Source organism: Polypterus senegalus, chromosome 3, assembly GCF_016835505.1.
Source record: "Polypterus senegalus isolate Bchr_013 chromosome 3, ASM1683550v1, whole genome shotgun sequence".
In the NCBI taxonomy this organism is placed as follows: domain Eukaryota; kingdom Metazoa; phylum Chordata; class Cladistia; order Polypteriformes; family Polypteridae; genus Polypterus; species Polypterus senegalus.
In genome coordinates this window covers 100297390-100369478 of record NC_053156.1, presented here as the reverse complement: position 1 = coordinate 100369478, position 72089 = coordinate 100297390, and the positions used below count along the sequence as shown (strand labels likewise).

General features: G+C 38.9%; 2 protein-coding genes across 2 annotated transcripts in view; both read right to left on the bottom strand.

Moving 5' to 3' along the window:
• The window catches only part of c3h1orf198 (chromosome 3 C1orf198 homolog), an 18145-nt gene extending 14404 nt beyond the window's left edge, over positions 1 to 3741 (bottom strand). The window contains exon 1 of the mRNA XM_039747668.1: positions 3413 to 3741. Coding sequence (XP_039603602.1) covers positions 3413 to 3718 — 306 coding nt within the window. The 5' untranslated portion in view covers positions 3719 to 3741. The remainder of the gene's footprint in view (positions 1 to 3412) is intronic.
• Positions 3742 to 15596: 11855 nt separating this feature from the next.
• On the bottom strand, positions 15597 to 48388 carry hsf2 (heat shock transcription factor 2). Its single transcript, XM_039747667.1, has 12 exons — positions 48168 to 48388; positions 39796 to 39904; positions 38992 to 39119; positions 34448 to 34572; positions 34022 to 34097; positions 32891 to 32952; positions 32349 to 32427; positions 31090 to 31223; positions 28021 to 28275; positions 23826 to 23931; positions 18224 to 18284; positions 15597 to 16501 (listed from the first exon to the last, which is right to left on the bottom strand). Exons 1-12 carry the CDS (start codon positions 48258 to 48260, stop codon positions 16203 to 16205), a joined length of 1527 nt encoding a protein of 508 aa, XP_039603601.1. The 5' UTR covers positions 48261 to 48388; the 3' UTR covers positions 15597 to 16202.
• Positions 48389 to 72089: the final 23701 nt, after the last annotated feature.

Below are 72089 nucleotides of genomic sequence, written 5' to 3'. Positions count from 1 at the left end.
GCAATTAAAAAATGAGAATACAGCTGATTAAGACTAAAATAAGCAATAAGGGTTCAAAATCTTAACGAGCGAGACTACTAAAGTGAAGCAGAGGTGTTATTTGAGCAATAAGTGCTTCTTATTAAGCAATTGGGTTGGATCAAAAACCTGCAGCCACTGCAGCCCTCCAGGACTGTGATTGAGGACCCTTGCACTAAGGCTACCTTCCCATAAGAAGAACCCAGTACAATTGTTCTAAGTATTTGAATACATAATCCTTATAAATTCCTGTCCAATAACATCCATGCAAAGGTAAAAATGAATAAGCTTCATTAGAATACCACTTCATACTTCATTAAAAGACAGCATGTGCTGTAAATAAAACAGGGTCATCTTATTAAATATTAATGTTAAACTCACAAAACATGCCAATGCAGGGTGAGGGGCTCATTATAAAGGCCTATATTGTTAATACACTGTATTACTAACAACACATGGGTGCTGGCAGCTTCACTATTGAAGACTGCCTAACATTTGATTTCTTCAAAGACTTGCAGTTTAGACAAACTGGTGTTGTTAAATTGGCCCTAATGTGTATGAATGTATTTGTGTGTGTGTGTGTGTGTGTGTTCACCCTGCAATGGACTGACTCCCTATCTAGAGCTCGTTCCTCCCTTGTACTCGATGTTGGCTGAGATAGGCTCCTCCTTTCTTTACAGTTATGATACAGTACAATATTTATTTTCCACATGAAAACGAGCTCTGAAAGAAGCATTTTTTTACAAATTCAAAAAAAAAAAAATACCGAGCCTGCTCTTGGACTTTGAAATACAAGTGAAAGGTCTCAGGGTCCAAAAGTGAAAACCACATCCTCACAGCAAATGTTTCGATTTAAGAAAACATCCAAGCAAAGGTTTCGATTTAAGAAAACATGCATTCTGTGTTTCAACGACATGCTTATGACAACAAAAGTAAACCGGAAGTAATACACTTTATCACAGATTCTTGGAAACGTTTTCTGTTTGTCTGCTGAAAGTGGCTTAAAGTTGGCACACATACTGAATTATATGGTAGCCTATTCCGGCCACTCAAAAAAATATATGTAATAATAGTGATTAGTTGTAGTACAGAGCGGTTATTTCTACCTTACAGCTCCAGGGTCTGCATGGATTTGGCATTATTCCCATGTATTTAAGGATTGATTGGGTGTGTTTTACTGTGGAGGATTACATGTTTTAATACTGAATAATGGAAATTCAGTCAGTAATATTTGTCATTTGCCAAAAATGTTTAGTCCCTCATTTGTTGTGAATTAAAATATATTTATTACCACGGTTACAGATATATAACATGTTATGTGTAGAAACGTTAAGGTTGTGAGTGACTGTGTGATGTTTTTTCAGTGATTATTGCCTGCTTGTCTACAGACAAGAGACAGCAATTGACACAATGTCCATACTGGTGCTTAGAGACAACTTTTAGTGGTGAAAAGTATATGCTGGAAGAATCCGTGCCCCTGCAGCTGGAATTTTACTGTGGAGGAAGAAAGTAAAGAGGTGAAGCGCACAGATAATGTCCTTTAAAAATAGCTGAATCTCACAAAAATGCTTTGCTTTCTTCCTTCATAAAATGACATGACATTGCTCCATGTGTCCAATCTCAAGATATGACTCAATAGTTGACAACACTCATGGCTTGTAAAGTGGATTGTTTGGCAGGTTTAAGGCTTTTGCTTTCATGCATAGATCCCAGTACCATTTAGCACCTTTTTAAAGCATAAGAGCACACTAGGTATTTTTAAAATGTATAAAAAATACTTCACTTTAGAAAAAAAAATAATATACACCATGAGTGTGAGGAAATAATGTCGACTTGGAAAACACTGAACTTGTCCTTTAAGCTGCCAGTTCTGTGTTGCTTTTTAATACAAATAGGTCTTCCAGTTGTTTAAGGAAACGCAGTGGGTCCAGCCAATGTGGCAGTATATACAACTTGCATTTAAAATGTTATTATTTACTTTAATATTGCACAGTGTAACTATAATAACATTCATATATCCATCCATCCATTATCCAACCCGCTATAGCCTAACTACAGGGTCACGGGGTCTGCTGGAGTCAATCCCAGCCAACACAGGGCGCAAGGCAGGAAACAAACCCCAGGCAGGGCGCCAGCCCACCGCAGGACACGCACACACACACACCAAGCACACACTAGGGACAATTTAGGATCGCCAACGCACCTGACCTGCATGTCTATACATATATTTTTATATTTGTTATTAAAACTGCAGCACTGTACCAGCTATCTTATGCCAATACAATATTACCCACTTTGAATAACCATTTTACTATGATGTGCCGTTTTACTTAGTGATTCTGTACCAGCAACACCAACTGTGGCAGTTCCGCTTACCTCTTCACGCACGTATCTGAATACGAATTCCCACCTACTTCGACCCTCGAACCAATAAAGGTGCACTGCTTAAAACGAGTCCCATCCTACTTAACCCTCACGGCCAATAGGGAAACGTATTTGAAAACATGTTCAAATGCCAATAGAAAAACTGCAAAAAAAAAAACTCCACCTACTTAAGCCTCTCAGCCTATAGGAATGTTTCTTTGAATACACGCCAACGGACCAAAATGCATTGGCATTTAAGAATTGAAAAATATAATTCCACTTAACCATCACCGCCAATGGATTTAGGGATATGCACATTTAAGAGCCAATCGTGATACACGTCTAAATTATAATCACGCCCCCTTGGGCGTCCCAACCAATGGAACTTTACCTCAGGATTAGACCCTCCGCTATCTAGCAGCGACAGCCAATTGCGATCTTACGGTTTAATCATACCATTGTTATTTATAGTGACTAACATGAACAAAGAGCAGCACGGACTTCTTACATTTTAGCTAACATCTATGATGTATACGTGTAGTTTTCAGCAGTTAATGTAACCATACCGACGCAAGCATTACATTAATGAATGCATCTGGGTGGCTACGGGTAATCATATGACAAGATCCTCTGCGCTCCATCGGTGATAAGCTACAACTTTATTGAACCGATGCAGTGCCATTCTGTACAGGACACATTCACGCTGATGTCGTACACAGCGGTCAGATGGTATTCCACCTGAACACTATTTGATCGTACTCCGTTCACGCGTGTAGATCGACCTGTCGGGCTGTAGTAAAACCCCAAGAATCAGCAGATTTAAACGAAGCCACCGGCCGGCAACCTACTAGCCGTTTCATTATTCCATCTACGTAACTTCGGACATATATCACTCCCCTAACAGGGCGATCGCAGTACGGAAATAAGACCCGGTTTGGGCATTATAAAGTCGGGTTAAGGAAATACGGACACGACCGTCGTCACGGGCAGCTTTGGTGCACAGGTACAGCGAGACAGCGGTGCAACTCACCTCTTCTCCAAAGTGCACGATCTTCTGTCCCGTCTGGATCTGTAACTTGGGATAACAAACGGGCACCACCCTGTCTGTTCTGTGCATAGCGTATCGACCCTGGATCATGGGATCCATCATCCAGTTATCGATGACGGTGTCCTGCTGTTTGGGACTCATTACGTCCCATTCGGGGCCGTATTTTTCTTTGATTTTTTGTTTCTCTAGCATGATCTTCCTCGCCATGGGATTGATCGAGCAGAAATACTCGAACTTCTTCTCCTCCATCCTGAGCACCTCACTCCCGGCCACCTCAGCCGTAGCCATCTTGTAAGGGAGGCGTTGAAAGAAAAAAAGAGGAGTGACTCACGAGCGCCCAGACCTGGAGTACACAGGCATTTCTCTGGCATTGTTTGCATTTAATTTTAAGAAAACCGTAAGGTATTTTACACCTCGATCGGTTTGTGGCAGCTCTATAAAGTTCGACAGATTAGTTCTATTCAAGCATATTCGTTTGTTTTTTTCCAGCACCTCAAAGTATCTTCATTCAACGACTCAATTACGACTTGTAATGAAGTGGTTATGTAAACAAAATGTATGTAGTTGTTCAAGAGCTATGTCTGAATATCTCCTGGCCACGGTATGGTGAATGTGCTTTAAAACGCAGAAGACACACCTGTTAGGCTGCCACGGACTGGCATCCCGTACACATTCAGATTCAGGTCTCTCATAACCCCAAAGTGGGAACCGTAAAGTGAATGCGTAACGTTAGGTTAGCTGATCACTCTTTGCTGGTGCGTGCTGGACGTCTCTGTGGTGGACTGAAGTCTCACCACGGGCTGGATGTATTCACTGTGCAGTGATGTTCAGTTAGTGCTCGGCGCCCTTCAACCCTGACTGGAATAAGCGAGTTCTTTAAATTAACTAATGAACAATCGGCTGATTAGTCCACGGTATGTGTGGATGTGATGGACAGGCTGGCTACTGACTAGAGTCTAGTGATGCAGGAATAGGCAATGGCCACCAATGATTGTGAACTGGCCAAGCAGACTCTGTAAATGGGTGAACACTACCAGCTTATCTGGCTTCCCAAAATCTGCTAGGTGCGAGTATAACATGGTTTTATTCTGCATTGCCAATTTCACCCACAAACCCCTCTTTTGGCTTATATTTCGAGTTATTTTATGGTGTATTTATTTTTTATACTGTTGGTGACCTTTGCCCCTGCTTTGGCGTTAGCTTGGAATTTTGCGTGTTTTCTACTCAGTCTCATTAAGTTTGGCGGAGCAGAGGTGCATAAAGCATTAGCTCTTACATCTCTCTATTATGTAAAAAAATCCTGGGACGAGACGAGACTTTTTCTGAGAGATGAGACTTTGTGCCAAGAGATTAATCACGCCTGGGGCTAAAAGACAAAGAATAAATGACAAAGTAGAACGTCATAAAGAGGTTCAAAAACGTTGGTGCAGTACACAGACAGAGCAAGTTAGAGATAATGAAAGTACTAAAATTCAAAAGTCTGAAAAAAATGATAGTAAAGATCGCATTAGCGCAAATAAACGGAAATTAGTACTCGGTGAAATAACAGAACATCTAAAAGAGATTGAATATATTGTTCGGATTTAAACTTTAAGTCGGAGACTTGTAGATCGTCTAATATGTGTTGCCATCAGGGAAAAGGAGTGTTTCTTCCCGATGAAGAGGCGTATCCATGAGAATTAAAAATGTGTTGTTTGGTGAAAGTGAAATCCACATACGCGAGTGGCAGAGACGGGAAGTGGTTGGTGCATACTGCAGGCTGGGGGGTTGGCGATCGAAGCAAGCAGGGGGCAAAGCCCCCTAGACACTGTAATTAAAGAAGAGTTTTGTGTATACTTTTAATAAATGAATAAGAAAATGCGTTACTTAAAATTTTTGTTTAGCCTTTTTGTTAAAATGTGTCCTTTCTTTCTTTTTCATGTCCTCAGTGTGCAGCTATTAAGCTATTAACTAATATACAGGGCTATTCAAAATGAAAGAGCACATTTTAAAAATGTATTTCAAACAAACTGTACAAGACAGAAGCACATTCCGCACATCAGTGGATAGAGGAAAGTTTAAAGTTTGGTCCTATGGTCCTTGAGGTTACATGCACACAACATGAGCACCATGTGTATGTAGCGAGACAAACATCAAAACGGTAGACCATTTCTTGCCACACAATCCCAGGTCTCCAGACCTTACCTCCTGCGATTTTTATCTATGGGGGTAATTTGAACTATCCTCTATCCAGTGATATACAGAATGTGTTTGTCTTTTACAGTTTGTTTGAAATAAATTTTTGAAATCTGCTCTTTCATTTTGAATAGCCCTGTATATATAGGGAGCCCAGGATTCCCGGTCATTTTTCATTCCCATAGCGTGTAAAACTCGATCAAGAAATAACAGAGTTATACTTGAAAATAATTAAGTGGCACTTTTTTTGGCCCACTGTGTAGTGTGTTGCCGATTAATTTCGTCAGCAACAGACCAGCAACAGTCATCAGTCTCCCGGCTCCCACTAAGACTGAGCACAGTGGACTGGGAGGAGTCTGCACTCTGCAGCTCACAAATGCTGGGACGAGGCAGACTTCATTGACGTCTGTCAGACAACAGTTTTGAACAGCAACTTGAAATTGCAATGCATCAGTCTGTTGCATCCGAATTATCTGTGCCAAGAAACTTGCCATCACAGAATGATGACAAGAAACTGGATGCGTCAGTAAAAGCTGAACTGGCGATATTTCAGAGCAACGGCAAGCGCAGGCGTTGTTTAGAACAAGTGTATCAGTATCTGATGACTGTGCTGCCTACTTCAGTGGAGGTAGAATGTGCTTTCTCAGCGGCTGGCGTACTCTGCACGAAGGTGCGCTCTTACCTGGACGACCGCATGCTGGACATATTGTGCTTTCTACGCTGTTATTACCGCAACTAAGAAGATACATGTACTTATATGACAGCATGAACTGATTGTTGTTAAGGCTAGTCTTTTATTGGTGTCAACATGTTGCAATAGTTTTATTAAAAATAAGCGTCAGTCGTTCTAAAACCGTTCACATGTGAGATGCCCATGCACTGTGTCATCCCCGGGAGCCCAGGATTCCCGGGAATGACATGCGGGGTTCCAGAATTCCCGGGAATGGATAAACCCGTCGGGGAATGGATTCCCTAGTGTATATATTAGGTCTGAAGTACTAGGGTGTTGTACCGTGTTAGCCATTATGAATGTAGAGAAAAGCCAAGCAAAATGACACCTTTTATTGGCTAACTAAAAAGATTACAATATGCAAGCTTTCGAGGCAACTCAGGCCCCTTCTTCAGGCAAGATGTAATTACAATTACAATTACGATTACATCTTGCCTGAAGAAGGGGCCTGAATTGCCTCGAAAGCTTGCATATTGTAATCTTTTTAGTTAGCCAATAAAAGGTGTCATTCTATTAGGTCTGAGAAAGTTGATGCATTAATGTTAGCAATTAATGTGGTCTGTTTAATGCGTTAAAAAATATTGTCTAATTAAGAGTCGGCCACGAGGCCATCGCGTCAGGCACTGCTGTAGGTTTCGTTCCAACCTTGACCTAAAATAATTGGGATCATATAAAGGTTTTAGGTCAATTTAAGCAAGGGCCTCCTTCAGATGTACAAAGCCATCTTTGGTTTTCAGAACAGGTGCAATGAAAACAGCCTGTAACCTTCTAGTAGGGTTGCCAATTGTAACCCTAAAGCCGAGCTTCATCTGCAATGTATCACTATGTTGGCTTGAGAAGGTTGAAGACTTTACAGGCCATTAAAGTGTAGAAGAGAAGTTTAAAAAATGTGGACATTTTAATTTGTTATGGCAGCTGTGCTTTGTAGGTATGAGATCAGACACGTATTGACTCAAATAATGGCCCCTGCTACACAGTATTGTTTGGTTATTGATGCTTCACTTTGATCACAGCAGGTTACCAAATACTGAGTTTAAATTTTTAAAACTGAATATGTGAAAACTGAATGATCCAGCTAGGCACTGGCCCAAATTGAATTACAGTAAGTGGGTTTGAGAATGGTATGGTATGTTCTGACCTGAATCAAACTTGTGTGGGTCATTTTTAGAAGATGCCTCTGTGTCCACCTTATCTCATACATGAAAGAGATGTAGAACACTACTGCACATTTGAAAGAGTGATTCATTACTGACTTTAAGCTATCGGAATCCTACTACTGTATTTACTCACCGTTAAGTTCTCCCACGGATAAGTCGGAACTTGATTTCATCGTATAATTTCTGGTATGTTATAATGTCGGTCGTATAAGTCGAATGCAGAAAACTCACGCTATTGGTCCAAGAGATTATAACGCCCACCTGAGAGAGTAACCACAGAGCTCACTGCCTTTTGTGGGTGTGGCAATGAGCTGTATCAGCGCTTGCTCCTAACCTCTCTCTCTCTCTGTCTCTCTCTTTTTATTGTGCCTACGTGACCACACGGTAATACCTGAACTATTCCGAAGAGATGTTTGCACTGATTTGTGTTTTTTGTACCTCACACCCTCATACACCTTTATCATAAGAGCATCCCTTATCTATGATGGAGCGTTCGATCAGAAAACAATATGAAGCTGGTTTTAAATTAAACATCGTTGTGAAAGAAATTGGTAACTGTGCTGCTGCAACAAAATGTGATGCATCTGAGAAACTGATACGAGATTGGAGGAGGCAAGAAGATGTAAAAAAAAAAAAAATTAAGTTTCGCATTTTTGAACAGCCGTATAAGTCGGGGTCTTATTTTATGATCGATTTTTTGGGTTTCAAGACCTGAATTATACGTGAGTATATACGGTAAATATAGTTCACACAGTAGCTTGTACTGCTGCTTCACATTTCCAGAGTTGTGAGTTCAAAGGCAGCCCAGGCTGAGCCTGTGTGGAGTCTTCATATTCATCCCATGTCTAAGTAATTTATTTGTGGTACCTTGAAGTACGGAGATAGGTACCAGCTAACTGTGAACCTGGAAAAATAGAAAACTAATGGATATAAATAGCTTCAAATATGGCAGAGTTATATTGCACAAAAGATACAAGGGTTTGTTTAGTTTCCACAAAACTATTTAGATAGATAGATAGATAGATACTTTATTAATCCCAAGGGGAAATTAACATACTCCAGCAGCAGCATACTGATAAAGAACAATATTAAATACAAGAGTGATAAAAATGCAGGTAAAATAGACAATAACTTTGTATAATGTTAACGTTTACCCCGCGGGTGGAATTGAAGAGTCGCATAGTGTGGGGGAGGAACAATCTCCTCAGTCTGTCAGTGGAGGAGGACAGTTACAGCAGTCTGTCGCTTAAGCTACTCCTCTGTTTGGAGATGACACTGTTCAGTGGATGCAGTGGATTCTCCATTATTGACAGGAGCCTGCTCAGCGCCCATCGCTCTGCCACGGATGTTAAACTGTCCAGCTTCATTCATACAATAGAACCTGCCTTCCTCACCAGTTTGACCAGGCATGAGGCGTCCCTCTTCTTTATGCTGCCTCCCCAGCACACCATCACGTAGAAGAGGACACTCGCCACAACTGTCTGGTAGAACATCTGCAGCTTCTTATTGCAGATGTTAAAAGACACCAGCCTTCTAAGGAAGTATAGTCAGCTCTGTCTTCTTTTGCACAGAGCATCGGTATTGGCAGTCCAGTCCAATTTATCATCCAGTTGCACTCCCAGGTATTTATAGGTCTGTACCCTCTGCACACAGTCACCTCTGATGATCACAGGGTCTGTGAAGGGCCTGGGCCTCCTAAAATCCACCAACAGCTCTTTGGTTTTGCTGGTGTTCAGTTGTAGGTGGTTTGAGTCCTTGATTAGTTTCCTATACTCCTCCTCCTGCCCACTCCTGATGCAGCCCACGATAGCAGTGTCATCAGCGAACCTTTGCACGTGGCAGGACTCTGAGTTGTATTGGAAGTCTGATGTACTGTATATAGGCTGAACAGGACCGGAGAAAGTACAGTCCCCTGCGGAGCTCCTGTGCTGCTGACCACAATGTCAGACCTGCAGTTCCCAAGACGCACATACTGAGGTCTGTCTGTAAGAATCTAAACAAGGTTAGAAGATCACCAGGAATAGCCTATCCCTGAGGTTAGGAAAAGAGCCATTCATCCACTTTTAGACCCATTTCATCAGTGTTGTTCAAGTCCACACCTCATAAGAACTAGCTCACAGTTCAGTTCACACAGATTAAAATGAATAAATTCATGTTCATAGTTCACTATTTCAGGTTTGAACTAGTTCATGTTCAGTTCATTTTGTATTTTTTAAGGAGTGAGAATAAATGACCCATGAGTTTACTTTTTTCAGTTTTGCATGCCTTATATTAGGCTATTACAGGTGTTCTTAAATAAAATACAATTATGAAGACTTTTTTATTTAAATACATTTTATTGAGTTATACCCAGCATCAAACACGTATAACCATATATGCCAATATCCTCCCGGTCAAAAAAGAAATTAAATTGATGCAATTATACGTATAAATTACCGCTCTATTTCCAACCGTGTGACACAAATGGTGACTGTGGAACCAGCATGTAGGTGAACTAACCTATAACGCTGCCGGTCAAAATTTGTGTCACATATTGCATGTCCATTCTGCACAGCACTCAGAGTACCAGTGTACAGGCCGGGCACGACGTCCAGCAACTTCAGCGGGATCCTACAAAGTCTCAGAATGTTCCACAGGGCAACTCAATCAACTGATTCGCACATTTAATGAAAATTGACAAAGTCTACTAAGAAACTCTGCCAATATTCACGTTTGTGCACTACGAGAACCCAGAGTGCCAGGATGCAGTTGATGGTAGACTTCTTAGGCATAAAACTGGACTGCTCCAGTCGCTAGTAGGTGAGCAAGTGGTCATGGATCCTATTGAAGATGACCCTAGTGAGGACCTTATCCAGCACCAAGAGCAGTTTTATCCCCCTGTAGTTGCTGCAACCCAGGGGCCTCATGTATAAGTGGTGCGTACAAACAAAAATGTTACGTACATTCATTTCCATGCTCACATCGCAATGGATAAAAGCTAAACTTGCCGTAAAGCCATGCACATTTTCACACTAGCTAAATCCCTTGCGTACGCAAATTCTAAGCTCGGTTTTGCAGACTGGCAGCACCCAGCATCAAAGCAGTGCTACTGTTCCTGTGTGGTTTCCCTTCATGTTTTAGATTCATATCCCTGACTCGGGTTTATCAAATACCCTGAAATTAACCACATCTAATTTTTTAGTTCAAGGCATCTGATTGTAATCAACCTGTAATCACATAATGGTGCACCAAATGGCCAAACTATTCCAAATACCACAGCCACTTTAGCGTTGTTACTATCAGTGCACCACTGAGTAATTTAACCCACTATATCTGAGAGTTGAATCACAGCTGTACAACAGCTGATTGGAAAGCTCTACCGCAGATTGTGTCAAGAGTGGGGAGAAATATCGGGATACACATGGTGCCACGGCCATGCACACAGTCTATTTGAACTTTTCCCATTCAGCAAACGCCTCCGAGCCTTTCCTGTATGGACCTTGCAGTTCAGAAAAAGTTTCATCCCATGAGCTATGAACACACTCAATCAGTCCATCAAATGCTCCCGGTAGAAGTGTTTGTACTTATAAGTACAATTACCTCACTGTTTAAACTTCCATTACAGTTGTAATATTGCAGAACCTGAGCCACTTATGCTTTCATATTGTGTATTTTTCACTGTTTTTTATCCTATTATTATTATTATTATTATCTTACCCCATTTTATACGAAAATAATTTTATGGAGGATTTTCATATTGAATCTTATTTTATCATACAATAACAATAAAGGAGTTCAATTCAATTGAGAGCATGTATTTACAGATGATGACGCCTGGCTTCTAAGTCAATTTAGACTGCCAGGCATAATCTTTGTGGAGCTCTTGATATTTTAAAGATGAAATGCATTAAAGTATATATATATATATATATTACATTATACAGATACATTTTAAGCTTCATTTAAATACTGTATATTATTATTGATTAAATATGTGAGGACTCAGTGGCGCAGCTACCCCGTTCAGGGATTGTTCCTGCCTCATGCTATATGCTTGCTGGGGCTGGTGTGACCCTGGATGGATAGATGGATGGAATAATTAAACATATACTACGAAGATATTTCAATGTTCCTTAAAAGTTTTGAAGAATCAGCGTTCAACGCTTACAGATGGCTTAACATTTATTAAAGAGCTGATTGATTGGTGATTTGGAGAAAGAAAAGGAAGGACAGGAATCAGGGATTAGTATGTTTGAAAGAGACAGTACTGCTGCAATAAATTATTTTATTGAGGTTTGTGCACGGGGCAGCAAGCATCTTGCCGGAGGCAGGAACAATCTCTGGAACGGGCACCAGCTCGTCACTATCACTGCTCCAATGTGCCTCAATGTTTTATACATGCTTTAACTTCTGCCATCATGAAAATAATATCAAGTATAAATCTTAGTATTTAAATTGTTCAGAGAGCTGTAACAGCATGAATATAATGTATTCTGTGTCCTGTCGGTGTAAGATAAAGCTCGTTTAAGAAGCATGTACTGATTCACACACGTAAGAGTACTGTATATAGGATACTAAGCATTTAACGTGTTACTTTAGTTACAATAGCATTTGAAAAACTATTAAACAATTTTAAAATTAAGTTTAAGACATTCTACTTTAATGACAAAATAAACTACGTGATTAAAGTGGAAGTTTCAACCTTTTTTTCACACGGTGTCCCATTTTTTTTTTCTTTTCTCTGTACCCTAATATACTTCCATATGACACTCAGACGGTGGGCTATGACTCGCCTTTGAATGGCAACTTTGATATCTGACCACTTGTTATTTATTTCAGGCACTGTGTGACTTTCTGAACTTGAACTTTTAAGTTTCTCCGCCACTCTGTCACTCGATCAACTGCCTTTTGTTATTTATATCACTGCTTAAAACAACAAATAGTACGTTTTTTCCTGGCCTCTACTTGGTATTCACTGAAATTCTTCTTTTTCCCCATGCTTTTGCCATTGTCTTTTCACAGAACGCAAAACATAAGGGGCTATTTATATTGATTTGCATGTTCATAGAGGCATAATTTTGGGAGGAGTCAGGATGGAGCGACAGGCACGTTCACAAGCATTACTTTTCATGCCGTCCGGGATTTATGGAGCAGAAGAACATGGAAGTTGGCGTACGCACAGATTTATGCATCTAGATTTTTTTATGCGTACGCACATTTACGCATTTGTCCATACACCAAGTTTTAGTGTGAATTCTACACAAAGCGTTATGCACGAGGCCCCTGGTGATCACCCTTCCACTTCCAGATAGGGACAACAAGTCCCGTTTTCCAGTTAGCTGGGATGACACCCATCTCCAAAATGGAAGCAAAGATTGCTTGCAATGCCAGGAGGACAACCTTACCACCAGGCTGGAGAAGTTCACCCCACATACTACCAGATCCCTGCAGAGCCTGCCCTACCCTCAGCTGGTTCACCACCTGTGCAATCTCAGTGAGACTGGGTAGTTCACAGCTAATTGGAGGATCAGCTTCAAGAAATGTGGACCCAGAGATGTCCAACGTCCTCACCATTGGTCATAAGCCGTAAGCAATAACTGACATAATGAGATTTTGAGTATAACTGGCAGAAAGAAGAATTCTTCGCAGGGCACCTGTGTGGACACTCCATGATAGGGTGAGTAGTTCAGTTATTTTGGACAGCTTCAGGTTTCAGTTTTTGTTTCTCTGGATCAGTGAGAGAAAAACCAGTTGAGGTGGGTTGGGCATGACGTAAGAATGCCCCCTGCCATTGGGCGGCTCCCCCTAAAACTTCTCCTGGCACATCCCACTAGGCAGAGAACCTACAGCAGGCTTAGGACTGCTAGAGGAATTATCTCTCTGCTGGCTTCCCTGTATCTGGGGAAGATGACATGACATAAATAATCAACTTAATTCATGATAATGGCTATTCCAAAATAGTGAGATGTGCAAGTTTATGTCCATTTTAAATTGTGTTGCCCAAAAAAAAAAATCAATCAGGTCATTTTAAAGGGATCTAGTCTTCAAGCCCTAAGGCACAACTGAAAAGTTCTGGCTGCTACATGCACACCTGAGCAAAGGCATGCCAAGAACACTGTAGCATCAACGGGCCTGCCCATGCAGCACAGAAACAAACTATAAGCCCAAATAAACGTGTATATACCCCAAATAGAAAAAATTTCATTGAGTATGTCATGGAGAATTGAAAAAAAAGCTAATTATGATGTCTAAGTTGAGCTTGCTATAAACATTTTAACAGACATGCAAGCATTACATAAGTAGTAAATTCAATAATGTAATAACTGAACCTATCATACCTGCCCTTTATGCAGAACTGGCACTGCCAGAAAATGTGATAACAAGAAATTCTTATTGCTTTTTATTATGTTGTAGTCGTTCTAATATTGTATTTTTTTCACAAGTAAATAAAAACTGTTCATATAACTAGCTTTATAAATAATTTTGAGTGGCCCAAGACTTTGGCCAGAATTGTTCAGTTTTCTCATTTCAAAGTAGATTTCCCTGAATGATCAAGCCATTTCATGCAATCTTTAAATAGGATCTGCTGTACTTTCAAACTTCCAGTGCAGAAGTGAGACATTCAGTAAGCCTAAACATCCTTCATACTGCTTGACAAGGCAAACACTACAAGTCTTCCTCCTTTGGTGCAGTTGATAGTAAGCCATCGCACTAATCAATCACTGCATATTTAAACATGTTCATTAATTTAAATGTTGCAATAATGTGTATTTATTCCTTTTATTTTTCTATATCTGTCCTGGCATTTAAAGTAGCATGCAATATGAGACTGGACTGAACTGCAATTCAAAGTGAAGTGTTCAAACATCTGGCAGAACGAAGGTGCCAACAGATCTGTGCTTCACATGAGCACAGTCAAACTGGCTTTAGGTATGAATCAAACAGCACTATGAACCCAGAATATCACAGATAAAGGGTGGGATGGCCAACTTTAACATACAGACAAGACACAAAATGGGCACAGAAGACATTTACAGACTGCCCTTCATAGTGTTTCAAGTTTAAGGAAATAATCAGTCAAGAAATCAAGCTGTTGCTTCACATAAAATTAGAGTAGAAAGAATGAATACTAGAGCTGACCAGGTAGAACTGAAAAACAGAAATGTCTATCTTACCTTTCATACTTTTCGATTCTAGGGAACCTTTTATCTATAAAGGGTTGTAGCCAGCTGGAATCCATGTTAGCAGTATTGAGCACAAGGTAAGAATCCTCCTGGCTAAGGTGCAGTTAGAGCCAACAGCTTACTTAACTTGCATGTCTTTTAAGAATTGGGGTAGGGGGTGCTAGAAGACTCCAAAAAGGCACTGATCAGTTTGGGAATTAAACTTGGGTCTGAAGCAGCAGTGCTAACTAATGCACGTCAGTCAGTGTATGGGTTAAATTAACTCAAGTTGGGAAAAAGTAGTTTGCATTAGGCAATTTTATATTCTGTCATGGAGTAGTGGTGGTTCAAAGGGATCTGAATGGGCAATCAGAAGGTTGCCAGTTTGAATCCCGTCAGTTCCAGAAGTGATTCCACTCCACTGGGCCATTGAACAAGGCCCTTAACCTGTGATTCGTCCACCCTGGGTATGACTTTAACCTGCATCCAGCCGTGCAAGCAGGCCCTCCAACATACAGGGAAAACTCTGGGGTGGTGGCAGGATTGGCACTCCAAAAACAAATAAATAAACACCTCACACTGTTCCTCTGAACTAGTGTGGTGCTGAATTGTCACCCATTGCATGGCTACACTCCGCTCCTAATTTGGTATTTGGAGGTGGTTCGTTCGGTGGCAATGCACAGTATCAGTGCATGCTCCCTAACCTCTCTCATGCTAGAGATATTTTGGAAAAATCTCAGCATGGCAAGCACTACCATATAGTCAAACTGTCCATGGGCGAGATAGCAGTCATGTCCAGTGAAACAACATGGCCTTTGGGATGTCTCTTAATCCATGTCCAAATTTTCCTGTTAATTAATCTAAACAATACATAATTAGTGTAATGTGCAGATACTGCTAGGAAATGATTCCTCTGATTGATTTTCTTCTTTTAGTTGAATACTACCATGATTAACAAAGAGTGAATGACAACAAAACAAACTGTGATTTATTAGGACCGATTATAGAAAGTAGCAGTGACATGTCAGAGAAAGTGCACATCAAAAGCCAAATGCTGTTTACCAGGATATTTGTTCATACAGATAAACTGCTGCAAAAACATTTTACAAAGAGGCTGCACTAAGCAAGTTAAACTGTAGGCACTTCTGTTTCCTTGGGCCTCATTACTGCTCTCTTTGGGAATAAGTCTGAGGCATAGGATAGAAAGGATTAAAAACACAAGGAATCTCTTTCCCCCCTCCCTTTTTGGTGGGGAGAGATACAAAGATAAAATAATCTGTAAAAAATATATACAGTATATAACAGCAAATTAATGAGGTGGGGTTGGGGAATACAAAAAATAAAAAAACCCAGTCCACGATCCTCAATAATGATGCCAAGATACCAGGTACCCCTGGGTATAGTACACAGCAATAAATATACAGAGAGATGCTCATAGATTATGCATATAAACCAAATAAAAACAAAGAAACCTTTAATTGTGTAGCACATAGAGTACCAGAAGATACTAGCAAACAAACTTTCATCATTTTGATGAATATTTACAAGGATTTCCTTGGGGCTTTTCCTTAAACATCTAACACAGATGAGGATTCACTGTTTGCAGTCTCGGGACTCAGTTTACATAAATAGAACAATGTTGCTTCACTTGCTTCTGCCTCAGTCAAAGGTTCAAGATGAATCACTTTACTCCGTGTGGGGGACTCTTTGGTCAAGTATGCATCAAGAAGATAAGTGGGGTCTTCAGAGTTTTCATCCAATGACTCATTAAGATCAGGTACAGAACTGTCAGTCTCTGAAGGCAAAGCAGAATAGCCATCTAAGAAAGCTGCGAGTGGGCATGTTGTGTACTGGACCAGCTGCTTGTCTGGGGAGAGAATGGCATGGAGAGGGGGAAAAAAAAAAAAAAGTTTTAGATCTCAGGGTTTCTTTCCCTTTGGGACACAGATACAATTTTGCACACTTCTTGATAGCAAGTTCAGAATGGTACAGGATAATTTTGGGACTGCATGTTAAAAAGAAGTGTAAATGGTTAGCACCCACAGCTAAAAAAACTATTAAAATTTAAATACTGAACCTTTTACATTATACGGTTGCAGCAATCTTAAGGCCAAGCCAGATGAGCTGAATGTAATGCAGCATCCAACCCAGAACAGGATATAAATCCATCACAGGGCACACTCGGCCACATACATAAAACCTTATTTGCATTAGGCAACCAGAAAGTCACACATTGTAATAAATGGAAAAAAAACTAAAGTTCTCAGGAAACATTCAAACTGATACAAACTGAACACAGGTTTCTGAAGCTGTCAGGCAGCAGCTCCAAATCACTCTTTCACCCAGAACCGCACTACAGGGTGGGCCAGAAGTTTCCATACATATGGTTTCGAACTTTTTGCGTTTTAAATTTCAGATACCCTAAAAATGCTTTGAATAAAGAGCAACGAATTGAAATCATACTGATGGCCCACTTGATTTATCTTTGGGGGCATTTGAAGGCCATGGTATATCAGGAAACGATACGAAACAAATCATCTTAGGGAATGTATCACCAACGCCATTAGAAGCATAACTCCAGCTGTGCTAATATGTGTTCATCAGCAGTGGCGGACAAGTATTGAAATGTGTTTTCAAAACAATGGCAGTCATGTAGCGTATATTATATAAATAAACATGTTTTTTCATAAAAAAAATATTTTCCTATGTATGGAAACTTATGGCCCACCCTGTAGTACATTTTAGAATAAGCATTTAAATTAAGGAAGCAGATTCTCTTCCTCTTTTTATTCCAATTACTTACTTATTTATTTTTTCTACTATTCACTATGTTGGCCTAGCTCTCTCTCTCATGGGTGGGAGTTGACTGAACTTGAGCCTAGTTTTGTAAAATTTGATGTGCTTGTACACACAATGAAAAAGTGGCTGAAGTGCATTAAGGCCATGTCACATTTGGTGACTTTTCCAGCAATTTTCGGTCATAGCCTTTATTTACATCATCACAAGTTGGAGGCCGTTTGTGACATGCTCCTGTGAAGGACATTCACTTAGTCTGACGCACTCAGTTACTCACTCCAACTAGTTTTCTGCCAAAAATCAAGCACTCTGTAAATTACAGCTGCCATTCACAATACATATAATGAAATGATGAGGAAAAAGCAACACGGTTGTTAAAAGACCAACCGAAACAGAGGAGAAGCTTGTTTGTCTGTTATGTCATGTTTTATGTACCACAATGAGGGGGAAAAAAAATGTCAAGATTGTGGCTGAACTTGCTGTTCCTAGTATCTCTTCGTACAGTACCAGCTCCCATATCAGGACCATGCTACTGGCTGTCAGAAAAAAGGGGCAAGCCTGACTATTCTGGAAACTTGGCATGTGATTACTAAATCAGATATGCCCAATGATTTTCACTCAAGTAGACCAACATGGTCCAACAAGGAGATCAGCAACCACTGTCGGAAATTGCGACATACCCTACTAATAGAAGTCATGCAATGTGACACTGGGATTATTTACACATACTAGAGAAATTCTTACTCAGATTTATCTTACTAGCATGTTGACTGTCATTTTCAGCAATACTCACCAGCATTGTTTTCTGAAGTTTCTTTTGTTACTGACTGGTTATCTTTAGAAATGTCACTGCCCTGTTGGTTGCAAAAAAAAAAAAACACACCACACATTAGTGATATTGTAAAACTGGGGAAGACACCCACTGGAATCATTTGTTGTAACACAAGTTAGTGACAGTCTGTAAAGCCTGAGGGAAAGATAGTAAGCATTTCACTTGACAAGCAACCAGAGCTGACCATTTTTTTTACTACCGGTCTAGTCCACTTCAGTGCTTGGACAGATTAGACATCTATAAAGGATGTTTAACTATAATTACAGAATAAGATTTAGAAGTTCAGTATTTTTAAATAAAAAAAAATTTTTTAATCAAAACCACGGTATATATCAATTTGCAGATTAAATTGCATTATAGTTTTAATAAAAGTCTTAGAAATTTTGAGGAGCCAAGCTACTTTTACCATGTACAATAGAGCAGACTGAAACAGTGCAAACCAATTTTTTTTTAAAAGTGTATGAAAAATTGCTCTTGCTGATGATATAGTAATAAAAGAATGTTTTTGAGCAAGTACATTTATTGACCCGGATATCAAATCAATCTGTAAATAAATGCAGATTATGTAGAACCTGTTGCGGTGAGGCAGAAATGACAGCCCACTTCCTCTGTTAAAACATTGGTACTAAACTTGTTAAACTTCAAACCAATAAACATAGTTGAATTACCGTTGGCCCTATTGTGTATATATTGTCACACACGTGCACACGGGAGGCAGCTAAAGGGCTTAAGCAAAGGGAATTCCAAAAATCAGACCGGGATGTGGCAGAGGGCAAGGACTCTTTCTCCCTTGCCTGTAGACCATTCACGGGAGATCCCACCTGGCCCTCTTGATGTCACTTCTGGGTCCGAGCCTATGGAAGACCACCTTGCCGGCTTTGGCCGCTATGATGTCACATCCGGGCTCAAGCCTATGGTTGAAGTCCCTTATGAGCTGGACCCCTTTGACCTCACTTCCCATCTTCCTCTTCAACAGCCTCCAGCTTTTCCCTATTCCCAGTTCTGTCTTGGAATTGTTTTTGTGCACATCAGTGCCGTTTATACTTTTGCAACTTCGAGCCAGGATAACAAATATATGGGTGGCTGCCCCAAACCTTGTTATGATTCAGAGTGGAGTTTATGATTTACTGTATATTAATAAAACATACACACACTAGGGGGCTTCGCTCGCCAACCCTTTCACCAACACCCGCCAGCGCTATGCGCCATTGTGAAGATTAGGGCTGAACGCACCCCAAGGAGACACGGTCACTCTTCCAAAAACCCTCTTAAAACGGTGATACAATGGGATATATATATTTTTTTTTAACTCCACTTTGCTTGATCAGCTGTTGGCTTGTTGCTGCTGCCATTGTGCCTTGTGATCTGTATCTTGTGTGGCGATTTGAACATTTAAAAGCCTGTACAGCAGCTGTCTCACTGCCTTGTCCCTCTTCTCCCCCAGACATCCTCAAACACTATTTGATCTCTTTTCGATGTTCTGCATGTGTATTGTGCCAACATTTTTTAATTCTTTACAACAATCTATTTTGTCTTTTTCCGGCCCCAGACGTGGTTAAATCTCTTTGCACAAAGTCTAGTCATGCTTAAGAGCCGAGAGCACGGGAAGTGTGCCTGCCAAAAACATTCCAACAACTGAGCTTAGATGACCGTGGTCTTGTTTGAAAATAGTTGTAAGTAGGGTGTGACTCACAACAGTCAGTCTCACAGTCTCTTCCAAAGGTTTTATGTATGACATGACTTGACTGTCTTGCGGGACATGAATGTATTGCGTCCCAAGATTGAGACATATATCTCTCTTTTTTTTTTTTTTTAAATAATAAAGGGAAATGATCTTCTTGGAAGACTCTTTGAAATCCTGCAAGACAAAACGACAGCTGCTGTACAGGCTCTCGAAATTATGGATGATCCAAAGAGATCTCCTTAGTGTGCGATCAAGCCCCCCCCCCCCCCCCCAACGTGAGCAGCGGAGACGTGAAGTGGCAAAAGGACAGCTGTTGTACAGGCTTTTAAAATGATCGACACACAGCACAAAAAGAAGCAAACTCGGCTCACGAGCAGCAGCAGAAAGACAGCAGATGATCTGACCGCATCTCCTTAGCGTGCATTCAGCCCGCCCACCTTCACAACACGAGTAGCATAATACGACCTGCAAGAAACTGATGTAACCAAGCCCAGGGATGGAAATAGAATGACAAAGGACAAAGAGTAGATGACAAAGTAGAACATCGTAAAGAATTCGAAATTGTTGGCGCAGTACACATGCACAGCAGGTTAAAGATAATGGAAGTACGAAAATTCCAAAGTCTCAAAAAAAAAAAAAAAAAAAAAGATAGGAAAGATTGCATTAGCACATACAAATGGAAGTTACTCTGTGAAATAACTGAACAGCGAAAAGAGATTAAATATATTGTTCAGATTTAAACTTGAAGTCAGAGACTTGTAGATCGTCCAATTCGTGTTGCCAGTGAGAATTAAAATATTCCAAAAACGCTGTTACGGTAATAAGTCCCATGAGATGGAGACTTAACATGAGATTCTTTCAAGTCACACCACACCACCATACTTACAACTATTTTCAAACAAGACCACGGTCATCTAACCTCAGTCATGTGAATGCTTTTGTCAGACACACTTCCTGCGTGCTCAGCTCTTATAAATTTTATATGTTCAAGATGACATGTCAACAACAAAGCAAAGAAGAAAGAGCATGGACAAACATTCGAGAAAGTCATTCTATTTTTTTACAGAGAAAGAAACCATATTCACTCACTGGCAGTTATATCACAAGGCAAGTCCAAACATGGAATCATAACTCAATGCAATCTTGAAGAAAAGTTAATTCCAAATATTGTTTTTACAGAAGTTTTAATGTAAAAGTGAAAATAATGTATATGTAACAATTTCCATGAAAATAATCTCTTTAACATTGTATATCCGGGGAACCAATATATTTTTGAGAGAGAGAGAGAGAGAGAGAGAGAGATATGTTGCTGTTGAGCTAATAATTCTATTGCTTACTAAGCACCAATTTCAAATTTGTGTGCACTAGCAACTACCATTAATACTCTGCGCAAAGGAGCACTAAACTAAACTAAACTACCATAAAGCTTAGAAAAGCAGGTGTGGGGTAGGGGGAAAATTAGTGACTGGTCAGTTTACAGACCGCATACAAGTTTTTTTGTAGTGAAAAATCAGTCGATTTAGATTGGCCGATTGATTACAGCATCACTAAATTTAGAACATTGTTTGCCAAATAACTATATACTGTGATTGCCTAATAATGAGAGAGCTGTAATCACAAGGACTTGTTGTGTAGCACACTTAAATCAAAAGGACTCACTGTGAATTTCTCTGTAATAAAGGGCAACAGTGGAAACTGTTGGCTATTTCAAAACCCTTGGCTACAGATCTGATAGACTTGCCTGAACCCACTATATTAAACCCATAATGAAGAAAACAAAAACAAAAAGTAGAACTTCTCATTGAGAAAAAAATTTGTAACATTGCTTGTATAAGAAATCATGATTCCAGGACCAGGGACACAAGTTGTTCTTTCCCCAGTGGTGTGGCTTCAAATCACACACCAAGAAGATTAGGAACAGTTTATACCCCACCATTTTATGGATAGGTGTGATGAATAGCCATAAATCACAGTGAAGTTAAAACCACCACTGCCACTCCACCTGCAGACTGTGTTATGACTCTGAACACTTAAAAGGCTGCAGGGCCAGACCCAGTAGCTGGACCCTTAAGAAATCATTAAAGACTGTCATTGTAATCAGCAAAAACTGGATACTTTCGTAACACATTAAGCAGCTTAACAAAATGTCTACAGGTGACATGAAGAAAGTCTGTGATTAGCCCCAAAGAGATCTTTATTTACTGTAAATACTAAATAGCTGGAAGATGCATGAAGTAGTAATGCATGCAAGACAACACCGTCACATAGAACTAAAACTTCTTCCTGTCTCAGGTGGCATAAATGTCACTCAAAATGAATCACTAATGGTGTGTGTTGCAAATTTTGTTTGAAGTGAAACCGTTTCACTGTGAATTCAACTTTGAAACAATTGTTCACTCATGACTAGTCGACAGCATGCACTCCTGTCCAGTGTTAAACAGACATTATCTTCTTCCCACTCAGAGAATAGCTCAGTTTTGGCTTTTAGCTATTTTAGAAAAGTGCCTAAAAATTGAACCTTATGAAAAAAAAGAAAAAAAAAAAATAGACATTTGTAGTTATTTAAAAACCCATGTTGTGTGACAAGACTAGCATCTGTCATGATAGGCCATATACATATTAAAACGGGTCAGGTAAATTCCAAGTAGTACTACTTCAGTGGATTATTACAAAAGAAGGCAACTGGAATGGAAAAAATAGAGAGGGCATGGGGAAATACATGACTCAAATGCAATTTTGTGGCTGGAGCTTGAAACAGCGCAAGTGTGTTCTTGAGTGTGCTATGTGACAGACTGGCACCCTGCAATACTACTGCATTACTTGGGCTTGAGAATGGACAAGGATTGGGCCTATACAAAAACCCAGATAATATGCCTATGTAGAAAATTATTACTAAACCCGGTAGCATGAAGACAAGGCAAGAAGCTGTGAAGTAAAACAATTTGTAAGCCGAACCTGTGTTAATTTTCAACAAGTTGATTAGAATTCACATTAATTTGTTCCCTACGTAACAGTGCAATAAAGTTAAAATAAAGGCTAGATAAAAAAAAATAATTTCCTTGTATTTTGTGTTCATTTAAGATGGGAAAAATCTAATACAAAGTAGAAATACATAAACATGTATCTATGTATAGCTGTCAAAATATTGGTTCAAAGTTAGTGTATGTTACAGTTTTCCATTTGCACAGTGAACAAGAAAGCACAATATAAGGGTATCCCTTCTGATTGTTTCATATGTGCAGGTAGGTAAAAACAAATATTTAAGTCTGTAATCTTAAGAGACAATGAGGACAAGTAAAGAGTTAAGGGGTTTTAAATTCAGCATTCTGGTTACTACCAAAAATTTACCAGGAACAGTAACAAATTACTGTATCACCATATGACATAAGCAAGCCGTATCAAGCAAAACTAATATTTTCATCTAGTTACACTTAATTAAGGGAAATTCTGTTACTCAGAATTTCTTAAGATAATGGTCATCACATATACTATCATCTATTAATCAGGTGTGGTTTGTTGCATAGAAATTCTGCGAAGTGCTTTTCTATATACTAGTGGTTCCCAAACTCAGTCCTGTGCAACCCATGTGGCTTCAGGCTTTTGTTCCAACCAGATTCACAATAAGTGATAATACCCGATAATAACTGATCTTGTTTATTTAGCTGGTCTTTTCTCTTCTCATATTCTGCATTAAGAACAGAAGTAGGACTTTTACATTTATAAGACATGCAGAAATGCTTCCATTTTTGCAATAGCTTTAAATGCTTAACTCGTTTGTTGTTTTCCTAATAAATTTGCCCTTTTTCTGTATAGTTTGCATCCTTCATTTTACATTAATAATGACAATTAAATATAAATAGAGCAGACACCACTACTCACATCAGTCAAGTTATCAGGATCAATGCCAAATTGTTTTTCACATAATAAAGCTTGGAAGTCTTCTAAACTGCAATCAATACTGTCCAAATAGTCCATAAGTTCAGCCCTAAAGGAAAAAAAAAAACAATTGTTAATTTTATATTATCAGAACCTGCTGTCTGTAGCTCAGAATTGTTCAGTTAAAATTTTATTAGATTCAGATTTTACAATACATAAACCTTTTCACTAACACCAACAGAGAGAGAGAGGGAGAGAGAGAGAGAGAGAGAGAGAGAGAGAGACACAGACAGACAGACAGAGAGAGAGAGAGAACCACTACTGTGGTGGAAGAAAGGCATGGAATATTTTCAGTACACTGTGCTAAACCACACTTTACAAGTAACAGTACATCAGACACTGAAGACATCATAGCTTATCAAATCACTGGAGCTGCAACATATTATATCAAGATGCACATAGTGGCCAGCTCCAAACTCCAAATTGGCAAACCCAATGCAAACTAATTAGAGACATTAGAGTGAAACTGAAGAGTGAAACTGAACAGAACCAACTGCTGATCAGTCTCTTGTTAAAGCATAGGTAGCCAGTTATGCCTGTTCTTTGGACCTTAAAAGGTGAACTGTCTTGAGGAAAAGAAATTAGATCTCCATTCATACATGTGTCACTGTACATCAGAGTGTTAGGTTACATGTGACATTCTGTGGCCTTCTTGCACTAATTAAAGAACTGCTAGGCCTACAGAGAATGCAGTCTTTCACAATACATCTTTGTGTACGAACTGCAGGTGAAGGCCACTCAAAATAGGCAAGGGTCTTTGAAGGATTCACTATTAGTGTTGGATACTGACAAAATGAAAGTGATGCACCAGAAGGCATAACCAGACAAACGGGAAGAAGAAAAAAAAAAAACACAAAAAAAAAAAAAAACCTATCTTGGATAGCATATCCTCCTGAAAAGTTTTAATCCACTGCAATGGTGGAAAGCCAAGGTGGCAAGATTACTCACAGTTAACGTTATAAGAAAAGTTAGACCCATGTACCTACCATGTTTACTCCCATCAGAATGCATGTTCTCTGCCACTATAATACAGCAACAAAGACAGCCTGCCTTAATCCTGAACATGCCTTCTTTCCTCCACTTTAACACTGATGTCTACCACAGCACTCATTTTTCTGGGCTTGTTTTGAGACGGACTGCTATCAAATCCTGTACCTATCATTATTCAGTACCACATTTAAATGCACAAAATCATCACTACTTGAATTACTTGGAAAATATTATTCATTATATAATTCAACTAGCAAAATACCTAGACTTCGCAGCGGAGAAGTAGTGTGTTAAAGAAGTAATGAAAAAGAAAAGGATGGGCGGCACGGTGGTGCAGTGGTAGCGCTGTTGCCTCGCAGTTAGGAGACCCGGGTTCGCTTCCTGGGTTCTCCCTGCGTGGAGTTTCCATGTTCTCCCCGTGTCTGCCTGGTTTTCCTCCGGGCACTCCGGTTTCCTCCCACAGTGCAAAGACATGCAGGTTAATGGTGTAATGGCGATTCTAAATCCGCCCTAGTGTGTGCTTGGTGTGTGGGTGTGTTTGAGTGTGTCCTGCGGTGGGTTGGCACCCTGCCTGGGATTGGTTCCTGCCTTGTGCCCTGTGTTGGCTGGGATTGTCTCCAGCAGACTCCCATGACCCTGTGTTTGGATTCCGCGGGTTGGAAAATGGATGGATGGATGGAAAAAGAAAACATGTTAAAAATAACGTAACATGATTGTCAATGTAATTGTTTTGTCACCGTTATGAGTGTTGCCGTCATCAAGGATTTGATTATCATTATTTCTTTCAATCAGGTTCATATTTGGAGGATGTGTTGTGTTAAAGTTACATTCCGTGTTTGTCAACTGTTGTAAAGATAACAGGTTTCATTCATCGATTCCTTTCTTACTGCATCAATAAACAGCTCGTCTTCCTCTTTATTTGAGACCTGACACACTGCATGCACGGGTTTATTTTTTTTTTTTTTATATAAACACTGTCTTCCTTTAGCTGGACATTGACTTTTTCCACAGTGTGCTTTGTTTCCGCAGCAGCTGCACTTATGAATATGCTTGTATGTATCACACGCTTCGTATACTTTTGCTGCCTTCTCAATTGTGTAATGCGTTTTTTGTTCAGTGCTCTTTGGAGCCGTTTTTTGTCTGCGTACTGCGTTCACAGTCAGTTCACGTGAGCCGCTCGGAGTACATGCATCGAAGGTTCTCAGCTGTGCTTGTACTATCTCATGAGATGTCCACGGCTTTATTTAATGTTAGCTAAAACCCGGCACTTAAAAGTTTCTCTCGCAGTTTCGCCGAGTTTGTGCCAAACACCACCCTGACCATCTCATCTTCGTCTGTATAAGCACAGTCCTTCACCTGCGAATATTTAGCGGCAGTGTTTCTATTGGATTGCTGCTGACGGACGGCCTTATATGGGCAGGCACTCAATTACGTGGGAGGCGTGACAATGAGGGATGCAATTCCGCCTCACACAGTGACTGAGCTGCAGGCTATGGCCGGTATATATGTATACAAGTAGGTTCCAGTTATGACCGTTACGCATAGAATTTCGAAATGAAGTTGGAGAATTAGTGATAAGTGAGTGAGTGAGTGAGTGAGGGCTTTGCCTTTTATTAGTATAAATACAAAATAATCATTGTTGACAGCCCTATTTAGAAATAAACATGGAAACATGGATTATATTTTACACCATTGTTAATTGTATGCCTTATGTGATCACCAGGATATCAAGCTGTTCCAATCACATTTTTGATTTAAAATCTGCACCTCAGTTTATAAGATGAAAGTACATACACCAAAACCATTATGCATTATGGAAGGTACAAGTTTTTACCCCTCCTCCAGAAATGAGTAAAGGGAAATGTACAAAAATAATATACATAGCTATAAGTAAATATTTGTTTGTGTGCATATTTTATAATATATATATATATATATAATAAAAACAGACATGAACTTCAGTAGAACTACATCTTATAAATACTGTATTTTACAAAATTCACACCATATTTGTACAACAGCAGGAGTACAGTATAAGTTTTGGTTTTCTTTTTTTGACCCAGAGTGCCATTTACCAATAGCACAAACAATAGTGATCCACAAACTCAAGTAACCTTCATATGGCATGTACAAAGAACAAAGGTGACAGAGGAAAATTCTATATATTTCTGTGGTTCAGACATGGACATTTAAAATGAACTGTTCCATTTTCAAGAGTCAGGTAGTGGAACTGATGTAAGCTTAACTCAAGGTTTTAGGGTGAAAAAAATAATTCAATTACCATGTGAATAGCACTTGTATTCATAGAAGAGACTTTACCATTGACAACTAATCTTGCAACATTCATCAAGCAGTATTAAGTATAGCTGCATTAACAATGCATTTCAATTCTACTTTCACATATGCAACATAGCTCAGATCTTTATATAAAAAATAAAAAAGAAAAAAGAAAAAGAATAAAATATACCAACACAGTGTGTGTCTACAGAAAGAAAGCAAGATGGTGGACTTCATAAAGCATTCTGGGCGACTGTCACCAGCCAATATGACCTGAGTGCTACGTACTCCAAGACAGAAAATGTGCAAGACTCAAATATTCCCTTGGTTCACCAAGACCCTGAAATAAGTAACTGATCATCCCATTTGACATTCTGAAACTGTCAAACTCTAATTTTCAATCAAAACCCTGAATGCCTCTCTTAAACCTTCAAGTTTCTACATGCAAACCTGGTAGTGATAACTGCACACAAAGTAACAGCTAGGTTTTTTCATTTTCTATGTCTCTTCTCTGACATCTTGAACTGAACAATTTGCATATGTCCTGCACTGAAAACCATGAAGCCCCACCAGCTTGCTGCTGGTGATGAGACCTAATAGTGGCCTATTAGGCTGGATTAGACAAATGTTACAAAATCAACATATATTTTGAGTAAATGCCTTCTTAGGCAATAAACTTGCACAGAATACTATTAGTACCAGCATTTATGTTTACAGCTGCACAACATGAGGGCAAAACAAATGAGTAAGTAGCTACACAAATCTGAAGCAAATCATGTTCTTAAGCAGAATTTCTTTTATAACCTCACTAAGTACACTTTATATACTTTACATAAAAAAACCCTAGATAACTTAGCAGAACAGAAATTACCTGCCAAGAAGATTAATATTGTGTGAAATTGCTCCATTTTCATTGAGAATTGAATCCATCACTGTTGAAGGGTCATCCAAACTCACTGCAGGTGGTTTATTCAGCTGAAGTGCACTACTTGTTACTGGAGCACTTTCAGAAAGAATCATTGGTAACTCAGTAGACTCCGTTATTGTCAAACTTGTTGCATTTTCTTCACTGTCTATAATAACGACATCAGATTCATCTTCTACTTCAATGGTTTCTATGGAGGCTCTGTAATAAATTGAAACAATGTAAAGAAAATGTATATTCTGATCATAAAATACTATAAACATTTTAATTAAAGAAATATACTAATACCATATTGTAAATTCATACCATCTGTTACTAAAACCCATTATGTTTATATCATTCAAAATTAAATGAACCCCCTGCCCCTGACACAGATTATCTTGATTATGGATTTTGAAAAAAAATATATTCCAACTGCCAAGATCTTCCAGAAATGCTCCTAACTGTACTTTTATACATTATACAAATAACATTAAAGATTATTTTCTTGTTTTCATAATTAGACCAAATGCTAGGTTAGGTGATTAAGCCAGGGTTACACACCAAAGTCAGATGTAGTGACTGAATTGACAATCTTAAGCAACATGTTACAATGCAGAAGTGTCTGTTAGTTTGCAGCAACTAAACTAGTTTCCCTTTACTATAACATGCTGTTATAAGGTTATAAAAAATGATTCTCTTCCCATTCCCTTCTTCTGAGCAAATGGTGGAGAGAAGTGAGCTTCACTCTCAAGTTGTGTTAATATTTTGAAAAGCCTGTTGACAGAGAGCAGGGTAACTGTATTATTGCTGCTCTGCCAGGGTATCCTGGACATTATCATCTTACAGCCATATGGACACTGAACATGTAAATCAAGTATCCCATCCTAGCAAATCACTGTAACTGAGGATCTAATTCCCATGACTGATAGTCATGTTTGATTAGCTTTGAACAACAGTTATGTTGTAGTAGAAAAGAGAAGAAGAAAAAAAAAAAAGTCCATCAACCGTGACTAGTCCACAACCCACCAAGCCAGGAAATCTTCTAATGTTGATAATGGAAAAGAACCTAAATACATTAGTCAAACAATTTTAACCAAAGTAACTGTTTTGATGCAATCAAAGTTTCTATACTACAAAATACAAGTTCTTAGGCGACTATGTCAGTTCTTGAAAGTTTCAAGGTTTCATCTCATTGAGGTAAGGCTTTAAATTTTATTATTATGTGAAGCCAAGCCTATGTCTGGAACAGTTTACTCAAGTTCTTTGTTTATTTCACAATAAAAAATATGCAATTTTATTATGATTAGGATTATATACAGGGTGGGCCATTTATATGGATACACCTTAATAAAATGGGAATGGTTGGTGATATTAACTTCCTGTTTGTGGCACATTAGTATATGTGAGGGGGGAAACTTTTCAAGATGGGTGGTGACCATGGTGGCCATTTGGAAGTCGGCCATTTTGGATCCAACTTTTGTTTTTTCAATAGGAAGAGGGTCATGTGACACATCTAACTTATTGGGAATTTCACAAGAAAAACAATGATGTGCTTGGTTTTAACGTAACTTTATTCTTTCATGAGTTATTTACAAGTTTCTGACCACTTATAAAATGTGTTCAATGTGCTGTCCATTGTGTTGGATTGTCAATGCAACCCTCTTCTCCCACTCTTCACACACTGATAGCAACACTGCAGGAGAAATGCTAGCACAGGCTTCCAATATCCGTAGTTTCAGGTGCTGCACATCTCGTATCTTCACAGCATAGACAATTGCCTTCAGATGACCCCAAAGATAAAAGTCTAAGGGGGTCAGATCGGGAGACCTTGGGGCCATTCAACTGGCCCACGACCAATCCACTTTCCAGGAAACTGTTCATCTAGGAATGCTCGGACCTGACACCCATAATGTGGTGGTGCACCATCTTGCTGGAAAAACTCAGGGAACGTGCCAGCTTCAGTGCATAAAGAGGGAAACACATCATCATGTAGCAATTTCGCATATCCAGTGGCCTTAAGGTTTCCATTGATGAAGAATGGCCCCACTATCTTTGTACCCCATATGTACCACACCATACCATCATATTTTTTGTTCCAACAGTCTTGGAGGGATCTATCCAATGTGGGTTAGTGTCAGACCAATAGCGGTGGTTTTGTTTGTTAACTTTACCATTCACATAAAAGTTTGCCTCATCACTAAACAAAATCTTCTGCGTAAACGGAGGGTCCTGTTCCAATTTTTGTTTTGCCCATTCTGCAAATTCAGTGCGCCAATCTGGGTCATCCTCGTTGAGATGCTGCAGTAGCTGGAGTTTGTAAGGGTGCCATTTGTGAGTAGCTAATATCCACCGAAGGGATGTTCAACTAATGCCACTCTCCAGTGACATGCGGCGAGTGCTACGCTGTGGGCTCTTACTGAATGAAGCTAGGACAGTCACTGATGTTTCATCATTAGTGACAGTTTTCATGCGTCCACATTTTGGCAAATCCAACACTGAACCAGTTTCACGAAACTTAGCAAGCAGTTTGCTAACTGTAGCATGGGAGATGGGTGGTCTCGTAGGGTGTCTTGCATTGAATATCTGCTGCAATGACCCGGTTACTGCGTTCACCAGACATCAACACAATTTCTATCCGCTCCTCACGCGTTAACCTCTGCGACATGTCAATGGCCGTAAACAAAGAGAAACTTGTAAATAACTCATGAAAGAATAAAGTTACGTTAAAACCAAGCACACCATTGTTTTTCTTGTGAAATTCCCAATAAGTTTAATGTGTCAAATGACCCTTTTCCTATTGAAAAAACAAAAGTTGGATCCAAAATGGCCGACTTCCAAATGGCCACCATGGTCACCACCCATCTTGAAAAGTTTCCCCCCTCACATATACTAATGTGCCACAAACAGGAATATCACCAACTATTCCCATTTTATTAAGGTGTATCCATATAAATGGCCCACCCAGTAGGAGTTATTTACATCCGTTATATACATATAGTTTATATATTAAAAAAAAAAAAAAAAACACCTTACACATTGTTGAGATCTTTGCTTCTTTTCTGAATCTTTTCTGGAATTTCTTGCTCATTGTCAGTGTCATCAGTAACATCATAAATAACAACATCTTCAAAATTTTTCTTCAAGCCATTTATACCATTGAGATTTCCCTGAAGAAAATAATAATTATTATTATTATTAATAATTATTATTATTAATAATAATATCCCACTTGAATAATTTAAAGTTTTACCCTAGAATGGACTGATGGCAAAATGACAAACTGCATTATATTAAACAATGTAAGTATAAACATGCGCTGTAAATTATTGCAAGAATTTTGTGAATAAAAATATATTTTACTATTAAAACACAAAGTAGGCTTTGGTATTGTTTTCTCATTTAGGGATAACGTGAATATAATTTAACAAAATTATCCAACCATTCTTTATTAGGAATAAAATTATCTAAATTGCTCTTAAGACACTAGTTATGTCAAGTACTGAAGTTATCATATATTGTTTAAATGTAGAAAGGACACAGTATGTAATTGGCTATTCCCAGCTAATACTAGAGGACAGAAAAGTGAAACAAAAATGCCCCAAGTTTTCCTTGAAAGATAATATAAAATTTACACCACAATAACTTTACACACACTTTATGAAAAAAAAAACATTTGTACTATTATATATATATATTTTTTTTACTTTTATAAGCGAGCCCTGAAAATGAAATTGTTACTTTCTCTGCTTACAGCAACAGTGGTGGCTCCGAGGCTAGGGATCAGTGCTAGCAATAGGAATGTTGCCGGATCAAATCCCATAAATGCCAGATGTGACACTACTCCACTTAGCCTCCTGTGCAAGGCCTTTAACCTGCAAATGTTCCTTCCTAGGTATGATGTAAACCTGAATCTAGCCTTGCAAGCAGGTCCTTGAATCTGTAGGGAACACTTGTGTGTTGGTGGCAGGATTGGCACTCCAGCCACTGGATTTATATATTTAAAACACAAAAAAAAAAAAAACCACACACACCACCACCTCACACTGTTCAGTGTGGTGCCGAGATGTCACCCATTGCACGGCTGCAATCTGATCTCAATCCTGGTGGTCCGCCATATGGTGGGTGCGACGACGCGCTGTAATCCGCACATGCTCCCAACCTTACAGCAACAAATACCTCTAACAAAAATCAGTGATGCTTGTTCACTACCTTTTTTGAGCAATTTTAATAAAAGTTATAAAAACTGTAACAAAAACATTTGGCATTAAAATGTATAAATAAAAGACACTTACAGTTGTCTGATCAATTGATTCATCAAATATCTCCTGGATAAACTTTGATTTGCTTCCATTCTTATTCATCATTATGGGCCTAGAGGCAAAATCCAAAACATGAAACTTGTTACATTAGTTTATGCTTATATCTTTAAGTGTACAGGCATATTAATACCTACATCAATGCATTTTTGTAACTTATTACACTCTTACAAGCACTATAGCATTAGTGTTGTAACATGAATTAAACAAGAAACTTTTTAGAATTATTAATAGAGGCCACCTGGACAACTTCCTACTGTGTAAATACCTCACTAAGTTATGTTGTTTGCACATCTGAACAAAGTGATCCCAACAGATGGCCCCTCCAGTTATATCAATAAACCACTAAACACTCCCTCTACCCAAATGCAAGTCTTTAACAGGTACCTCCAAAAGTAAGCACTGAACACTGGAAAATTTCTCAGGACTGCGGCAAAAAAAAATGGTTGCAGGTGGAGTAGCTTCAAGTGAAACTAGATGAAAGAAACATTTTATGTAGGCAGTAAATTCATGCTTACCTTTTTCGTTTTAGGCTGACCATTGGGTTATTTCGAACCAAAGTAACGATAAACTGTAAAATCTTGGGGCAAGTGGGGTAGGAGAAGAGAAATTGAAGAGAAACAAAAAAATCAATTTGATGTTTATAGGTCCTCTAAGAATGTTGGTAATACATATTTGAAGAAGAAAGAGAAAAAAAAAAAAAAACCCTTACGAGAACCTGAAACATGAAAACATTGAAAATGTGCTTATTTGGACAAACAGTTTAAAACAGGATATATAGTCATTAAAACGTGAAGACTAAAAATGAGATACTCTATTTCCACATTGCTCCTAAGTTATTAAATAATCTTCTTATTGACATATAAAAAAACTGCTTCCAGTCTAACAGCCTTGTAAGTATTGAAGATGATGCTGTAAGATGTTGCTCATTAAGGCACAAGTTGTCTACTGCTTAGCCATGTATGTGATCTCTAACCGTTTTCATGCACCTATTCTGTTCCAAGACTTACTGGTTGCTATCTTTAGGGCTAAATTGCAAAGATATTTGTAATACTACACTTAACATTCTTTGAGAAGGCTTTATTCTCAGTTGAGTCTTAATTTTGATTTGCAATTATCAAACACTAAGCTATGGTTATCTATTGCAATCTTTCAAGATTACTTGAAGAAATTTCCAAAATTATTAGCAACATTTTTTAAAGTATTATTAAATAATTACAGTTAGTGATAGAAACGGAAAATGGGTTACAAAACACAACAATTAAACTAAAGTGTCATTAAACATTTTTTGAGGAATATAATGGAACATTATTTTTTTTATATGAAATAGCAAAAGAACTGCCTTATGTCAAAAATACTGTAGGTAATGTTAGTTGGATTAATAAAGTGAGAAAAGGGAATCTAAGGAGTTGTGATTTCTATGGAAAAGAACAACAGAGTGTAAGAAATGAACAAACTTGAACAAAATTGAACAAGCTTGGAACCAACCAATTTTTACACTTTTCTGAACTGGAAAAGCCAAAATGTGAAAGTGGTTAAGTTTTTTTGGGAATTTTAACAAACTTCCTAAAATCAGAAGCAAAATTTTAATCCTCCACAGTATTTTGATAAGATCTGCATACTTTATAACTATAGTCTATACTTCATACCTTCTTAATGACTTGCTGCTGCTGAGAATGTTTCTGTCTCAGTTCTGACACTTCTCTCCACAATGCTTCATTCTCCCTGAATGTAGGGTAGAGAGACACAGAAAATTAATACATGCAATACAGAGGACAACCAAGTTCCACTACAAACTTTCTAAAATAATACTTTAGGTTTATTTTCCATGGAAGGCTAAAGATTTTATTTTATTAGTGGTTTTGTTAAAAATAATTTCTTGATGGAGGGTTTAATTTTCCTGAGAATATCTGAACTTGAATTAAGGGGTTATATTTCTAATTTTTCAGTGTGATTAAAGTAATTAACCAAAAGGTTGTTTTTATATCCCTTTTCACTCTTTTCCAGGGGTGCCAGTAATTGTGGAGGGGACTGAAATTAATTTTTTATGCTCGAGTTTAATTTTTGTAAAGTACCTTTTTAATGTAGTAAGCTTTAAATCTAGATTTTCATGTTGATCATGGACATTCTGAAAAGTGGATATAATTTTGCTCAAGTCTTCTTGCCGAAATTTTCCATCTTCAGGTTTAGTCGCTGAAACCTGAAAATGATAAAATGTTAGGAACAATCAGAGAATATTAAAATGTGATAATGAAGCAACAGAGTGTGTGTTTATGACCTAGAGGTAATGGTAATCCCCACCCCAAATTATGTTTGGACGGATTTGTTATTGTTATCCATGGAGATTCTCATGTTCTAGTATTATCCGTCTATAGACCTCCAAAATTCAACACGTCTTTGTTTGAGAAATTCTCTGACTTAATATCAATTTTAATTACGAACTATGACACATTAATAGTCGGCAACTTTAATTTTCATATAGATAATCAGTGTGACCAAAAAGTAAAAGAATTTATGAACCTCCTGGACTTTTGATTTGAGACAGCTCGTTAATCAGCCTACACGTAATGCAGGTCATACATTAGACTTAGTGATTACTAAAGGACTAAAAGTTGATATAAAGCAGGTCATTAATATGGATCTATCAGACCATTTTCTTCTACTTTTTAATATAGAAATAATGATCGAACACACTCATGAGAAGCATATTGTTAAAAAAAACACTGACTCATCAGCAGCTTTAAAACTTACAAACATTCTAAGCAATCAGTCCGTTTATAGTGCCAACTATAATAGTGAGGATAATGTAAATAGTAAGGTGGAAAGATTTAATACTAAAGTGAGAGCTGCTGTTGACATAGTTGCACCTGAAAAGACAGTTAAAAAAGTCTTCTAGCATTGTTATACCATGGAAGACCCAAAGAGTGTCTGATTTAAAGAGAACATGTAGTAGAGCTGAGCGTAAATGGAGGAAGACTAAACCAACTATCCACTATGAAATATTAAAAGTTAAAACAGAATACAATAACAGACCGTCTTGAGAGGCGCTGCTATTTCTCTAAGATTCTAAATAACAATGCTAGTAATCCCAGAGTCTTATTCTCTACAATTGATCATCTGCTAAACCCAGGTAACTCAAAGGAATGCCTCCTAAGTACTTCCAGTAAAACCTGTGAGGCTATTGCTGTATTTTTCAATCAAAAAATAAATGATATTAGAAATAAAATAGTATATGTCCCCAACACTAAGGATCCTCCTAAACCCCAGCATTCCTGTTATAAACAAATTAAACTCTTTCACTAGGATAGATTTACCATTTAAAATAATTCTCAACTAAACCCTCCATCTGCGTCCTTGACCCAATACCAACAATTTTTTTCAAAGTAGTATCGGGCATGCTAATTGATAATGTTTTTGACATAGTCTGGGAAGACACCCATATCTAATGACAAATTTACTGTCTTAAAACTGCTGTAGTTAAACCGCTACTTAAGAAACATAATCTGACCCTCGCTCTTGAAAATTTTAGACCCATCTCTAACCTGCCTCCTTTAAGTAAAATTCTGGAGAAGGCAGTCATTATGCAGTTAAAATGACCACCTCAAACATGCTGTTCTTGATAAATTTCAGTCGGGTTTTAGAGCAAATCACAGCACAGAAACTGCACTTGGTAAAGTAGTAAATGATTTGTGGGTAAATGCAGACAGAGGCCATTTATCTGTTCTCATCCTCTTAGATCTGAGTGCCGCATTTGACACCATTGATCATAATATTCTTAGAAATCGCCTTAGTCAATGGGTGGGCCTCTCTGGCAGTGTCTTAAATTGGTTTGAATCCTACCTGGCAGGGAGAAAATTCTTTGTTAGTTGTGGTAATTACAACTCAGACACATGATATCCAATATGGTGTTCCACAAGGCTCTGTCCTGGGTCCGCTGCTGCTCTTCTCAATCTACATGCTTCCGTTAGGTCAGATTATCTCAGGGCACAACGTGAGCTACCACAGCTATGCTGATGGCACACAGCTGCACTTATCAATAGCACCTGAAGACGCCGATTCTCTTGATTCACTAACACAATGTCTGACTTGTATCTCAGAATGGATGAATAGTAACTTTCTCAAGTTAAATAAAGAGAAAACTGAAATCTTAGTGATTGGCAATAATGGATACAATGAGGCTATTAGAAATAAACTGGATACATTAGGATTAAAAGTCAAGACGGAGGTAAAAAGCTTAGGGGTAATTGTTGACTGTAATCTGAATTTTAAATCGCATATTAATCAGATCACTAGGACAGCATTTTTCACTTAAGAAACATAGCAAAAGTTAGACCTCTTATATCACTGAAAGATGCTGAGAAATTAGTTCACGCGTTTGTTTTCAGTCGACTAGATTACTGTAACACACTCCTCTCAGGACTACCCACAAAAAGATAAATCGTTTGCAACTAGTGCAGAATGCAGCTGCTTAATCCTAACTAGAAAAAGAAAATCTGAGCACATCTCTCCAGTTTTAATGTCACTACACTGGTTACCTGTGTCATTCAGGATTGACTTTAAAATTCTGCTTATGGTTTATAAAGCCTTAAATAATCTGCGCCATCTTATATATCGGAATGTCTGACACCTTATATTCCAAATCTTAAACTCAGATCCTCAAATGAGTGTCTCCCTAGAATTCCAAGAACAAAACTTAGAAGTCAGCCTTCGGCTGTTATGCAAATAAAATCTGGAATAGCCTGCCAATAGGAATTCGCCAGGCTGATACAGTGGAGCACTTTAAAACACTGCTGAAAACACATTACTTTAACATGCATGGCCTTCTCATAACTTCATCGTAATTAAAATCCTGATACTCTGTATATCCAACTCATTATAATAACTATTCATGGTGGCTCTAAAATCTGTACTAACCCCTACTCTCTCTTCTGTTTCCTTTTCCGGTGTTCTTTTAAGTACCGTGATGTTCCAACAATGATGGATGGATTAAAAGCCAGAAGTCTGTATGACCATCAACATCAAGTGACTCCGTGAGAACCCTAACTACAAAGAGGATTATTTCATTTATGTTAGGTAGAATGCCCAGAGGGGACTGGGCGGTCCCGTGGCCTGGAACCTCTGCAGATTTTATTTTTTGTCCACCCTGGCCATCGGACCTTACTCCTTTTCTATGTTAACTAATGTTGTCTTATTTTAATTTCTTATTTTGTCTTTTAATTTTTCTTTTCTTCAGTATGTAAAGCACTTTGAGCTACTTTTTGTATGAAAATGTGCTATATAAATAAATGTTGTTGTTGTTGATTTGCCAAGCTTATGTGCAACACTTTAATGTAAAAAATGTTACAAACAGGCAGTCCCCGGGTTACGTACGAGATAGGGACTGTAGGTTTGTTCTTAAGTTGAATTTTTATGCAAGTCAGAACAGGTACATTAATTTTAATGCATGCTATTGTTGGCAGACTGTAACCAAGTGCTCTGCCAATGAATGATGGAGTTTCACCTCTCTCTGACCTTTTTATTATTTCTACTTTATTTTCCATGGTGATGGTTTTTCTCTTCTTTACTGTATCACCAGCACTTGCATCATATTTGTGTTTCAGGGACATTGTTGAAGGGTGAAGACAAAAGGTTAAGATGAGCTCTTCTACACAGCACTGTACACGCTATCACATCAGGAAGGCACCCGTTGTCAACAAGTCTGATGTAATGACGAGAGAACTTCCTGCTATGTCCATAACAGTACAAGCAGACTTGCTATTGAGAATGAATGGGGGCAGCGAGGGGCGGTGCACCACCTGCACCCCATCCAGCCTCCATCCAGTCAGGAGCAGAAGCTGCAGCGGCGTGGTAGGCAGGCAGGCAGTGAACCCCCAACCCCCCCACGAGTGGTAGCTGTGGCCCTGGTGACTATGGACCTTGGGTCACAGCTTGCTGCGCAACCCAGCTGCCCACTGAGAATGAATGGGGTGCAGCCCCCACCTCCCCATTCATCAACCGGCACCGACCAAGGGACACTACACTGTGCACACAGCAAAACTGCCCCCCTCCAGCCACCACTTGCAGCGTCCCTAGGTCGAAGTTGACGGAGCAGCAGTTACTAAGGAGCCTGCATTGCATCCCCCAGACAGATGAAGGCGCAGCTGCGGCCCAGTTCATAAGTCGGATGTCCGTAACTCAGGGACTACCTGTATAAAAATAAACCATGTGAATTGTGGCGGTAATGTTTGATGCAACTCTTTGAAACATAAGAGAAAAAGGGAAAACAGAGGAGAGATGTATTGTTACCATACCAGTCCTAACCACCTTTTTACCAGTTCACTTATTCTGGGGAAATTATGCAGTTGGAGAAAATGTATGCACACAGTACATGTTTATTTTTGTCCAGTAAATTCAATGCACAAACACTTAGGCACTCTGTAAATGTAAGAAGTTTTTTTTTTTTTTTTATATGTTTATTATGTATTTAAATATCTAGTTTCCCTCAAGAAATAGCCTCCCTAACTGAAAATACCAGTATTTCTTTATGATATGCAAATTAAAATACTTTGCATAAACTGAAACACACAAACATTTTAAAATAACAAAATATTTCACAATTTTGGAAATAAATGCAACCTACTTTTCTTTTGATATTTTCCAATAAATCATCTTGGCCATGCTTAAAAAATGGATGTTGAAATTCAATTGGTCCATCTCGTTCCTGTTTCACAATGCTTGTATCCATGTGAATTACCTTTCGAAATCCATCTAATTGGTTTGTAAAGTAAACCGTAGTTAGACACATGAAAACAAAACTAGAATGCAAACTTGCAAAATAAATTGTATATAAAATTATGACCAAAAGTCAAAGAGGGGGATTCTGATCAAGAAGAAGAGGCAGTTGAAACAGCAGGAGACCCCAGTAACTGGCATGAATGGAAGGGTTTTGCAAAGGGGTACAGTCTAGTAGTCCATTCTGATAAATTCCCTGGATGAATGCAGGGAAAAAAAAAAAATCTTCCAATTAGGTTAAATTTACTACCAACGGTAGGTGACTGTGACATATAGCTGGGAGCTTAGGGCTCAGTAGAAGATGGAGGTAGTCGAGAAGCTGCATCACACAAGCCACAAACATCTCAGTGTTGATGTTAATTGTAAAATGCTGCATTCTGACAATTCAAGAAAGAGACTTCCACTTTTGCTCAGGAGATGCACTGTATTCAAATCATGTTCAAAGTGGGGATCCCACTAATATAGAGGGATGCATATACCCCCACATAAGCTTAGAAAAAAAAAAAATGAACAGATCAAAACATCTGCTTGTTAATTTTACATGCAATTTAAATACTGTAGGTACTAAACATTTCTAAACAAGGACTACTACATCTTATTCAATTAGGTGTGTAAGGCTTTTTTCACATATTGGCTTTACCAAGATACTTACACATATTTAACTGTCGTACAAAACTGGCCATGTTGTTATGTTTGAAGAACTTCGGTAAAATTTCTTTTGCAAATCTCTGCTCATCCAATACAAGGAAACTCTGACCATTCTTTAAGGAGAAAAAAAAAATGAAATGACATCTCAGTTATTACTAAAATCCTTAAAAAAAAAAAAAACAACACTAAGTTAAATTATTTTTCTTCAGGTTTTATGGTTTCCAAAATGCTGTTCTATTCAAATCTTTGTTTTAGAAACCTCACAGTCATAAATAAACAGCAGCTAAGAAAAACTTTTTTTTAAAAAAAAGCATTAAATCAATAAACAGGACACTGTCCATATAGTGTGCACAAAGCCAACTTGTGCTGTTATTTTGGTGTACACAAGCAAAAGATGCAAACAATTCATGAAAAAACACGTTTTGTTCATGCACATTTTAAAAATGCAACACTTTAAAAGAGCATGCAAAAAATACAGAAACTTTACGGTGTTGTAGTGCTAGCAACCAGATACCTTTTATGAAAATACATAAAAAAATACAATTTTGCCATACTTGAAATAAGTTGCTATGGATGAAGAGTACAAGGTATACCTTGGAATGGGCATCATTATGACTCACAATCTCACTATCAGGAAACATTTCCTGAAAAGGGGTATTCACATCTTTGACATGGCTTGTATGATTAATGCTGGTCCATCACATTTAGCAACAAGAGGATTTCAGACTTTTGATATTCACTTTCAGTCACATATGAAGACAAAGAAGGCAATATACTAAAGGTATAACTAGTCCAACTAACTCTCACAAGTACTACAGCTGGCTAACCAACTGGCATCCGACAGCTCACTAGTGTGGTGGTCAAATGCGACAATAGCTAAGCAAAACATCCAAGAAAATTGTTAGCAGATTAATTGGCTTCTTTGCTCTTTTGCAGTTCACAATGTTTACTTTCTTACATATGGCTTTTCAAAGCAGACTCGCCCATATTCCACAAACAAATATCTTTATATAGTAATAGCACCTAGCCATATGCTTATTTGATTTGTCTTGAAGCCAGTCTTTTTAGTCAGCATTTTCTAACCATTTCTAGTTAACTGCACACATTACTATTATTCTGACTGCTTGATAAATCACAGTGACAAGTTTAATATACACCAGATAATTTACCCTGCTAACTATTCACCACTTAACACTAACTCAAGACTAATAACTCAATGTGCAGGCAAAAAGCTACTTCATATCTATAGGTATACCAGTAAACCATAAAATAAGGAATTTTCAGTACTGGATTTTGCTTGTTAATTTTTCCAAGACTTTCCAGGTTTTCCAGCAGCCACATGTACCCTATATTTCCTTCCTTGCTCCAAATGCTACCACCTGAACTAGATTAAGAGGGTTTGAGAATGTTAGTCTGTATCTTTAAAGACATTTTTACTGTTAAAAATATTAAAATTTCTAGTTAGCAGCAGTTAATTCAAATAACCATATTAAATGCACCTCCCTTTTGTTTTACTTTTCACTTTGTTGACATGTATACTGATGAACCCATATCAGGAATTTGGCATTATATATACTCCATTAAAAACACAATTAAACATTTTTCTTGGCCATCTTCTACAAAAACAGTGTAAGTAACAGACACAAGTTATTTTGGAGTAAACCATTTCTTTAAACCTTACAGATACTAAATATACCAATAAATAAATAAATAAAGTACAATGCACAAAATGTCAATTGCCACTACTATTGTACTGGGGAAGTCTCTAATACACCCTTAGTGTCATGCCATTTTTCCATCCAAGACATACTCTCTCAAGTGTTGAAGCATCCAGATGTTTAAAAATTGGACAGGCCACACCCATCATTCCCACAAATCCTTAATTAAAGAATGCACCAATTTATAGAGCTGTAAAAAAACTATTTACTACTTAGCAGCCATTTCTCGAATGTGAACTTAAAAAAATCATGTAAATATCTTGAGGACTATTTGGGAACAAGTGATTCATTCTGTATCCTCAGGACAATATGCAAGCTACAGCGCCACAAAAAAAACAAAAATAGTGTGTGAACCCTTTGGGAATAACTATGTATAAACTAGTCTTAAAATACTGTCCTACCTTCTTCCATGTTACAATCATGAACACAGAGTCTGGTTTAACTAATACACAAATTATTGTATTCTTCTTGTATATGTTGAATAATATAAGCATTTACAGTGTAAACTGTAAAAAGTAGGTGAACTTTGTGTATTATCTTCCCACTGCACAACAGGATCTGTAACCTTTATGCAAATTATGTTACATGAAAAGTGATAGGGTGCGATAAGACAGTGTGTTCAGAAGTTCACTGGAGACACCCCCCCCTTATTGCTTTTTGCAGTGCATTGTGCAGCACACCATGGAGGTGGCTATTAAGTGTGATGCAGAGTGAAGTCTTCATCAAATAACTCTCCAAAATCAAAACCATTAACAGATTTGTAAGACTGCGCCCAGTACTTGTGGTTAACCATGCAGAACAATTCACTACCCAAGCTCCACCTACAACAGCTCCTAGTTAAACAAAATGTATACATACTGGAGGAGCAAACAAAAACAGTTCCTGCAATGGAAATACAGTGTTACCTTGAAATACGAGTGCCCCAACGTACGATTTTTTTGAGATATGAGCGGTCACTAGGTTGATTTTTTGCCTTGAGTTACGAGCCAAAATTCGAAATACGAGCCATCAAAAAGCTTGTCGCCGCATATTCCGGGGAACCGACGATGAGGAGTTAACGGAACTACAGACGCAGCAACATACGGCGGTTCTGCAGGAGATCGGTATCGTGGAGGAAGTTCTCTTAAAGTGAGATAAAGGAAGTGTTTGCAATGTGGGAAAAGTTTAGAACTTTAAAGAAAAGAAACACCCTGAAAAAGTTACAACTGATCATGCAGCGGCACTATTTAATGACACTTGCCTAACACTTGACTTTATTGAAAAGAAACCCTGAAAAAGTTGCAACTGATGGTGCAGCGGCGCTATTTAATGACACTTGCCTAACTCATTTCAGAAACATTCTAAACGGGAGGACTACACAAATCTCCTTGGATAGGTTTCTATTATTTAATAACACCTGCCTGTGAATGAAAGTGACAAAAGCATGACAAAAAAGAAAAAAAAATAGTGAAGAAGAAAATTAAGTTAAGCAAAAGTGAAGAAAAAAAACATTACAATACGCTAATCGGCTTTGCCAACATCCGTTTATTTCTTTAGATTCTCTTTTATGTACTGTATTAGGTTTTATTTTGTTTGTATACAATATTTGTTTATTATAAATACATTTTTCTTATGTTGAAAACATTTAACAAAAAAATAGGGTGGTTTTTTGGGGGCTGGCATGAATTAATCTCATTTCAATTAATTTCAATGAGGAAAACTGATTTGAGATACAAGCATTTTGACTTACGAGCTCAGTCACGGAATGAATTAAACTCGTATCTCAAGGTATCGCTGTACTACGAAAGTTCCGGAGTTTCTAAAAAGTCCCAGGTTCCTAAAAAAGTTCCTGTGATGGGAAAGTACCTAGCAATGATCTTGATCAATTTTATGTACTGTCTTTATTTCTTTCTTCCATCTCGACTTACAGGAGGGCAAATCCCTGTAATTTCCTCAGATAACTTACACATTTTGACACCAATTGTGCAAAAAAAAAAAAAATAGCCTACAAGGCCGTTGATGTTTAAATAGGAATTTTGGGGACTTTCTTATGCATTTATTAGTCAGAGCATAGTCTGTATTAGGCGCCTTAGACTGTTCAAAACTAACATGATTTGGACAATCAGCAGAAAACAGGTAAAACACCTCCAGCTAAGAACCTTTTGAGAAGTTAATGCACAGCCAACAATGATACTGCCAACAGCACTGTTGTTGGTTTGAGAACATATTTTTTTTTTTAATTTGTGGATAGCATTTGGATTTTTTTCTCCCAAATGTACTTATCATGCAATCAGGCGCCATTCCTTGTATTTATTTTCTGGGTGAGGTTTTCTTAAGATTTTATGAAACACTCATGAGGGTCAAATTACAAGGCAATACTCTTACATCTTTGGTAGGGAATGACCCAAAACTCATGTGGATGTTGAGAGGGAAAGAAAAAAAAAAAAAAAAAAAAGGCTAGATAGTCTGAATTAACTATACACAACTGAGTGTAGAGGTAAACATCTCAACCAAAGGCATTCAGATTGTCTCTCTCTCTCTGGAGGAACCAAATAGAAGAGACCCCATCTCTCTCTCTGGAGGAACCAAATAGGAGAGACCCCATTTTAAGTTTGTAGTTATGGACAAAAGGGTTATCATAATGTGGCTTCATTTAAAAAAAAAAAACAAAAAAAAACAAAATGAAGACTTTGGAGTGGCCTAGTCAAAGTCCTGACCTGAATCCAATTGAGATGCTATGGCATGACCTTAAAAAAGCGGTTCATGCTAGAAAACCCTCAAATAAAGCTGAATTACAACAATTCTGCAAAGATGAGTGGGCCAAATTTCATCCAGAGCTGTAAAAGACTCATTGCAAGTTATCAAACGCTTGATTGCAGTTATTGCTGCTAAGGGTGGCCCAACCAGTTATTAGGTTCAGGGGGCAATTACTTTTTCACACAGGGCCATGTAGGTTTGGATTTCTTTTCTCCCTAAATAATAAAACCATCATTTAAAAACTGCATTTTGTGTTTACTTGTGTTATATTTGACTAATGGTTAAATGTGTTTGATGATCAGAAACATTTTGTGTGACAAACATGCAAAAGAATAAGAAATCAGGAAGGGGGCAAATAGTTTTTCACACCACTGTATCTCTCTCATTGGGGCTGCTGAACTATGACAGCTTGTCATATGTTCAAGGAGGAACTAAAACACAACTTGTGAAACACCCCATTTCCTACATTTCTCATCGACAGTGCCACTGATTCTGCGGTTATAGAAAAAGAACAATTGTATGTTGCCTTTGTAAATGTACAAAGTGGCTGCACCGAGAACTGGATACTAGCCCTTAAAGATATTTCTCATGGCACAGTTAATTGTTTGCAGGCATCTCTGGCTAACATATTTCAGGAAATGGGATTTGCCAAGATGAGAGACTGGTGGGTTTCATATCAGATGGAGTATTTTGTCAATTTTGGACAAAGGTCTTAGACTGGTTGTTCAATTGCAGAAAGGTAGCTGACCAAGGCATTCATTGTCTTAATTATAGGCTGGAACTCTGCCTGAAAGCATTTTCAGGGTAACTTTGTTTTGAGAAATTTAGCAGTATTTTCTGCACTCTTTACTATTTGTATTTGAAGACACCAAAGAAATGGAGAGGGCAGAAGGAACCAAGCTATACCAGAGTGATGTGGCAAAGCCTGTCCGCACTCATGGCAGCAGGTAGATTAGTCACAAACTGAAAGTATGCAATGTGTTCTTATCTTTACTGTAATTAGATGGCCATATGAAAAATATGGCCAAGGAGAAAACCACACGTGACACAGACCAAGCAAAAAATTAAGGGGCATCCTGCAGTGCTTATGTTAATTAATTTGTTTCAACCAATTACAAGGATTACAGAAAGTCTGCATGATTACATCAACTTACTGTAGGCAGATCATGTAGAAAATTAAACACCATTGTTGTCCTCCCTCAGAAGCAAGACATTCAATATTGCAGAAGGTCACAAAGATCCCCAGGATAATGTTGAAGGATCTAAAGGCCTCTCTTGCCTTGGCTAATGTCACTGTTCATGAATCCATCATTAGAAGAATGCTGAACAACAACAGTATGCATGAGAGCACTGCAAGGACAAAGCCGCTACTTTTCAAGAAAAAGATTACCCCTCATCTAATGTTTGTTGAACACCATGTGAAGAAGCCACAAATATACTGGAAGAATGTTATGTGGACAGAGGAGTCCAAAATAGAACTTTATGGCTAAAATGAGAAATTTGATGTTTGTCAATAAGCAAACAATGCATTCTAGCATAAGAGGCTTAGCCCAATTGGGAAACTTGGTGGTGGCAGTATCATGTCCTGGGCTGGCTTTGCCATCTCTGGCACAGAACAGCCATTAATCAACTTATACAAGAAAATGGCAAAATATCTGTCCAAGAACTAGCTCAAGAGATCTTAATCCTATAAAAATGTTACATACATACATACATACATACAGTGAATGACTGCTGTGAAGACTCAAAACTAAAACTAAAACTCATAACACACATGAAACAAGTATACAGTTACCTTGCATTATTGTGAATTAAATGTTGTAAACAGATTAAAGGTTTTTTTGGTGGATAGATAAATCACAATTTTGTAAATACAAAAAAGTGATGATCGATTTTGGCCAATTGATCCAGAATTTGATGAGAAAGCAGCAGTACTGGTCATTCCATGCTTTAAAATAAGCTGCCGTTTAAAGTGAATTTTGTTGTCATAAACATACTGTACATTCAAAATTCACATCACAAATTGTACCACCAAAAGCTTTGTCACTTCAAAGCAAACCATTTTCTGAAATGATAATTATTAGGTGCATCCAGATGAAACAATGCTGGATTCAGTCACCTTTATATTAAAAAAAAAAAAAAAGCTTAATTCCAAACTAAGGGCACAACAACAGCAATGTCACATTGTAGTATTTGTTCATTCCAAAATACCCCGAATGCCACCAGAACAAAAAAGGAAGGACACTGGCACACTGCAGGCAGGCAGGCTTGCTTCAGTAGACTGGCAGAGCAGATTGCTATCCAAGATCCAAAGGGCCCATAAAGCTTACTGATCCATCCGAGAAACTGTCTTTACTGCAACTTTAAATCACAGATGGCCACACACAGATGGCCACAATGTCCATGTTAGTGAGATGTCCATGAAAGTGATGGACAGGTTACCATGCAATTGGCCTTGGTGCAAGGTGACACATCAGTGGCATTAAAGTCATAACCGCTATGTGTTCAGGTATTAGAGCAGGATAATTTCAAATCACATACAGCTGATGTGGTCACAGGTGCCAGAACGTATACCAGTGTGGATGTGCTATCTTAGCCTGCTTTCTTTCCTGACCTTAACCACAAAGAGCAACTTTGGGATGCTCTGAACCACAACATCTGGAGATGTGACCTTTTGCTTTATGCCAATGTTCATCAATGTCCTCATCTCATTCTTCTGCAGGAATGATATATCACCCCGAACTGCATATTGCTAAATTAATTGGCAGTGTGTGTCATAGGTGTCAAGCAGTAATGCCTGCAAGAGACTGAAAGACAGTTGCTTTTTTGGTGTCATTTCTGCTCGGAGTACAGTATTGCAGTCCCCAAAATATTACTTTGTATCACATATAAATTTGTGCACTAACAGTCAGAATTGCAAGTTGCTCATGGAGTTTTTAAGCAAATACAGCAGTAATTAATAAATCAAGTCTCATCCAAATAACAGTACACCTGGACGTTAAAAACTTAAGTCGATCTCAAAAAAATCTGAATTATCCTTTAAAAATGAGAGTAATTGGGAAGAGGGAATGGAAAAAAAAAAAAACCCCAAGGGGGGTTGTGGGCTACCTGTACATTATCAATACATCTCGCACTTTTCAGATTTCAAAGCCTAACAAACCTTTTTGTGTTGGGAGAATAACAAATCACAACTCATTTTACATCACATGGTTGCTTAAGCCTTGTAACCATCACCACTTGTAAACGTGGTGTGTTATCAAATTTTACTTGGCCACGGGAGATCGACATCATTTTCTAAGGGTTAGGCCACAAATCTCACACAAAATAGGCCTCCTCGATACTTCACTATTCCATATAGATGGAACCCAGCATCATTTTTAGCATTTTTAGGCCTCCCGTATTCGCGGCGAACGTTGAACGCCAACACGGTTACCAATAACGAGTTTTCAGTTTCCGATGGCAGCAATAAAGGAGGAGTTAAAGGGCTTTTTACTACCCGCCCCTTCGTGTACTTGAAAATTAACACTGATTAACAAAAGTAGACAGGTCTGCAGCCGACTTCCCAGATTAATGTCCATTTTAGAATGAAAACAAGTCCTGTAGAAAACGTCAGCTCACTTGGGGGGAAAATCCTCTCATACATATATACATACATAGCCGTAAAGCAAATCGACTTTGTTTTAAATTAAGCGGCCATTGAATGTGTTGGGACGCAATACTAACCGTAAAACCCTTTGCAGCAAACTTTACAAGTCAAAGATTCAACATGCTATAAAACGCATATTTAGTTTTTAATACATATCACTTTAAACAAATGATCCCTACTAAGCTAACATATGCATCGGCCTTTCAATGTCAGCCAATACAGGACAGGGAGTTGATCGTCTCCAACGCATGCGTCGCGAGAGGAATACATATTTACCTGATTCCAACAGATAAACTCGTTAGTATCCGCATCTTCCACAAGGGTCCATAGCTTGGTTAAGAATGCTGGGACGTTTGAATTTTGCTTCATTCTGAGGGGAAAAAATCACAAAAACGCAATCTTCAAACAATAACCCTCACAGCCACAACCGGCAAGTGCCCACAGCTCAACAATGCGCTCCAGTACCCTCCCCGTTGTTTGTCGTCACTCGCGCCATCGCGAGCACTGATTGGCGGCGCGTTCTGTTTATGTAACAAAAGCTCACGTGTTGAAGCAGCAAAGCGCAGTCGGAGCGAAGCGACTGAAGCCTAAACGTGCCGTTGTATAGGCCTGTCGTTTCTGATTGGAGCAGAGCAACAATTGCGTCACCGGCCACTGCCCACGCATAAAAAATACTCTGTGTACAATATGATAAAGTAGCAAAAATGTGAAAAGTATGAAAGTTTTGGAAATGCCTTTAACCGATAAGTGTTGCTAAATACCACTAATTATGTCACAGGAGGATCAAATTAAGTGCTTTAGGTGAAAACCGTTGCCATGGCAACCGAAAGTAAACGTTATTCTCTTTGAATAGTGAAATGGGTACGTTCATTAATTCACACAAATAAGGCATTTGAAAGCGGTTGGTGTGGTTTCACATTAAGTGGATAATCATGGGCAACTCTGAGTGCAGATAATGCAGTCTGGGAATGCGTCGGCATTTTTTTGTATTACAGGACGTTCGTATAGAATTTCAAAAAAAGTGTAAACGTTTTTCATTAATTTTACTGACATATTTTACTCATGTAGTGTTTCATGTGTTTAAGTCGACTGTGCAAGTTTTTCATGTTTTAACAGTGATCAATTCTTTAGAATGTGCACTTTTGTCCGATCACGACCCTCTCCAGTTGTTACCACCTCGCCACCTTTTAATAGGCAGAGAGTGAAACAGACACTCTCCAGCCGAGAAATTTAACATTATTTCATCTGATGGTTACATCTAGGCTACCGTAATGTTAAAATTGCAAGTTAATCCATTCTCAGAATGTCAGCTGGAACTTTATCAAACAACCAGCTGTAAACCTTTAAAGAACTGCCTGCCACGTTGCTTTTCTTTTAGGACTGTAGGGGTGAGCTCAGCAGCCCTGTGGATTTGTGATGGAGGTGGAGTATCTGAAGTGTTTTTAATCAAGGACCAGAAATATTGAAATTCTGACCACAAAAATGCTTTAATTTTTTTAAGCAGCTTAACGTTTATTCACCTTCCTTTGCATCTTTATCCACAGTCACTTAAGCACCTAGGTTCATTCTCTCTTTCCTAAACAAAAACAATAAAAACCTCATTGTAATATACATCCATCCATCCATTATCCAACCTGCTATATCCTAACACAGGGTCACAGGGATCTTCTGGAGCCAATCCCAGCCAGTACAGGACGCAAGGCAGGAACAAGTCCCGGGCAGGGCGCCAGCCCACCGCAGGACACACACACACACACACACACACCCACACACCAACACATCAAGCATACACATGTAAAAACTCAAAATTGTAAATCTCATCATGTCTAAAATAAAAAATAATATTAATAGATGTATTTGTGTTATAAATAATAAATTTGGAATTATTTACACTTTAGAAAATGTATAGTTTTATAAATTACAAACATCAGCAATATAGTAATCTTAATTAAACAAGTATAGCAGCTGTTTTTTTACAGAATACGAATCCACTAAGCCTCTGCTTCAAAGAGTCCAAACAGCAAAAAGAGTGGTTCAATGAATAATGTACAATAATGGCCAATCAGGTACATTTAATATTAACAGTTTGTGGTTTCCTTGTGGAACTGAATAAAAATTATGTGCACAAAGGCATGCAGACCAGTAAACAGTCATAATTATGTTGAATTATTTAAAGTGTGGATAATTTTTTTAAAGCTTGATGTCTGTGTACAGCCAATAGGTAAGCTGAAGCTTCACTTGTGTGCTGGGAATTCTGTTTGTGTTAAACAACAAAATAAAGTACCTAGTGTAGTGATGTCCCTTTTAAAGACCACTCTTAATTTACCTGTGGGTTAGTAAAGAGTGGCCTACCTAGCTTTAACGAGGCCCATTACTTTTTGTTGCTTTCTCTTTGTTTCCAACAGCAAAAAGCAGGGACGAATTCCAAATGAGAGAACAGAGCACTTGGACCAGCCAGGGGAATGGGGCTGGAGTTTGAGTCACTGTTGCCACCTCTTTGTGCATGTCCCTGAGCGAGTTTTAAAATCTTATGCATATTAACGTTTCGAGAAACTGTTCAAAACATCTTCAGAACTTGTCAGACATTTATTAATGTTATCATTATAAATGTGGCATGCCAAACCTCAGCTAAACCCTAGCATGTGTAAATATATTTAACTGTTTACTTTACAGTAAATCTTCAAACTGTTGCTTTCTAAAAATGGGTAGGGAAGCCGATGTTGGATTTGATTTAAATAAAATGTGGCATTAGGTCTGATTGACTTGTAATTCATACATTGTAATTTGTAAATCCAATTAAAGGAACTTTCCACCCATTATTGATATTATTTATATTGCTTACCCCTTGTTGTTTATAAAGATGGCCAAGAAACACTTTTAGTGGAAATCACAAAGTTTGCAACAGGCTTCATTTACCTGAGTCGCATAATCCACTTGCTCACAGTGTGCAAAAGCACACATTTTTTTGCTAAAACACTAACCATGGCTGGGTTGCCTTGGTTAGGGTGTCCTATGTTGAAAGGTTCAAAACACCTGATGATCCAAAGCAACATCACTGATGATGTGCTTAGGAGCTTTGAGAGCTGTACCTGCATATCACTTAGAAGGTAATCCTGTGACTGCCACGTGGCAATGAGGGGATTGTGGATTAGCAGCCCAAGACATTTTCTCTTTGAAGAGGAATCCCACAAGTAGCTACAGATCAACCCATGGAGAAATACCCCTGGGGTGCCCAAGAGGGGGAGAAGATGAGCACCCAAATAGGATGGATCAAAGGCAAATGACTAATGTCAATCTATTATGAGGATGTAGATGTGGAAAGGTCTTTAACAACAGCAGAGGTTTAAAAATCCACAAGACCCAGAAGAAGAGCTTGGAAGATGAGATAGTGGCACAATGCACAGGTACCATAGGAGCAGAAACTATGTCTGGAAGAACCCAAACGCACATAGTTTCCATGTGATCTATCAAGCCACTCCTAGTAGATCTTCAGTGAAGGACTGAGTCAAGTGGCAACAACCCTGTAAGACAGTAACCTGGCATCAGTTTAACAAAGATGTGGATAGAATCATAGAAGCAACAGTGAAGAGAGATCTGGACTGAAGACTGCAGAAAATGACAACATTCATTGTCAGCTGTGCAGTGGATAGATTTGGCAAAGCTGATAATAGAGCAGCCAGGACACTCCATATGTAATGAATGAGACAGCAGCAAAACTCCACAAGATCAAGCAGCAGCTAAGATCTCTTGAGAAGCAGTCCAGGGATGCCAACGAGGAACAACACCAACCCTTAGATGAGCTGCAGAACAGCTTGAGGAGAAAGCTGATCACCCTGCACAGATTTAAATGATATAGGAGAAGGCAGAAGAAAAGAGACAGGAAACTGGCATCCTTTATAGCCAACCACTTTAGCTTTACCAAACAACAGCTGGGACAAAAATAAAGTGGGAAAATGGTTTGCACCAAGTAGGAAATACCTGAATGTTAAGAATTACAGGTAGTGACCCAAAGAAGTAGCAGAAGCAGGGGCAGTTGAATATCCTAATAGACTCAGCTGGACCAAATCTCATATAAAGTCTATAAGCATTGCCGCATGCTGCTTAAGTGGCTGTGGAAGATTCAGAGAGGGATCTGGAGGAGAGGAATGGTGGACCAACACTGGAGGGAATCTGAATACCAATGGAAGAAAAGTCTAAGAATATTGCCAGTTTAGGTTTATCTCCTTGTTGAGTATGGAAGGAAGGATTTTCTTCAGTACTGTAGTAAGGTAACTGGCCAGCTTCCTCTGTAACAATGGATACATGGACACCTCAATACAAAAGGTTTTTGGGGAGTGTTTTGGTGTCTCATGTACAGTGGTGATCATTACAGGTTGTTCCATCTCTCTGATCCTCTTCATCTTTGCCATGAACATGATTGCCAAGTCTGTTTAATGGGAGTATCGGGGCCTTTGTTCAAAGACAGGGCTACATCAACTTTTAATCAGGGCCTTTATGGGTGACCTTACAGTCACTACCGAGTGAATACCAGGATGCAGATGGACTCTGCAAGAGTTAGAGAAACATACAATAGGAAAGGATGCACTTCCAGCCAATCAAGATCACTGGTGCTGAAGAGGGACTAGGTCATGGATAGGTTTTGCATCAGTACTGAGGCCATGAAAATCCACACAATCTCAGAATAGCCAGTGAAGAGCCTTGGCAAGCTGTTCAATATTGGCCTGAAATATACAATATCAATTTAGGAGCCTGCCAAAAGTTGGAGTGCTGGCTAAAAGTAGTTGACCAGTCAGGGCTTCCCTGAATGTTTAATGTATAGATGTACCAGCCAGGAATCCTGCCAATGATACTATGGTTGCTGCTTGTCTATGATGTACCCATCTCTATTGTAGTGTCCTTGGAGAAGTGCTGCAGCAGCTATATCAAGAGGTGGGTTGGATTGTCCAGAAGCCTCAGCAGTGTCACCTAATATGGGAGTAACACCAAGCTCAACAGTAGTTTAAGGTGGCTCAGGCAAGAGATACATGCAGTCTATAGGTCCTAATGTGAGGCAGACTAGGATTTTGGTCAAGCCTAGGTAATCAGTAATATAGGGGAGAACCAACCTTGAATTGATTGCAACCTCTCAGTATGATTCATCACAAGGAGAAAGAGGTACAGAATGGTGCAGGAAGAAATGAGGTCTGCAATGAAGGAAGAGAGCTCCTACAGAGCTGTTGGTATGAAACAGCAAGGACAAGGTGAGAGCATATTGTGGACCAAAAAGTAACATGGTTTGACTTATGAAAGGTAGAGCCAGTGTGCTTGAAGTTCCTGGTGCATCCTGTGTATGACATCTTGTTCATTCCTTCTAATCTCTTTAGCTGTGGTAAAGTGGACTTTCCACCTTATCTACTATGCCCCAGCAGAGGGAGATTGAAGAACATCTTAAACTGCTACCTAAAGTCTGAAGCCAAGCCAGTATTCCTGGCTCCATAACCAGGTGCTGAAATCCACTTAAGAAGCTACTGTACAGTATATGCATGGGAATTAAAAGGAGACAAAGATCATGTCTAACTGCATAAATAAACATGTACAGTTTTGTAAGGGCTGGAGGGCAACTGTGAGGAAGAAATAAAAAGCCAGAGGCAATTCAGGCAACAGTTTAGGATTGGCACCTCTTTGTGGATTTAGAGAAGCGAGTGGAATTTCCATGACACATTGCCTCAATTTCCATGTGGCCAGACATCCAACATGACTCAGAAGCAACAAAGAGCATCATTTATTTGGAGATGATGGGGAACTGACTGGAGAAAACACACAAGAGAAAGAGGGCCAAGTATGAAGATCTTGTACTGGATTGCCATAAACAGGATTGGAAAGCAAGGTTTATGCCCATCAAGGCATGATGCAGAAGGCAATCACTCTTTAGAGCCTACTGTACATTTGACTTGAAGAGAAGTGCCATCAAGAACATCACAGAGGCAGCAGAAAAGGTCTCAAAATATCTCTGCATCAGGTGAGGATGTCTATAGGGAGACACAAGTGCCACTTGAGCACAAGCCATGACCTTATCAACCATGTCTGAATGATCTGGGTAAGGGTGTCTTATGTCAGAAGATCCAAAACACTTTATAACCCCAGGTCACATCACTGATGATGTGCTCAGAAGCATCAATTGATGTATCCGCATACTGTATACTGTATATTAGATAAATACTTGAAAAACCAGAGCATGAACATGAACAAGAAATGCGTTGAAATGGGATTAAGCTTTTGAACTGAAGATCCAACTTGGGCTCTTGTTGTTTCAGTTTATTACAAGTTATTACTATTATTTTTTTGGTTAATTCAATGTTTTTCTTGTTTTGTAAATATTTTGTGTATTATGTTTTGGTTTTGTTTATTCCATAATTATTTATTTACAGTGCTTATAAAAATGATTTACCCGTTTGAAAATGTTCACATTTTTATTGTTATACAACATTGAATCACATTGGATTTAAATGTTTTTTTGACATCTATCAACAGAAAATGATTCTTTAATGTCAAAGTGAAAATAGATCTATGTAAAATTTCTAAATGAATTGCAAATATAAACCAAAATTATTGATTACATAAGTATTCACCCCCTTTAATATGATACACCCAAATCATCACTGATGCAGCCAGTTAGTTTTAGAAGTCACAACATTACGTAAATGGAGATCACCTGTCTGTAGCCAAAGGCTTTTAACTAATCGTAGTACAAATAAAACTTATCTGCTACAGCCAAATTGTGATGAGTCAGTATCCTGACCTAATGTAAGGAACTCCAAGGAACTCTGTGATAAAGGTGATTGAAAAGCACAAGTCAGAGGATGGATACAAGAAAAAATATGAAGTCATTGAATATCATTTGCAGTCCAGTTAAAGCAATCATTAAGAAATGGAAAAAATATGGCACAGCTATAAATATGTCTACAGCAGGTTGTCCACTAGTGATTGTATAAAAAAAGACTACTGAGGGAAACCACCAACAGACCTATGTTAACTCTGACAGAGTTACAAGCAACAGTGCTTGAGATTAGAGAGACTGTATAGACAACAATTGTTTCCCAGGTGTTTTACCAGTCAAGGTTTTAAGGGAGAGTGTCAAAGAAAAAGCCAGTATTAAAATAAATGTGAATGACATCTCAGGTAGGGTTTGTCAGAAAGCAATCGGGTGACTCTGAATACTGCTGGAAGAAAGTCATATGGTTTAATGAGAACAAACCAGAACTTTTTGGCCATTGGACTAAACTCCATATCTGACATAAGCCAAACACTATATATTATCAAGAACACTCCCCCCCACCCCACACCCATGAAGAATGGTGGTGGCAGCACTGTACTGTGGGATGTGGGGATGCTACTCTTCTGCAGCAGCCCCACAGAAGGCTTGCAAGGGTAGAGGGTAAAACGAACACAGTAAAATAAAAGGAAATCTTAGAGGTAAAGCTGATGCAGTCTGCAAGAAACCAGTGCCTTGGGAAGATTTTTTTTTCCAGCAAGACATCAACCCCAAGCATAAAGGTAAAGCTACTCACGAATACCATAAAAAGAACAACATCATGGTCATGGAGTGGCTGAGTCGGAGTCCAGACCTAAATCCAATTGATAATTTGTAACTGAACTGTTCACTCAAAAATCACCATGCAACCTGACATAGTTTAAGTCGTTTTGCAATTAAGAATGGGGAAATTTTGCAGTATCCAGAAGTACAAAGCTGATAGAGATCTGTCCACACAGACTTAAGGCTGTCATGGCTGCCAAAGGTGCATCTACTAAATGCTGGCTTGAAGGAGGTAAATACTTTTGTTATCAGTTATTTTATGTTTTGTATTTGTGATTAATTTAGATCACTTTGCAGAGTCTGTTTTCACGTTCACAATAAAGAGTCTTCTTCTGTTTATAAGTGTCAAAAAGCCAAATTAAATTCACTATTATTCAACGTTTTAAAACAATCAAACGTAAAACTTCCTGTTCTGTCTCCTTTATGTAGAACTCAAGGTGGTTGGATCACCTGAATAGGCATCTGGGGGACAGCCCCCAGCAATACTGGTAGAGGAGCTTCATTGTCAACTGCAGTTTTGGCATTGCTTTGTTTTTGATTTCTACATTTTGTTTGATTCCTGTTGATTTTTGAATTTACTGTATGGATTTTAACCCCTGGACTTGTTTGAAGGTACTGTTTTTGATGAGTGATTATTGCATTTGTTTGCTTTAAGGGAAAACCTGTTTTTGATTCTTGTTGTTCTGCCTTTCTTTTTCTGTGATATTTTTGGCAATTCTTTCAAAATAATTAAATTTTTTAATATAAAGGAAGTGTGTTTTGTTTTTATTGGGACCATAGATTTTATAGTTTTTCTCTTCTCCACATTGGGGCATTTTTAGACTTTTGCTTATTAAAAGTCTTGGCCCCCTTTTTTGGTGCCTCTGCAGGTCAGAAGCATGCTTTTTAAATTGGGAGCAAGGCTGGCTTTGATGGTTATGTCTGCTGTTTACATCCAGACCTGTGGCACGATCATAATACCCCTCATTTATTGGTCAAAGGTCTTTTGTTCAATTCAAAAATTTATTCTACTCTGATTTTAATCAGAATATTTCAGCAAAAAAATGCATGCGTTTTGCATATTGTGAACATACAACTGGATTACTGGCATGTAGACTTTGTAACTTAAAATTATTTCTTGGACATTTTAATATTGTTTATTCTTGTTCAGTATTGTTGTATTCTTGTATGAAAATGTGCTATACAGTATAAATAAATGTTGTTGTTGTTGTTATTGGTCCCCCCGTTGGCCCTTTTGTAGCCAGTTGTATGATAAACTTCTTTTTCCTCAAAATATCAGGTGTAGAGGATGCCCGGTGCCCTTGCCTGACCGGGACGCCTCCACACCAGAAGGACCGGGGGAGCAGGAATGGCCAGGACATTATCTTCCCCAGAACACTAGATGGCAGCTCCCCTGGGTTGCAGCAGTGCTTCAGACTCCTGCAGGGCTTCATGGGAGTGGGAGTGTGGCGCTGCTATGTTGGAATCCGTGGGTGCGGCCAGGGAGTGCTGCAGCCAAGATAGGAGATGCTGAGCCTTGGAGAGCAGCTCTTTCATTACACCCATAAGTGCTGCCAGAAGTAGGTCAATGAGCACCTGGAGCACTTCTGGGTGACCTATATAAGGGACCAGCAAGTAGTATTCCAGGAGCCAGAGTCAGGAGGAGAAGGATGAAGCTTGCTGAGCAGGAGGAGTGGAGGAGAAAAAAAAAGTGAGAGACAAAGAGAAAATGAGAAAGCAAACATAAAGAGTAAATAAGTTGTGTGTTTGGGCTGTTGGGGACACTGTAAAATAAAATTCACATGTGCTTTTTGGACTTGTGCCTCTATCGTCTGTTTGTGTTGGGTTAGCACATTACAGCTCCATCTATCTTTCACACAGGTTAAAAGTTTTTTACAGCCATCACTACAAGCAACACAGGTTAAGCAACAAGAAAAAAATGTTCATTTTTGGTTGAAATATTTGTTTATATCTCTCTGTTATAAAAAAAAAAATCCTGGGAGGGAGACTAGGGTTAAAGTTGGACAGTTTAACATCTGTGGCAGAGCGACAGGCATTAAGCAAACTCCTGTCAATCATGAATAATCCACTGCATCCACTGAACAGTGTCATCTCCAGACAGAGGAGTAGCTTCAGTGACAGACTTTTGTCACTGTCCTGCTCCACTGACAGACTGAGGAGATCGTTCCTCCCCAACACTATGCGACTCTTCAATTCCACCCGGGGGAGTAAATGCGAACATTAATTTTATTTTAATTCTTTTCATTTTTATTACTATTTAATTTAATATTGTTTCTTTGTATCAGTATACTGCTGCTGGATTATGTGAATTTCCCCTTGGGATTAATAAAGTATCTATCTATCTATCTATCTATCTATCATCTATCTAGGGAGACGAGACGTGATCTTCTTGGAAGACAATTTGACGTCCGCGCGAGAGACACTTTAACGTCACGCAAAGACAATTTAACATCCCGCAAGAGACACTTTAAAGACATGCGAGACAAAGCAGTGAGACCACATTTAAAACAAGATCAAGGACATCTAACCTAGCAGTTGTTAGAATGCCTTTGACAGACAAACATCATGTGCTTCCAGCTCTTAAAACAACGACAAGCGACAAGCAGAATATGCAGCTTTCGGGAAGCAGCAGCAGCAGGAAGCCAGCAGATGATCCGACTGCTTTTACTTAGTGTGCGTTCAACCCATTCCCCCTTTTACAACGCAAGTGGCAGAGACACGAAGTGGCAAAAGGACAGCTGTAGTACAGGCTTTTGAATGTTTGACGTGCAGCGTGACATAAAGAACATGCAGCTCACCAGCAGCAGCAGCAGAAAGTCTGCAGATTATCCGATGGCATCTCCATAGCATGCGTTCAGCCCCCCCTTCACAACACAAACAGCATTACACGTCCTGCGAGAAAGATTTAACCACGCCCAGTGCCGGAAATAAAGGACAAGTATTGTTTTTACAAAAGTTTTAAAGTAAAAGTGAAAATAATGCATATGTAACAATTCCCATGAAAATAACAATTTCTTTAAATTGTATATTCAGTAAACCAAACCCGGGAGTTGGCGAGCGAAGAGAGCAGGGGGCAGAGCCCCCTAGTTATTTAAAAACAAATTAGCACTTTGGAGACCTTCAGATTTCAAGTTTTTAATATTTTATAAATGTTAGTATAGGAATAGTAGAAGATGAGCTAGGGTAGTTTGATCAATCTGATCTTGTCAGATAGTTTTCTGATGTCTTTATACAGTATTGCCTAGACACTTAAATGAGCTTCATCCACCAGTAATAGCACATTAAAGTAAACATATTTTAGATTGAGTTATGACTTTAAATTAGATTAGTGTGCTACAGGGACATGGGTCATACTGTGCTGGACTTGTATGTCAGCCAGGGATATTCTGTGTTATGCTCCCGTAAGAGAAAACATTCTTGAAACTGCCTGCTTGTTTAACTCTGCCACCACATTCAAGTTCGATTAGGAGATGATATGTAACATTAAGTGTGTTACCTGACTTCATCCAGGAAATCTTTAGGGCAATGGGCCTTAGTTATAGCGCCATTGGTTAATCGGATCTATCAGAAGTACTATGTAACTAAGTGCTTTTCTGTATACAATATTCAAGTATACTGTATATTTGTTTTTACCAGGATCTAATATTTGTTAATAATATCAGTTGACTTGAGCTGCTTAGTGTTGAACTTGCTACATATAGTTCTTAGTGGTATAGTTGTGAAAGAGACTGCAGCTGAACTCCGTATTAAAGTGGCATTTGGTAATGTTACAAAAGTGATTTAAAGTTTATTTATTCAAACCTAAAAACTGCTAAAAATTTCTGCTGTCTCTTAGCATTAAAGCCTAAAATTAGTACTGCCTTAGTATATAGTGAATTTGAATAAATTTGTACCAATGAAAAACAATTACTTTTACTCACTCAAAAGCACTGTCCTGTTCTCTTCTTATCACATTCTGAAAAACAGCAACTCTATCAGATATAAAAATATAGAGCTTCATTCTGTTCACTTGTAGCTCAGATGCATTGGTTAATTTGCATTGTTTTTTTATTTTTGCTTTGGGCCCTCCAATACCATAACCTGTCATCTATGGGGGAGGATTGAAAGATTTTGATTTCTCAAAAATTTCTATGTCCGGTTTTCAACAGATTTCGACGTTTTACTGTCCCCAGATAATGAGAACATCAATATCTTGATGATGGGTGTGTGTCTGTTTGTGTATCGCAGTTTCTTGAGGACAGTCTAGAGCTAAAATGCTGGACAGAAAAATACGAAAAACTTAAGCCTGTTATGAGATGACAATGTGCTGAGCCAAATCGTGCAAAAGAAAGAGGCACTGTAAAGGAACCCTCAATTTCTGTAATTCTACAATTAATGATGGATTCTTCTCATTAATTACTATTGCAATGATCTACTTTATGATAGATCAGCATCAGAGCGGTAAATAATTACTGAAATGTTATAGAATAGTTTGAGTAAACCTACTGATGCTCACATTCAAATTTTTTTTATTTCCTCATGTTTTTTTTATTTGAAAAAATGCTTAATGCTGATCATTGATTGGTATTGTGAATTAATGACAATATGTAGGTGGAGAACAGTGTTGACTTTTTCAAAAACACAGGACTATGCACTGATAAAAAAATGTAGTGTAATCAGTTTATCTCAGATATATTGTCACATGTGACGCATGCCCGGTCCGCCGAACTGATCGACAATGCTATGCAATATTTTTACCCATTTCGAACTGTGCTTCACCAAGGGGCCACCCTCTCCCCATTATTTTATTAGCACTCTTTTTATGAAGAGAGAAATCCTTCCCCCTTCAAATACAGTGTGTAGGTTGTCAGTAAAAAGGTAAAATTGGGTTTCAAGGCCACAAAGGATGAGAAGCACCTCTCTAAGATAAATGCTGTAATCCAGCAAGACAATGAAATTGTTATAGCAAAATAATTGAGGGGAAAAAAACACAACACATTGATGACATGGTACTTTTATTGATGCTCTTATTTAAACTGTGTGAGCACTGATGAAATCATCTAGAGCTGTACACTAGCTGTACACTGCGAATTGTAGTCCCTACTTTGACATTTGCATAATGTTGCAAATAAGATGAATGGGTGTGGGAATAATATTTATTAAATACCTTTCTCAATGAATCAGTTGCATGAAATTGACTATGCTCAAAACCCACTGCGCCTGGCAAGCACTTACTAAATGTGCCTTTGTTGAACTTTGCTGGACTTTGCTCATTTCACTTTGCTTCATTTGCATAAACTGGTATGTCCCAATGTCCCATTCCTCCATGAGATTGCTGTCAGCACTGTGGCGACATAGGGGATACTGAACATTAGAATGTCCCATTCGCTAGAGCATTGTTTATGACAAAAATGAACAAATAAAAAAAACATATTTGCTAATTCTGTTTTTCTACAGTGTCTCCAAATTTCAATGATATCCGTTAAGGCATTTTTGAGATTTTGAAGGATTTAATTTTTCAATTGTGGATTTTTTTATCCTGAAATATTGATATATAAAAATGTCTTTTCTCAGTGAATACCTACTGCCCTAGATGTACCATCTTGCAAAATTTCAGCTTTTTAGCTAAATGGGAAATAGTGTTTTTGTTGATGAGTGAGTGTGTTGGTCAGATACTCAGTCAAACAACTTCACTTCGCTCGACCAACCCCTGACCAAGTGCTATGTGCCGTTGTGAAAAGGGGGGCTGAATGCACCCCAAGAAGACGCGGTCGCTCCTCCGAAACTCTTCTTTAATGGTGATACAATGGGAATCAAAAAATAGTTGTTTTTATTACCTGCTCTTTGCTCGTTCAACTTCTACTTACGGGCGGCACGGTGGCGCAGTGGTAGCGCTGCTGCCTCGCAGTTAGGAGACCTGGGTTCGCTTCCCGGGTCCTCCCTGCGTGGAGTTTGCATGTTCTCCCCGTGTTTGCGTGGGTTTCCTCCGGGCGCTCCGGTTTCCTCCCACAATCCAAAGACATGCAGGTTAGGTGGATTGGCGATTCTAAATTGGCCCTAGTGTGTGCTTGGTGTGTGGGTGTGTTTGTGTGTGTCCTGCGGTGGGTTGGCACCCTGCCCAGGATTGGTTCCTGCCTTGTGCCCTGTGTTGGCTGGGATTGGCTCCAGCAGACCCCCGTGACCCTGTATTTGGATTCAGCGGGTTAGAAAATGGATGGATGGACTTCTACTTACTGCTGCTCCCGTGCCGTGTGATCTGCATTTCGTGCGGCGCTTCAAATGTTTTAAAGTCACTACCTTGTTTCTCTTCTTCCCCAGACATCCTCAAATACTATTCAATCTCTTTTCTCTGTTCTGTTATTTCACTGAGTAATATTTTCCATTTGTTTGCACTAATGCGATCTTTACTCTACGGCTACACGCCATTGTGAATAGGGGAGCTGAGCGCACCACAAGAAGACACGTTTGCTCCTCCGAAACCCCTCATAAACGCTAATACAATGGGAAACAGTTGTTTTTTTACCTTGTCTTTGCTTGATCAGCTGCTGGCTGGCTGCTTCTGCCATGTTGCGTGATCTGCATTTTGTCTCTCTTCTTCCTCAGACATCCTCAAACACTATTCGATCTCTTTTCACTGTTCCGTTATTTCACCAAGTAATATTTTTCATTTGTTTGCAACAATGTGATGTTTACTCTCATTATTTTGAGACTTTCGAATTTTTCTACTTCCATTATCTCTAACCTGCACTGCATGTGTCTTACAGGACTTGCTTCCAAAGGTTGTAAGTATAACGTGACTTGCCCATCTCACGGGATGTGAAAGTGTCTCTCTTCAAAAGATCACATCTCATCGCAGGAAAAAAGTCTTGTCCCAAGTTTTTTTTTAAACTAGAGAGATATACAGTATGTATATATAAATTTAACTTTATATTTTGTGCTCTAACAAAGGTTTTCATTTAAGAAGTCTTATTTCTTTTAGCCATGTATCCACCTATGACTCTTAATTATTAAGTGTTTTGGGACTTTATACTTAACAGCGGAGGTTTGTTTCTGGACTATAACATTTACCTGTGTGCTGACTGGTGTGTTTGAAATGATTTGTAGTCATTATATGCAAATTAACCAAGCTGATTAAAGGTTCTCTGTTAGATTTCTTCAGCCTTCCATACTGCATTAACAAGACCACATGGGCCTCCATCAGTTAGTATGAATAAAGGATGATCATGTTGGACTTCATATACAATGTTGTATAATGATGAGTCAAGACTGTTTATATTTATTAAGTGTTTTCTGCAACAGGCTCTTACAATCCAGACCGGAAAAGTCTTCTTCTTTTTCATTCGACTGCACCCGTTAGGGGTTGCCACAGCGGATTATCTTGTTCCATATCTTCCTGTCCTCTGCATCATGCTCTGTTACACCCATCACCTGCATGTCCAATCCAGACAATCCAGACATGAAAACTAATGGATATAAATAGTTTCAAGTTTCAAATATAGCAGAGTTATATTGCACAAAAGATACAAGTGTTTGTTTAGTTTCCACAAAACTATTTAGATAGATAGATAGATAGATAGATAGATAGATAGATAGATAGATAGATACTCCAGCAGCTGCATACTGATAAAAGCAATATTAATTAAAGAGTAATAAAAATGCAGTGAAAGTTAAAAAAATGCAAGGTGGAGAGTGCAAGGCAGGTATAACAGTCTATAATCTTGTGTAACGTTAACGTTTCCTCCTCCGGGTGGAATTCAAGAGTCACATAGTGTGGGGGAGGAACAATCTCCTCAGCCTGTCAGTGGAGCAGGACAGTGACAGCAGTCTGTTGCTGAAGCTGCTCCTCTCTCTGAAGATGATACTGTTCAGTGGATGCAGTGGATTCTCCATGATTGACAGGAGCCTGCTCAAAGCCCATCGCTCCGCCACAGATGTCAAACTGTCCAGCTCCATGCCTACAATAGAGCCTGCTTTCCTCACCAGCTTGTCCAGGCGTGAGGCGTCCCTCTTCTTTATGCTGCCTTCCCAGCACACCATGGCGTAGAAGAGGGCGCTCTCCCCAAACCGTCTAACAGAACATCTACAGCATCTTATTGCAAATGTTGAAGTACGCCAGCCTTCTAAGGAAGGAAATTCTAAGAAATTTATGAACAGCATCAATGTTAAAACAGCATTTAATTCAACAAAAACTCACCATTCTCTCTGTTTCATAGACCTTCTAGGTGTTCCATTGTATTTGGTAATCAACCATGTGAAATACATTTATAGACCCTTAGTCAATTATAAATTAAATGGGTTAATTTGAATTAACTAAATTTGTTTAGGGCTGTTTCTACCTTGTTGACTTGTTTTATTTCTTAACTGGCTGAAGTACCCAGTGTTCTCCAGGTATATTTATAGAATGAGTTAAGGTAAGAAAATAAATGTTTATGTATTTTTCAAATGCTGACTGAAGTGCAGGTGTCCCATGCAACATCTACACTACCTCTCTGTTAACTCCAGTATCAATTTCTCTGCTATCATTAGTTCAATTCCACAATTGCAATAACTTCTTGATTGGTTGGAAATATGATCGCTACAGTCCTTCTTTGTATTTCATGATTTGCTCTGGTTTCACAAATAGACCTTTAATCCTACGCTAATAAAGTGGATAGCTTGTTGAATAAGTGAATCACTGATTCTGTGTGTAAACTGGGTAAAACTACTAGTTTTTGTATTGTTCCCCTCTCATTCATAATTTTTTTTTAAAACTCTGTATGTTAACATGGATTGACTGCAATATTCTTGAACCTCTACTCAGTTGATTTGGAGTAATGTGTGTTTTTTTTGGAGTTTGCCCTCTCATTTTGACTCCCCAATGAAATTCTTGAAACTCCATGAACAATAATGTAAATATAAAATTTGAATAATGCACGATTTTTGTTTTGGTCCCTCATCACACTATACCCATTCTTGCCATCATTTCCATTTACATAATAAAATGGAGCCTTCACTATAAGGCCAAACCTAAATAATATGCAAAATTCATTACTATTGGCTGAAACGTATCAGGATGATAATGGGGTTTTGGTTTTGCGCCCTCCCTCCACATCGCCTTTACAACTCTGTTTCTCAGTGGAACTTTTTTAGAAAGGCATTCAAGTTTAGATTTTAAATTGTATTTTAAATTACAGTAATATGAATGCAGAATTTCATGAGCTGCAACTCACCCATTTTAGACTGGTGCCTTTTTTCCCTTTACCATTACAAACAACCTTCCCAATGAAATTTTTGAAATTCAAGGTAAACTGGATTTGAAATTCATTCAGCTTTGCTGTACATTAAAACTATCATTAAAAATAGCTCAGCCATTTTGGGATAATGCAGTTCTTTAGTTGCACCCACCATTACCACCCCCCTCCTCAATTAAATATTTGAAACACTATATAGCCTATATTTTAAGCTGAAACAAAGAGCAACCTACATGCAAAATTTCATGAAAATCAGTTCATGCAAATAAATAGACAAGATGTAATATGAGTTTTGAAATGAGGTCCTTAGTGTTCAAAATGGACACCTAACATTAAACAGAGCAAAAAAATTCAAACAACAAACAGAGCGTGTTACAATTATGTTTATATATAACAGTAATAACATTATTGCTATGAAAATTGACATAGAAAATAAAGGACTGGTTAGAGATTACTGTATTCTATTTATGACGTGCAAATGGACTCAGGAAGATGTTGTTTGTGAGACCAACAAAGTCCACAGAACATAATTTTGAGTTAGGACTGAACTGTTTGCTAGTGAGGAGACCTGGGCTAAAAAGAGATAAAGAGTGCCTCCTTGTGGCCAAGAAGAAGAATGCAAGGACAGTGTTTCAAGATGAGGAATCTGGGTGGGAAAAAACATTAGACACAACTTTATTAGCATTGTGAATAGTCCTGAAGGTGCTTTTGTAAAGAGCTACAGTAAAAAATAAAGGCTGCTGAGTGATTTGCTCCAAAGGCAATAAATACATTCTGTTAAAATATAATATTATTAAGTAACCATAACAGATGCATTCAAGATGTATTTTAGTACCCTATACAGAGTGCACAATTAAAAGGTATTTACTCCTATTTTATATAGATACAGATTGAGTGTTAGAATAGGGAAACACTACAGTATAGTAGATACCTGCTGTAAATGTCAGAAACAGAATGAAATACTGTAAATGCAAGCATGGCCAATCTAAAATGAATGAGAGAAAAATGTGTTTCATTTGATAAGGCATTAGTCTGGACAAAACTTCCACTTTGGCTTCAGTGTGTGATGTGCCTGGGCTTACAATATAGAAATAAGTTTAAAAAGACTAAATAGATCAATGTAAATTCAATATATTTATTGCCAACATGTACTACTTTTAGATTATAAAAAAGAGGTAGCTAACTAGATTTACTAATTGAAAAATGTTCCATCTTAAAAACTCCATCTCCTTCTTTTCCATTATGTGGAATTTAGAAATTAAATAAAAATGTTAAATGTATTGTCGAGGGGTGCCTGACGGGCAACAGGCCAGTAGAGCAGATGCTTCAACAGAGCACCTAAAGTTATTGCAGAGAGCAAGACATGCCGACAGCAGAGAGCTCCTGTTTCTGGCATGTGTGCTGCACAGAAGGGCAAAAAGCAGAGTAAGACTCGCAGTTGCGGGAGTCCTGCAGTCTGGGCAAAAGAGTGACGGAGCCTCTCCTTAGAGAAAGAGATTGAGAAAGTAAACCTGCGACAAATAGAGAGAGAGAAGGGTCAGTAAATGAAGGCAAGAGAATACAAGAATCTCATGGCTGCTAGTGGACATACAGTCCTCGGCAGAAATTTATGTAATCATGTGGTCCCTTAATAGAGCATGCAGTGTGGAACCTGTTTGGTAGACTTGGCCATTTAATAGCAAAGTAGAGCTTCAAGGTGCAGGGACACCAGGAGCTGGTGGAGCAAGGGCCAGCCAGTTCCATCTGGCATTATTTTGACACAAACTGGACTTCTTCCATACCAAAAAATCCAATAAAAAATTCCAACTGTAAGCAGGTATCAGTTGTGGTACAATTTGGATGGGCAAAATACAATCAGTAGAAAAACCAGTGTGATTTTTAAAACTGAAATACTGTATTCAGTATCTTCCACTACACTTTCTTATTAGCATTTGTGGCCTCTGGGGAGGCGTCACTGTGCCCCAATCCCCAGATACAATTACACCACAGCAGTTCCAGGTTCAAATGAACTTATCTTTTATTCAACAAAGTACCTTTCAACAGGTCTCTTCTTCTAAATACAGCACACTACAATGTGTAATTCCTCTGTCAGTTTTTTTTTTAATTCTCCGCACCTCCAAGCAAGTGTTGTCCGACTCCCTGCTTGAGGTGAGGCAATTCCTTGTAAAGCTGGACAAAGGGGTACTTCAAGAGCTACAGCATCACATGGTGAAAGCACTTCCAGGTCAGGTGAGAAACACCTCAAAGTATGGACACCTACTTTTAGCAGCTCCCTCTGGCAGCACCCACGGCACCCAGCAGGGCTGTCCAACAGGGCTACAATTCCCAGGTTGCCCCACAAGTGTGCGCATAAAAACTACTCTTGTAAAAGGATGCAACCCTTTAATTCCTTATAGGAAATTTTCTCCTGTATTTCCACGTCTCTTCACACCAAGTAAAATAGCACCAACCATCACAGTTGAGATGTTCGTCCATTTAGAACCACCATCCACTATCCGGGTGTTCCAGCCTGACAAGGGTCCCTTCCATCCCATTTAGGAAACCTGTTCATCCTTGCCATCCATTACACGTTGTTAAATTGTGTTTATACCAATCAGTGTGGAGCTAAAGTAAGATTGTGAGGTTAATTTCAGTTTGGGTGGGCATGTAGTACCTAAATTCTAAAACTAGATGAAAGTTACAGAAAGCAACAAGCAATCATTTGCACTGCCAAATTAAAAATGAGGAAAGAAAAGGCTCACGTGCATTCAAGTTATCAGTTTTGTTTATACAGATTGTAATATTACTTGTTGTAAACATCATCTCATTTCTAGGCTAACATTCAGATGTAAATGCTGCTGCCTCATTAGTGATGAGTGAACCTTGCAAAGTTTGCTTTGCCATGAGTTTTACAAAATCATGGAAATATTTGTGGACTTTGCTAAACTCTGCAAAATGAATTGAAGTCAATAGGGAAGGAGGAACTGAACTAGTTCTGAGTGGATTATAATGGTGCAATGGTCTTTTAAGTGACCCTGAGGATGAGGGAAAAGTCTGGCAGCTATACTGGACCCATTATGGTGGCCAAATATGTGATCTGAACTGTGAGGCAACACTGCTAGCCACTATGCCACCATGCCTTATCAACAAAAGACGCAAACAAAACGAATACCACTAACAAACTTAAACAAATGGCCACTAACTATCAATAAGTAAATAAATTACAGATCATTGCACTCACAGAGTTCCCATCTTGGGGTACACACTAGCTGTGCCATTAAGTGAATGTGGGGCTGGCTCATTCTAATATTTGATGTAGCTCTGGGTGCAGCTAGAACATTTTTTTTATCTGTTGTTCATCTGTAAATAGTAATAAATGTTTTGTGTTTATTATTTCATAGCGTGTCCTGTGTTTTCTGATGAGGGGAGGGAGAGGGTGAGGGTTTAATTTAAGGTTTGTTTGGGATCATAGCTGGGCACATGGCTAATTTGCATGTATAATTAGCTAAGCTCTTTAAGAAGGGAGACCAGAGGGTGTGTTCCAACTACAGAGGGATCACACTCCTCAGCCTCCCTGGAAAAGTCTTTTCGAGGGTCCTGAAGAGGAGGGTCCATCGGATAGTCGAACCTTGGATTCAGGAGGAACAGTGTGGTTTTCATTCTGGTCGCGAAACAGTGGACCAGCTCTACACCCTGGAGGGTCCTAGAGGGTGCATGGGAGTTTGCCCAACCAGTCTACATGTGTTTTGTGGACTTGGAAAAGGCGTTCGACCATGTCCCTCTGAGAATCCTGTGGGGGGTGCTCCAGGAGTATGGAGTACCGGACCCCCTGATAAGGGCTGTTCGGTCCCTGTACAACCGGTGTCTGAGTTTGGTCCGCATTGCCGGCAGTAAGTTGAACCCGTTTCCAGTGAGAGTTGGACTCTGCCAGAGCTGCCCTTTGTCACTGATTCTGTTCATAACTTTTATGGACAGAATTTCTAGGCGCAGCCAGGGCATTGAGGGGGTCTGGTTTGGTGAACTCAGGATTGGGTCACTGCTTTTTGCAGATGATGTTGTCCTGTTTGCTTCATCAGGCTGTGATCTTCATCTATCTCTGAATCGGTTCACAGCTGAGTGTGAAGTGGCTGAGATGGGAATCAGCACCTCCAAATCCGAGACCATGGTCCTCAGCCGGAAAAGGGTGGAGTGCCCTCTCAGGTGTTAGGAGAGAGATCCTGCCCCAAGTGGAGGAGTTCAAGTATCTTAGGGTCTTGTTCACGAATGAGGGAAGAATGAAACGTGAGATCGACAGGCGGATCGGTGTGGCATCCGCAGTAATGCGGGCTCTGCATCGCTCTGTCGTGGTGGAAAAAGAGCTGAGCCGTAAGGCAAGGCTCTCAATTTACCAGTCGATCTATGTTCCTACCCTCACCTATGGTCATGAGCTGTGGGTAGTGAATGAAAGAACAAGATCACGAATACAAGCGGCTGAAATGAGTTTCCTCCGAAGGGTGTCTGGGCTTTCCCTTAAAGACAGGGTGGAAAGCTTAGTTATCCAGGAGAGGCTCAGAGTAGAGCCACTGCTCCTCCGCATCGAGAGGAGTCAGATGAGGTGCCTCGGGCATCTGATCAGGATGCCTCCCTGGTGAGGTGTTCTGGGCATGTCCAACTCGGAGGAGGCCCCGGGGAAGACCCAGGACACGCTGGATGAACTATGTCTCCCGGCTGGTCTGGAAATGCTTTGGGATTCCACTGGAAGAGCTAGTAGAAGTGGCCGGGGAGAGGGAAGTCTGGGCATCTCTGCTCAAGCTGCTGCTCCCGTGACCCGATGTCGGATAAGCGGAAGAGGATGGATGGATGAATTAGCTAAGTAGTGCTGCATATATCCAATGGCAGTATTCCTATTATTCTCATTATGATCAGCTAATGTACCCCTCAAATGAAAACAGTGCAAATTTGTTTATTTATTTTTTAAACATACTGTATGTGGGATGGAAACAACAGCAACTGGAAGAGTTTGAGTTTCCCCTTGGTGAAATACAGTAAGTGCAGTTATAGATGAGGGAAATATCACACAGCACTGTTGTGACGATAGGGCTTTTTTTTCCTCTTATGCTTACAACACAGCAACAACTATGTTGGCAACAGCCTTACAGTGAGCATGCATGAAATTTCTGTGGATTGCTGCTACAGCTCTGTAATGTCATGCTGGTTTTGCAGAGAATTATGATGTGCCTGGTGTGGCACATGGCTGGGGCCCTTGCCCGGCTGGGACACCTCCATGCTTGAAGGACTGGGGAAGGGAGCCTTTCCAGAGCATTACCTCCCCTGGAACTCTAGGTGGCAATCCCCCTGGGTTGCAGTTGTGCCTTGTGCAGTTGGTTCCATGGGAGATGGAATTTGATGCAGCCCTGTTGGGTTCCTTGGGCGCCACCAGGGGATACTGCATCTGCTGCTGAAACCATGGATTCAGCCCTTCCGTCACACCCGGAAGTGCTGCTGGAAGTAAGTCAACCTGGAGCACTTCCAGGTGCCTTTATAAAAGAAGCCAGCAGCCACTACTCAGGATGCCATAGTCAGGAGGTGGAAGACAAAGACGGCCAGGAGGAGTAGAGGCAGACAGGAAGAGAAGAGAAGAGAGGAAAGAAAGAAGGGACTGAGCATTGTGTGCAATTTGGTGCTGTGGGGAGCAAAGGAAGCGCCTCTATGTGCAAATAAACTGTGTGCTGTATGACAAACTTGTGTCCAGCTTGTCTGTGTCAGGGTTAAGGGGGCTGTATGTGCCCTGGCTTCACACTGGAAAAAAAAGGTCCACCTATTCCGGCTGTATGGTGAATTTGCAGGAAAATATCTGGTGAAGAAGGTCACCAACAAACACAACATATTCACTGCAAAAAACATTTGGCCATTACTAGTAAGCGTGGATTCTGGCTTTAGACTGAACAGAAAATGTGAATATAAACAGAGAGATCAGATGTAATACATACATCTGAATTTTGTTTTCATAGATGCAAGTACATCTAGCAATCATGGGGAAAGGGCCTATCTGTGGGGCATCAAGCATATGACACTACTCGATTGCAAGGTGCAGACATAGACACAGCCATACTCATTCACTTCAAAAGAGTTTTAATGTCCAATTAACCCAACATGTACACATTTGGGATATTTGAAGAAAACCAGTGAAAATGTATAAATGTGTGTAGTAATGCTCAACCCACTTATCCAAGTACTTGGTTAATATAACTTTGTTGTTGTAGTGTCAGTGTCAGCACAGTGTAACTCGTAATGGTATTGGAAAATGGAAAGGTAACTTTGGCAAAATATTTTGTCCACAAAAATGCTTTTACTTGTAAACCCCACAAGGCATATACGATTCAAACAACAATGTTGATTCTGAATGTGAGTCATACTTTATGATTTCCAAACAATTTGTCTGTTGCCATTACTGACACTGTAACTGTTGAACATGGAAAAAAAAATATATCTGAGTGCCCACACTAATCGACCCACATATAGGGACCAAATTTTCCAGCACAGGAGTTTTTAGTTTGTCTCTTTATTTGAACATTAGAGGGAAAATTACTGTCATATTAGCTGGTTGTTATACATACAACTGTATATATTTTATGGTGGTTTCACATAAGGACTGCATTCCTGTGATTTATTTTTTATTTTGATAAATTTTGATAAAGTTTAATTTGGGTCATGTCAAATTTTCATTGATTATGCCAGGCCATTTGGAGATGTCATGTTACTGTATCGTGTCATGGTTGACATTACAGAAGTGACAACATTTCAATGTGACGTTTACAGGCTACAGCATCCCTCAGATTATATACAACAAACATCAGTCTGTAGCATAGTTAGCTTCTAATACTGTCATGTCCATAAGTATTAGGACAGTGATACAAGTTTCATAATTCTGGCTCTGTACACCACCACAATGGATTTGAAACAAAGCAATAAAGATGTGACTGAAGTATAGACTTTCAGCTTTAATTTAAGGGGTTTAAAAAACTATCATATGAGCTGTTTAGAAAAAAAAGACATTTTTATACATGGTCCACCTATTTTCAGGGGTTCAAAAATAATTTGGACAAAGTAACAATCATAAATATAATGATCATTTTCAATATTTGGTTGAAAATCCTTTACAGTCAATGACTGCCTGAAGTCTGGAACCCATGGCCATCTCCACCCTAGTGATGCTTGGCCAGACTTTTACTGCAGCTGTCTTCAGTTGCTGCTTGTTCACTGGACTTTCTGCCATCAGGTTTGTTTTCAGCAAGTGAAAAGCAAGGCCAATTGAGTTGAGGTCAGTTGATTGACTGGGCCATTGAAAAATATTCCACGTCTTTTCCTTGAAAAGCACTTGGGCTGCTTTTGCAGTATGTTTTGGCTCATTGTCCATGTCAAATGTGAAGCACCATCCTATCAGTCTAGAAGGATTTA

What these genes read in the sequence shown, in the direction of transcription:
- hsf2 (XM_039747667.1), bottom strand. Translation starts at nt 48,260, where the DNA reads ATGAAGCAAAATTCAAACGTCCCAGCATTCTTAACCAAGCTATGGACC. An exon ending in AATCAATTGATCAGACAACT is followed by an intron (nt 31,224 to 32,348) that starts GTAAGTGTCTTT and finishes TATTTTCTTCAG; the next exon opens with GGAAATCTCAATGGTATAAA. An exon ending in AACTTCAGAAAACAATGCTG is followed by an intron (nt 16,502 to 18,223) that starts GTGAGTATTGCT and finishes TTCTCTCCCCAG; the next exon opens with ACAAGCAGCTGGTCCAGTAC.